We start from the raw sequence: 72089 nt of genomic DNA on the forward strand, positions 1-72089 counted from the left end.
TTACTTCTGCAGATACAGATATAAGATATAATACTTAAATAGTCAATTTAAACGTAAAAATGTAGGGTGATTTAGAAATACTCGTGTATTTGGTTCAATCCGTTTTTATCCTGTAACTCTAAGGATATAATGTTTTTTTTTTGGGTGAGAAGGCCACTTTGTGCCTCCCCGTTGATACCCCTGACATAGAGGTCAGAGACTTTTTTTTTCGGTTTAAATTTTATTGCCAAAAATATAATTATTCTACTTATTCAGTTATGTTTTTTAAATGAAGTTAGTGACGTATGAACTATTGAATTTATAAATTTTCTTGAACCAAGGACATCTAGATTTATTTTCAGGGTCACCTGGAATACTGAGATTATATCTATTTAGGTTTAAAATACTCAACACAATTTAATTTAAATCTTTATAATGAAAATTGTAACATTGCTAGAACACAAGAATCTGTGTTCAGGTGAGTGCGTAAGCTCGACTCACGTAGAAGTGGCCACCTTGCACGGAATGACAAATAGAGGAACGTATCACGACTAGAAATGAAATATAACCATTCATAAACTAGTTTCCTTATATTGACTGTGAGTTATGAAGATACTATTTGAGATACGAGCAATAAATGAAATCAGATTTTTATCTTTCAACCCCTACGACAGACATACATTTTATTTAATATTATTGTAAATTATATAAACACTTACGACTTTTAAATATGTACATTATTTAACAGCTGGTAATCAAATAAACAGAGTAGACACCACCTTCTATACCAACTTCTTCACTCCAGATATTTTTAAAAATACCAGGCTAGTCATCCTAATCACACAAAAGTTGGTGCCGTGAATGTCTTGTTAAAGCAAAACTTTAAACGTACTTTTTATTTTTATATTTACTAAAAAGTTTTCATTTAGTTAGTAAACACCTGGCAGTCTGGCCGTCCTAGGTATAAATTATAAAGATAAATATCTGTGCACGATGGTATTGCCGCGGCCATCAATCAGTTTATCTCGGCCGCGCATCGCCGCAAGTACTCTCACGAGAGTGATAATATTAACGATGCTCATTACCATACGAGCCGGGGCCATTATTGTAATTGCCATAATCAAATTTCTCTTGTTCAACGGAAAATTGTTTGTCATACCTAATATGGTTACTTGCCCGTGTTACCAAACTTCGTACTGCAATTCCCAACTTTAAAAACACTTCTTTGTCTCAATTGATTCAACCAAATTGATTATATCATTCTTGAACGATATTAAGCAAGATGAAATTAAGCAGGTGAGTGACGTCAGCACATAGGCCCGCGTCCAGAATTACAAGTGGAAGGTCGTAACACGTTTGGATATAAAATATTCTCTTTCATAAAGTAGTTGTGCGATATTGGGTCTGAGTTATGACGGAGTTGTTCGAGTAATGGAGACGTCATGGAAGTTTTTTATAGTTTTAAATTAAATATACATCATTTGGAATAAAGCCTAATAGAATAGAGCATAATTGGAAGTGTGTTAAAGCTTCCAAACTAAGAAATAATTGAAGACCATCATGAAGTATTCAGGGCGCAGCTCATTTGTTACAGATGTCTACGGACAGCGGTCACTTTGCTATTTTAGCGATAGCCGGAAAGACAATCCGGTCCACATTTTATTGTTAGTATATTTTTTATTAAATTCTGACTATGGCTCCTATGCAAAGGGGTGGAACTGCCGCATAAGGCTTTTTAACAATTATTACCACAACGAATAACTTTTTTTTTTGCTAGAAAGAAATTAAAATGTTAGGCAAATAGGCATATGACCAGGATTTAGTCACGTATAAAACTGTTTCGTTGAAGGTACCATTTCAGCAGTTGTACTTAGTACTTGGCGACTGTTAATCGGAATAGCTGCACTCGATCGTTTAAGAGAAACATGTTAATAAAATTACATTTTAAATAAGGCATATGACATTTTAATTTTTAAGGCCAAAATTGTATACGTGATATGTCATAAATAAGCAGTTTCAGAACTTTAGAACTGCTCTCCTGTAAAGTTTCATTTTTACACTTCGGGCAGTTTACCTATTAGCCATCGGAATCGCAATTGCTGATGTATGTACAGCTTAGGTGTTTATTGTTGAATCTGCACGGAACTTGACATCGTAAATTCAAATTCAACATCCGATTATGGTCGTAAACCATTATTTAGTACAACAAGCGTTCAAGCTAAGTCAAAGTGATTACCATAAATTCGCCAATCTAAGTTTAATCTAAAATCGCACTAACTTAATCACCATAAGTTAGCCGTAGTCATAAAAAACTGCTAAAACGGTTTCTTAAGTTTAATAATTTGAATGCAACCTACAAATCATCAGATGGGCCACTTTATCGTCTATCCACCATAGATATTTTTTCTTATAATTTACCTATTACTGTAACATTTGAAATTTTTTATTCGGACAGATAGTTGTTATAGCATTAGCAAAGCTTCGATCTCACAGCACATCGTATTGACTCTAACTTCTCGGCAATGGTACAGGTAACGATGGTGATTTATTTCGTATGCCGGCGGTCAGAGGTGGCGTGCTCAATAATTTAGTTGGGTAATTCGTCCAGGGAACGGAGCCGGCGCATCTATTATTCAACGATAAGTCCGAAACTCACGGGAACAATCTAATGCATCCGAAAATGTTTTCTAATTTCTATACATTACGGCATCTATTTGATTGACTGTCGTTTCAGACCGCGGTCATTATGCTGAATAGTTTATTTTTATACTTCCTACAAAAAATGTTGGTACTGCGCCTACAGTGTTAGTATTTGTAATAAAAAGGATCCAACACTCAATCTATACATATATAGTGTCGTATAAAATAATAGTAAGCTCTAGTAATATAAAAAAATAATAAACCTGACTGATTGTACTTTACAATACTCCGGTGAATAATACGAATCAAATGAGATCTATTTGAACGTCTATCGAATTAACTAATGACGAATACCGTAAAGTCCCTTCAAGAAAAGTGGTGAAAATCCAAGATATTGCTACTGTATTCTTATGAGTATGAAGGTAGGGAAAGTATCTGCAAATACGGATGCCCATTGGTAGCGGTCAATTCGATATTCGGCGTATTCAGGAGGGCGCTTACTGGCTTAAAAAATAGGTTTCGGTGAATAAAAGACAAGGTACACAACGTCCGTTTTTATTAATGTTAAGAAATTTCACAATAAAGTCTTTATTGGATCGTATCCATAAACTGCGGTATGCACAGCAAATGCGCTATTAATTTTCCTTTACACGAAAGAAATCTTACAGTACATACAAATTCCATTCAATTATTTACATGAGCCCTTATTCGTGAGTGTATAGGTATGCTCTAATATTCATCTATATGCTCAAAGCGTTATTTTATAACATTAAAAAGAAAATTAAACAGGGCATGATGCGATAATTTAATTTTACAGAATAAGGGCAATTCCTAAATTTAGTTTTACATAATATTGTCAATTAATTCATATAGAACCGTGACGTGTAACTTAAAACAAAAGAAATGCGATACCCTGTTAATATAGGGAGTATCCCTTTTTAAATTATAAAAGAAGTTTCTAGACTTTGTACACATAAGTATAATGCTGATAAATTAATTAAAATACGATTTATTTATGTGAAAAGCTATTGCATGAAATTTGTTTTAAAAACATTTATTTTAATAATTCTAATATTATTTTAACAGAATGTTCTAAACATAATTTCAATTGTTTTTATTTGTTTGGCGACATATAATTATATTTTGAAATAACTATGTTTTAAAAACAATTTAGCAACAGTGCTATATTATGGTTACGATTTAAATAATTTTAATAATTATCTAATTAACACATCAATGTTATCTAAAAATAATTAACCTTAGGCCAAAAATTTTGCAAAATTCTATTCCATCAAATTGCCTGTACACAATAAATATAAAGGACAATATTTACAATTTAATACTACAGTTTATTTCACGTTAAGAAAAATATTCTGAAATATGAAAATTCATATAATAGAGCTGTACATTTAGATATCTATGTATAATTCAGTATTATTGTAACAGTAACACGCAATTATTGTTTCTCAAATTAGTTAATACACAAAAAGCCGAATCTACGATTACGCTAGCAACACACAACCGCAAAAGCGTATCGAAACAGACGCGAAGCGAATTTGAACAGTAAACGGATTTTATTCCTCTTACTGAACTGTTTATGCAGACATGCTAAACCAACACGTATTTAATATTAAGCAAGCCCTGCGTAATTTTTTAACTTCGTTTTTGTATAAAGATACACGCTATGATACGCTTCGATTTCGACTCGCTATCGCGGCTGTGTGTTCCGGGCGTTAGTGTTAGATCACTAGCTGTCACCGTTATGGAGTGAGGGATGGTGCGAGCTTTGGGCGTTATGACTAGAACAGCTGCGGTGCCACTTGCTACATCACTCAGTGCGTTCGATGTTATACATGCTACCTGCAACAATATTGATAGCTTAGGTAAATATTTTACATCACTTGCATATAAAATTATATAAATTGTATACTTAACAATAAATTTCATTTTATATCTTATTATGTTGCAAATTATTTTATTTTCAATTTAAGGGCGAATCTTTTAATTTACAAAAAGTCTAGATCTTCCAATACTATCATTTTACAAAAACTGCATTAATTTTTTAAAGGAAACACTTACCTGAGTGACGGTTCACTTAACAGAAAGTATCGACTGCGCCAATGCAGGCAGCAGCACCAACGTCATCGCTGTGTACGTACTCGCTCCTGGAAAATGTAATTTGTTCGTTAGTAACATAGCAGTCTATGCACAGGTGCTACGTGGCTACGGCGTAGACGTAGCATTGGTTTTGCTTAAGGCGTTCTGGTTCAAACGTAAATGTTGTTCCTTAAAAGTTATGTATTATTATTTAAAGGCAACTTTTAAGGTAACGATAAAACGACAAATGACTAATTTTAAATCTATTTTCTGAAATGGTTTTCAAAGATAAGAAAATATCATTAGCGGTTATAACAGTCTAGATTGTCATTATTTTTAATTATCCAATAATTTTATATAAAGTTTCCTTAAAAAAAAAAACAACATTTCCACGAATCACCACAATGTGATCGCGTGGCACAATAATATTCTACGAATTGCTACGGGTGTAACTTGCTATATGTTTTTTAACCTCATTAAAATGCTCGCTAGTATTGTCAAAGATAACAATTTAAATGAAATTAATTTTACCCCAAATATTTATTTAATGCATATATAAAATTTAATTATTCACACAATTTAAGATTAGCTATAAATTAATTTAAAATTGATTCTTAGTTAAAAAAATATTTGTACACTGTTTTAAAATAAGGATCGTTTTCACTAATGTAGGTCGTATTGACATGTTACATAACTTAACTCACCTTTTGAGCCTACGGCCGCAGCCAGTTGCATGTCAGCAGCCGTCGGCATCTCTGGAGTAGTACTTATTGGCCCTGATAACAATCAAACAATGATTGAGTACGCACAGTAAAAGTAATTAATTAAAATATTTTTGATGGAGGAGGAGTTATTTGGCTTTGAGCCTTAGGAACAAGTAAACAATTTTATACCTCTAGAAATATTTTTATTGGAACATATAATTTGAAATAAAAAATAAGATAAAGTAAAGCGGAATAATTAACCATTGGATATTTCCATATTCTTTTTTCTAATTATGCCCCATATAAAAATAACAAAAGGCTGCTTGCAAAAGACTATTTAAATTTTTCATCGTCTAATAAAACGTTATCCGCATTATGAATCTTCTGACATTAAGAATTAGCGTGAATTATTTTTCAGTTGAAATTCCGCTCGACTTGGTTCACTGTTGACTTTTCATTAAGACTAGGAGCGGTCGCTTTGAAAAAGTGTTTGTGTTTTCCCTTACCCACTAATTTTCTATTAGAGGATTTTTTTGCTCGCATAAAATGAAGTTAACGGAGCATAAAATTATTCACGGGGAATGCTGCAGGAAATGTTTCATCTCGCTTCTCCTGTTTAGATAGCTGTGTACACGGACTTCCCGTTGATAAAAAGCTTAAATGGCCTTCGCAAATTATTCTGCAAAATTGTTATTTTCGAGCCTTCGGGAAAGAAAAAAAAATGTACATTCCGCACGCCTTATTCTTTTCGGCGGTTTAATGACGCCATTTGACTTATAAAGCGGTTAAATTGCTTGTTTTAAATAAATAAACAGCTTTCTGTTTATGTCGTCGGGGCTTTATCCTTTCAGCACTCTAACAAATTCAGCGCCATTAAAAAGCGCACAAAATTATGTTAACAAAGTCGCAACAATTATTCCTCTGGTAAATGCTACACAAATACTCAAGTAATTTAATGCATCTCTATGTTTAAACAAGGAAATTAAAATTACGCATTTGCATATTTCAAACATGTTTTAACGTTGTTTTAAAATTATAATTTGCAACTGGAAAGTATAAATAAATATTTAATTAAAACTATATCCAACTATTCAGCACTACAACCACCTTATGTATATTTTAACTGTCTCTATATATTATGACAGTATTTATAGTAGTTTGATAGAATGTATTTCCGGAACGGCACAATGGATCTTGATGAAATGTAGCACAGATGTAGAACATAGTGTGGAAGAACACATAGGCTACTTATTATAGAACATCATTCCGCCCAGGCAACAGCTAGTTCTAAATAAATCTATAAAGCTAACATTTATAGATAAGTTAGCATCAATAGAGTGCAACTTTAATAGATAATGAATTTGTTTATTAATTTACGTAAGTTTATACAACTAAGCAAGATCAAGAAAGTAATCCTTATAGCAAAAGTAAACAGCAATATCTATCGATTTATATTACAAAATAGGTGGTTAAAAGAATTAAAACTTCTTTTTAATTCAAAATTTAATATTCATAATTACGCTTTCTAAACCGCATTCACCAATGCTCACTAGTATAATAAATGAACATGATCAAAAATAAATTTATAAAAGATAGAAGTTATGTATTATTAATACATAATTATCTTATATATATATATATATATAAAAGAAAGTCGTGTTAGTTACACTATTTAAAACTCAAGATCGGTCGAACTGATTTAGCTGAAAATTAATGGGGAGGTAGCTTAGAACTAGGAGATGGACATAGGAACTCTTTAATCTTGTGTGCATTTTTTTTATTCCGCGCGGACGAAGTCGCGGATAAAAGCTAGTTATAAATAAAATTATAAGCTATGTTGATATGATGAGAGATTTGAAACATTTTTTTATTTGATAATCCTAGCTATAATTATTTAGCGACAACAATTTAAAATGCACTACTTCGTTTTGACGTTTAGTATACATTTCGGAAAAAACACGGTCTTACCTGGGTAATAAATGGCTTCTTTTCTTACAGCATATTTTGCTAATGGTATTCGAAGAGTACAGATGAACTCAGCTGGGGAAGGCAGGTCCGCGTCGAGTAATGTCACAGACGCCACTGTCGAATATCTGCCATTCACCAGCTTCAGGTCATGGGATACGCCATCCAGCCGTCTAAAAGAAATATATTTTTATAAGAAATGCACCATTTTAAAAAGAATTATAAAATAGTTATTGGTGGTATTTAAATAAACCAAACAGATACAGTAAAATTTAATTAATTTATTAAAATGCTTCACGAAAGTTAATAATTTTATTAATATAATTTTCTTTATAAAAATAAATCTTAAACCTAACCTTAAACTTATTTTTTAAACCAAACATACGGAATTCGTCGATGATTTAATATCTATATGTAAAAAATAGAAACATTAAAATATTTTTCTTTTAATATTACATTTTATTTCAAAGATACATCAGCAACGGAATCTCGCCTAAAAGCATACTTTTAAATAAGTCTATGTAAGGTGCACCAGGTGGTGGCTTTAAATCGGATTTAATCTTGAGCTGTAGAAATGTTGCCAAATATTCTTTAAGCTTCGAGAAATAAATAGACGATGTAAAATCTCTACACTGATATATCAAAACAAGTACAAAACGTATCATGATATTAATATGATATTTCTTTTTTTAAAATACTATATACATTATAGTATACTAGGATTTATGTTACACATTTGTATATACTATTTACATATTTATTAAAGCACATAGGCCTGGCTCTAGGTTTACCATGTCTCACACGAAGATGTCGAGGATAGAGCAAAGTGGAAGAAACTAATAAGGAAAGCTAACCCCACAACCGTGTGAGATACAAGTTAGGCAAAGAGAGAGAAAGAGTGTTTAAATTTGTCCTTTTAGTGTTAGTTAAAAACGAAGTAACAAAGCATAATAAGCTCAATCTGAAATGTCTACGTGGAAGACTATTTGTGTTGAGCCAATATTTTTAAGTATACGTCATAGTTATACGCAATCCACGTATATGCTTGTTAGGTTGATTGTAAACGGGCTGAAAATAGACTGAATACCTTTCAGCTGAACTTTGACCTTTTGTGCCTGAACGACTTTAGCCTATGATATTTAATGTGAGTAGTATTCCATATATCATGCAACGGTCACATGGTATGATTTAAGTAATGTTTTTTTTACCTACTTCATTAAATAGACAAGAATCCTTTTTTAGATAAATGCATTTACTTAATTCTGTTTTTTCATTAACTTTGTATCGAAATTATCTTATCATAATTATCAGTTAAAATTGTATTTTTAATTTTTTTTAATTTTAGAAAGATAAATATTTATATGTAAAAAATTCTTAGCAAGTAACCAGAAAACTTTAAAACATATTTCAATTGAGCAATGTCTCCCGAGGCTCGGGTATAAGTCGTATATGTATAACAGTTTTATTCCTTTCTTAAAACAAATATCGCACTAAAGTGGGCAACTTAACAACAAAGAAACATGTACCGCGTAATGTATTCGAGAATATATTCAAGCGTACGAAATAACGTTGAAATAAGTGCTCGGGAAAACAATGAAAATTTTCTGTCTTTCTCTTGAGTATTGTGTATACACTTGTTCGTCTTTTGTTCCGTGAAACAAAGTGCATTACAAGACAGAAATTAACAAAAAAATGACGATCAATTAATTAACAGTAAGAATTTTAATGCTGAGAGTATTTATTTAATTCCTATATTTTCTTGCATTTTGAAGAACAATTAATTTTAACGGTATGAAGAGTTATGTCGACGATATGGAAGTAGTGTATCGCTCTTATAAAAGTCAAAAATATATTGAAGTGACAATAACTTCACTGTCACGTGTCATTCTTATACATTTTGTCAATTCCTATAGCAACACTATAATCGAATGTAACTATATTTTTAGGCTTTTGTAAGACAGCTTTTCTACAGTAACATATTTATACTCTATATGGCCAGTCTTATTGTAAAGTTGTAACCGTATTTGCATCAGTGTAGAGGCTACTTACGTAATCAACGCAATAAAGTAAGTGAGATCACGCGAGCGAACGCCGCGATGTAGGCCGGCCGCGATAACCTGCAATTGCCCTAAGCCAATTGCTGTGTGGAGCACACGTCTTCGATTTAATATGACCTCGACACGTTACACTGCTCTATTAACTTTTACATTTAAATCAAAATTATTATTTTTTCTTCTTTTTTTTAAATAGAAGCGTTATTTAATTTCAGCTACTTTATTATCAGACGCCAAAATATTATCTATCCGTTTGACTTAAACGCTGGTAAATTTGCGACTCATATGAATGTATCAACAACAGTCATTTGTTTATTTAACAAGAATACAACACAATGCAGAAGTAAAATCCAATGTTATTAAAAAATCATATAAAAACACTTACCTCTCTGGCGTAGCGAGCGTGAGGTTGGGTGCCGGAAAGGCACCGTCCGCAGCGCATATGACGTTGACAGTATCGTCGTCAGTCTTGTTCTGGATGAGGCGGAAGTTTGTCTCCGGCACTGTAACATAATACTTATAAGAACATTCCGTAAAGGCAGGTGAGGTTAATGAACTGTAACGATCTCTGCGCGTGCCAAGACACCCAACTGCCCTCGCTTATTAAGTTTCCCAATGCTTTTTTATCTTTACATAAAAACGAACAGACTTTCTAATTAAATTCTTTTTTAATTTCTTATCAGACTTCCAATATTGGAATTCATAAAATCTTAATCACAAATTACAAATTAGATTTTTATAGTTGGTGCTTTTCTTAGAAAAGTTAAGGAACGTTATATTTATTGCACAAATATTCCATACATTTTAAATCAAACAATTGAAACGTTAGGTAAATATTTATATAATGGAGTTATACGACATCAATTTATAGTAAACAAAGCAAAATGCATCTAACTCGTAGGCACGAAGGTGCAATTTCAATAAATGCAACCGTAATCTATTTAAACTGTATAAATGATAGTTTTTTATGTCATGGTTGGTATTAATTAAATTATAGAGATACGAATGGTTGTATGGGGACGAACTTAAGGTAAAGTACATCTTTATATAATAAAACTGTAAATGATTTTGATGATTAGGGAAAGAATTGACAATGCATTGTCATCATGCCTAAGAGTTTGAAAAACTTTTAAATAGATTGAATACATTCAAATCAATAAATATTTCAATGGCACAAAGCTTGCAAATTTCCGACAATAAGTGAAAATACGTTTTTACATTCACTTCAATTGATGCGGTTTACATTCATATAATATTGAAAAAAAAAACTATATTTTGATTGAAGTATTTGAATTTAACTTTAGTTTTTTATTTGCTATAAGTTTAAATCATCCTTTACGAAGCGGCCTAAAGTAGAAAGCTAATTGACAACTGCTAAACGGATGTCTACTTCCGATGTGAAACCTCTTTGATCCTGCTCTCCGGATAGTTTGCCGGTATTTGCGGATACTGTCCACATTACCGGGAGATTCAATGCCAAATATTTGTACAAGAAACATATGGTTGTATATTTTTTTTTTCAAGGACAACGAAATTAATGACTTGTATAAATAGTAATTCCTTGGGAGTTAATATACGACAAAAATACTATCTAAAGCGCTTAAAGTGTCGAAATTGTATTAATATAATTGTAAAAAGTTTTGTAAATAAGTTGGACAATAATTTAATTTTTCATCTCGAATTACGATAATTGATGCAAAAAAAAAATTTCAACTCTATATAAATCAATATGTAACATAATCATCTTCCGGGCCTTTTTCCACTCAGGTAGGATCGGCACACAAGGTTTTATAAACCTTAAAGGTTTGGCTTAAATTTTTACTGCCGATCGCCTGCCTGTCGCCAACACTACTTGGGAGGAATTTCTTAATATTAAATATAATATAAACTACATAATTCAAAATTACTTCTAAACATACATCAAAAATAAAAATGAGTAAGAAAACGTCAATATGTAACATAATATAAATTTAAATAAAAGGTTTAGGAAACGCCTCGTAAGCTCGCTGTTTCGCAGTTTGAATCTTATTCCTACTCGTAAACATTTTTCTGGATAAAGTTAAAGTTTTATTTGAATGTATTCTAAAAGTCTAACGCTTATCCGAGTTCTACGATGCGATTCGTTATAACGTTCTGGTGTTCACATTTGAATTATGTCTGCATTTTGGTTAGCTTGCGTTTATATTTATATTGAAATTGACTAATATTTTATCACCACATTTTGTTATTTATTGTATACTGTGTGTCTCAGTTTTTATAGTAATTCAAATTCTCATTGTTTACAATTATTTTCATTTTTTTTCTTTTTTTGTTTAACTGTAAAACTGTGTTTTTATAGTTTTCGCAAATAGACAGTGAAAATAATAGTATCAAAACATTAACAGACAGTGAAAATAAGTAACGAATAAAACCAAAAACTACTGGACCGGTTTCAAACATTCTTTTGCCCTTAGAAAACTACATTATCACTATAAAATAGGTTATATTTGTTACTAGAAATTTATTTTTAATTCTGCGTGGACGAAGTTACGGGCAAAAAACGGCATGGTAAAAGTAAAAAAAAATTTAAAACTTAAAGTTACTTTATGATCCATAGATATATGTTATCGCAACTTGTTTCCATAAAATATTTAAAAGTAATAAATGAAACGTGATTTCTTCGTTCTTATCTCGAAAGAAAATGTAAGTTTGGAACAATCGATCGACTTTATAGCTCTAACAAAACTCGTAACCGTTCCCAAAAACCAGTTGAAATTTTGTCGAATGAATAGAATACTCTATATAATTCAAAGGCAGACAATTTGCTAAATTACACTACGAACAGTTTACCCATATCGAGCCTACAATACGATACGGAGGCCTCGCTAAACCCTTCTCAAGAAATGTGTTATTGGATAACCCGAGTAACTATTAAATGGATTTTAACTTGTATTTCCGACGCTTTCATTTTACTACGGCTATCGCTACTTACTTTAATAACATTAACATAGAAATTGGAAGTTATATCTTTTTCTCGCTTAATTTCTACTTAGCATTAACAGTATAGTCTACTTTAATTAAATTCCAGACGACCTTTAAAACGTATTATCATAAATATAATAAATGCAGTCACCAACAATATTAAATGTTGAGAAAATCCATACAAATACAAAAGCATTAAAAACATCGAAAATAAACATCTAGTTGAAATTAGTTTATTCTTATGGCATCAAAAGTAATTTCACTGTTCTATGTTTTTAATCAAGAATGCAATAACGTTTATATAGAAAGCCATGGAAATCTTACAAAGAAATATTCTAGATGGACGAAATGTTACAATATTTCAAGATAAATAACTACCTACGTGGTATTTTCGAACAATTTCAAAGCTTAGATAATGGCGTTTAATAAGAGATTTTCTATTTTGTTAGTACAATACGAAGGGACAATCTCGTTCATATTGATCCTAATTTAAAAACAATCTTGATTGGAGAAGCCATCTGTGAAGATAAGCTGGGCTTGTTTCATTTCCCCGAAAGCCTTACGAACGCTTTAAGCGTAAAAAAGATGCGAAACGGATAGCAGATGTTTTGTGTGAATAAAACTTGTATGATTTCAGAAAAAAAAGTTATATTATTCTGTCATATACTACGGATACGTCTCAATCGATACGAGTCAATAAGTGCTCAACTTTGAATTGTGCTACGAACACTTTTATAGGCATTCGGAAAACTAGTGAACTTCGGCTAATTACTAATGAACTGCGTATCTCAAAAATTATAATTTATTACATTATTTGTCAAATTTTGTACCGCGCCGAATGGAGATCCGTGGTTTCTGCATCTCTGGGTCACAGTCGTGAGTTACGTTTTCTTATCAACCCTAAACGCTTAATCTGACTTATGCTTAAAAATTACATAAATTAAAAGAAACTCATTTAATTGTCACTTCAGTAATTTGCATTAAAATATATGAAGTGATAAAGCGTCGTTCGCTTGCCACTCATAACGTTCAGTCGAGCTTAAGTCTGTCGGAAGGCTGTCACGGTGCATGTCTGGGCGAAGCAGATGCCCCTCTAAAGCTTATCGGTATTTAAATACACTTGGCCTAGTTTAAAGTTCAAAAATGTAAATTAAAATTAAACTTAAATAGTTTCGATTTTCTCTTTTCCTTATAATTCTAAGTTACTAGTAGTTAATTTTTTTTTAATTGTAACCTCATTTTAAATTAAAAATAAAATATAATTAATGTTTTCTAAAAAGAATCACGAAGTATCACTGCCTTCTTAAAATAAATTTTAAGTACTAACTGTCGCCCGCGACTCCGTCCGCGCGGAATTTGAAAAAAAATTATAAGTAGCCTATGTATTCTTCCAAACAATGTTAATAATTATGCCAAATGGAGCGGTTCTAGAGATACTTTCAAACAAACATCCATCCATTCATCCATCCATCCATCTTAACATTCTCATTTATAATACTTGTAATATTACGGTGTAATACAATTAAGTCAATGCATTGTTTTTAAAGTATTAAATATTCTGATCGAAAGCTACTCACCAAAAACAACCATTTGCTTGGTCCTCGAGTCTTCCTCCATGAAAGTGGACACAACACAAGTGTAATCACCAGAAATGTCTGTGTTCGGTTTCACTATGCGGAGTGCTCTGTGCATTTTTAATGGGTCGTTCGATGCTCTGTACGTTAAATCGACTCGACCCCTCAATATGCCCATATCCTGCGGCTTCTGCGACACAATCCATTGGTACACCGGCCTCGCTTTGTTCCTAAAGAACCACTTCACCACTAGCCCGGACGTGTCGTTCCCGTACGTGTAATCACAGTCTAAGATCACAGCGTCTTGTACACCGTATTGTATAATTTCTGGCACTACTAATTTCACTATCTTCACTGCGTTTAATTCTGAAACAAAAGAAAGAGGTGTTTTCACTGTACTTAATTTGAAAAAAGAATCGATTGTATTTTTGTTTGCATTGAATAGGCTCTGAAACTATAGAACCGATTTGAATTTTTTTTACAAGATTTTATTCTGATTCCGCGCGACCGAGGTCGCGGGTGACTGCTAGTTTTATTATATAATTTTAATACAATAATACAAGGTGAATTACAAGATATCAAACGTGTATTACAACCACATTTTATACTTGAAACCAGCAAACGAAAATGTGAAACTACGACTTATTAAGTTCTTAAGAGTTACCAAAATTTATGACCATTCTTAAATGTAAAAAAACTAATTTGTATTTCTATTAAGATTACAATTTTAATTACCCAGAGTTCTATAGTAATTTGAAAGCAAAAATGAATGATATTGTCTTTGAAAGTTAAAACATTTTTTTCTTTGATACTGAAGTGGGCGGAGATGTGAAAAAAGTGTGATTAATTTAGGAAAAAAAGGTACTTTTTAATGTAAACAACAACGGCCCGCTTTGACTGACAGCGCCTTAATGGAGGCGTCAATAATGATCGGAAAATCTAGTATTAACGATAAACGAACAACGGAAAACACTTTCTCACAATATAAACAATTAATATTCATGGACAGTTAGTATCAGCGTAAAAATTAATTATATTAGTAACAACTATTTTGTTAATAATTCAAAATTTTTAACGTCTTCCACTGATATTATACACGTCATTATATAGGGACACAGGTCTACTTCCACTTTTATAAGTTAGAGATGACTAGGTCTTAGTCAACCACGCTGGCTCAGTGCGGGTTGACTTAACACACATCTTTGAATTAATTCGCAGATATCTTGAATGTAAGAACGTCGGATAAATTTAATACATATGAAATTCACCCATACATTGATCAAGAATTAAACTAGAATCTGCAGGTTACAAGTCCGATTAACCTCTATGACTTTTGTATATTTTGCTGTTCAAATAAAGAAACAGGTTAAACTACAATTAACACACATGTAATCTATGTCAGCGGTCGTTTTACTGCACACACTTTTAGACAACTACATTTTTCCTTCATTAGAAGTCAAAATGGAATTGACATACGAAAAATGTAAACTTCTTGGTATTTAACAAAGGTGAGTAAATTAATTTTGAGTTTTTTAATTGCTTTTCAAAATAAAAAAATAGCAGTTTTTGGAACGAAGTTCCTTATCGCGCGTTGTGAAAGGGGGCTAGAAGGAAAAAAGTCTTACGAAAAGTTGTCACGACACTTTTTGCTTTAGTAAGTATGTTAACGACAAATGAGCGCTATTTCACCATGGCAACGACGTGACAATATATAACGAAAATTCATAGAAATAAAATGTAATTCTTGTGAAAACTTAAGTTTTTTATTCATAGAATAAACATTGGTTCCTTCACTAATTAATAGAAAGGAACTTCGTTCCATCCGGGTGTCCCTTGACACCTCTCAAGTTTTTAAATTTTTCAAGTGGGATTCAAATTTTAAATCAATAACAACTCAATTTTCTTCTTGATTTTCAATTATGTTCAAGGTTTCCAATCATTAAAGTCGTATTCCACTATGGTTTATTCTCATTGAGTTTTGCCTTCAGAAAATCCTCGGCCATTAGCCTGCAATGCGCAGAACATTAATATTTATGCAACTCTCAAGTCGATGTTGTTGAAAGCTTATTTAAATTCATCCTTGGTCCTACTTAAAAGGCAGGCTCGACCTAAAAAATTTGAGACGCACTTAAATTTTCATCAATGAACGCTCTTAATAACAAAGTGAGAATAGATTGTAATAACGAATTCATAAAGGTGGAAGCTCTCAGAACATTTTCATCAGATGAATATTATTATGCCACTGGCACTCATCGACATTTCGAAGTCAGATATGTAACTTAATTAACAAAAAACAGTTAAAAATATTGAACGTTAATAATTAAATATTTATTGAGACCAAGAACAATGCAAAGACTACAGCGAGATGTAGCGTCTGCTCCACTTCTAGGGGCTAGACCGATAAGACCGAGAAAAACTTTAAAACAGGAGAAATAGAGTAAAAAAACATATCCATAAATAATTATATTCATAAAGAGTGAGAGTAACGTACACTATTTCAACCCATCATTACATATTCTTTTCAAATACACGTCACAGTAAATCCGTTGAAATCATACTAAGAACGGAAATCCCTGAAGAGCACTTGCAGTCTTCAAAATTCCAACTAACGAGGCGAATATCTCACTGCCTGTCACATTCGGGTGATGTTAGTGGGTCAGCTAAGCTCAATACTGAATAGTGACTGCAGATGTGATTTTTGTTGAGGGATTATAGTAAGTTACGTCACCGCAGTTGTCGGGTTTCGAATGACAAAAGGTGTCAGGTGTGACAAAAGCAATTGTTTTAATTAGCTACCGAAGCTACTTTGTAATCAATAAGGGTTTGTACTTGTAGCAATGGTTTTTTTTACCTGTGTTTTTAATAAAAAAACATCGATTAATTTATAAGGATACACATCTATTAAACGTTAGTCGTCGCCCGCGACTCCGTCTCCGCTGAATTATAAAAAAAATAATAATAATAAGTAGTTTATGTGTTCTTCCAGCCTGTGCTCTACATTTATGCCAAATTTCTGCGAGATCCATTTATTAGTTTAGGAGATACCTTCTAACAAATATCCATCCATCCATCTAAACATTCGCATTTATAATATTAGTAATATATCAAATGGTATTAACAATATTCTTCAAATATAAAAGGATACATACATCTTTATTTATCCATCAAGCTATGAAAAAAAAAAACATTTGTTAACAATACACGAAAACGAAATAAAAAACCTTCATTCCTTAGATAAATTTCCAAATTGAATTTACCCCTTTTTTGTGTGAGAAATATATAAATACATTTGTATTGATATAAACATTTGATATAATATTAAAAAGCGTTTCTATTCAATCTGACATGACGATTCCCCCGAAGCACTATTATTTTTTAATTCCACTCCCTAACCTCACGAACCCTTAATGTTATTTATATTTAATTTTGAGCGAGCTCCAGGGGCAATGTTGAAAGCCATGTTAGATATGTACTACACATATACACGTTTCCAACTACCGACTTTTACACAACCAACCTTCTCGAGTACTTTTACACAAATAAAGAATACAAAAAAATATATACTTTATTCTGACAAAAGTCCTTGGCTACATAATATAAAATATTGCGAATATTACGATACAACTTTTCCTTTTTTATTTTTTTTTTGTTGGACTTGGTTCCTTTCTTGGTTCATTATTCTATAGACAATAATAATGTAGGATGTTAAAACGATATTAAGTTGCCTGAAATTGTTAATTTCGTTTTTAAATGACCTTTATTACTTTACCTAGTATTTACAATCAAACCTTTAGTTTCTAAGACCAACATCTCTGTATAAAACATATCGTCATCCCTGTAATTTTCTTTGACTTAACAGAGATAACGAACGGGGATTCCGGTCTCAGAAACCCACGGTTAATCATACGAACTATTAGTGATACAAGATTAAAACAATTAAGGCTCCATGACAATAATCGTAATTGAACATGAAATAGGGAACGATTATGTAACGAGCTTTTGATGCACGCAGGTGCTTCAGTTAAAATTGGAGTCGGGAATTACTGGCACGTTACCATTGATTACGTACATTTAACTTCAAAACCATTTACTTCTACATTGCTAATATTACTTACGCGCTTAACCAAAAAATTAAAAATTGCTATAAATTTAAAGGATTTCTAAAGATAAACCTAAGAAGAACTTCTAAATATATCTGAGGTATGATTATGTTATAACTAGAATTCTGTCAATCTCAAAATTATGATCTGTTTAGGGTAGAATAAATATTTTATATATAGCGATGGACATTTATGGTCAGCGTAGAAAATCTGGTTCTAATTTAAGTGTAAAAGACGAATTTAATGTTGCATATTTACGCATCCGATCTCAAAGACTTTACTTTCTGTCAAAGAAGTGGCACACTGGCCGCTGAGACCTTTGCTTTTATCGATTTAGACAAAAATAGGTGAAAAAAAATCTCGTGGGAAGTCAATGAGTTAATATCGAGATGTTACAATGAAATAATTATTGTAAATATTTAGTTTTAGCAGTGTTTTTAAAAACGTAATAAACGTATTTTAACCACTATTTATGATTTAAATCTTTTTGCTTTCAGCTTATAATTGAAACGCGTATAAATAGCGACGATGGGCTTTATCTGAAGCTAAAAGCGCGGAGCGGGAAGCGAGCATGTCAAGCATTCTATGGCCAAGCTCCACATTTTCGGTAGCGTCATTGCAAAAGGTCACAATATATTATTTCCCAGCGGAAGCCTCCGAGCTGCCCCTGCGCTATTAATAACGGGTTTTCTTTGCCAACGGTACATGCATCTGACAGTAACGATCGCACTTTTACTCTGTCATTTATCGTGTCGACCGCTTTTATTATTTAAATTTTTCTTCTCGACATTCTGGCTCGCTCAAAAATTTTGCTTTCCTCGCTTCTCTGGAAATTTCTTTTTCTTTGCCCCAATTAACTGAATTAAGCAAATGAGGGAGCTGTTTGCGCACTTCGGAAAAGGTGCTTATACTAACAAATTCAGTCGAAGAGTTCCTCTAACAAGTGCTTTGCCGGGACTTACTAGTTCCATAATAAAATCTCCATTTGAAATGATATTCTCTTTAGATGGAAAAGAGGATCGTTTGCTAACTAACTATAATTTTATCATTTTAAATTATAGGATGATTTTAATGAACCTTAACTTCAAAAGCATAAAGTTTTTAATGGATGAGTTTAAAATTACTATTCACTAATAAATAACTTAATCCATGATGCTTACAAATAACTGCTAATAAAACTATTTACCTAAGTATTCCTTAGTACATTCTGAGAATTTCCATGCTTTGCGTTTCTTTATGACGTGCAGTGTACGACTGTACAATAGTTCGAAATACTTTATGCAGAATTGATAGTTAAACATTGTTCAGGCCTGTGCGTGACCGCTTGCTTACAATGCACGCCGTAATGGCTATGTCATTTGAATATCGAGCCATTTAATAAAACGGTAACTGCTTCGGACTCTATTCCGAACGGTTAAACCGCGTTAAATGTTACTGCAAATAGTTTAAATTCGATAACTTCGTTCGAACTAGTTTTGCAATTTGATAGTTGGCATACCAAGAATAGGTTGTAACTATAAATCTTTTAAGGTATATTCTAACGGTAATTGTGTTATATAATCGATGAACTTTACTTTTAGTGTGCAAAAGTTCTACCTAAAAAATCTCAAATTTATTTATAGTTTCATTTTAGTACCGTTTCAGTCTCATTCAAATATGAAACCACATATCACAATATAGGCAAATAGTTCAGCAAGCAACGTTTGGTTACTAGGACAACTTCACTCTCCACAATCGCTTTTTATTTTATCTTATTTCGTTTGGTACAACAACGATGGGAGTTGAGCATTTCAAACAAGTGGAGGGACATTGTCGACAGCCCCCGTCAGGAAGTCTTGCGACTCAAGCACATTATAATAATGTTGGCTAATGATATCGCGTTTCCGCAACTAGAGCATGCTCTTAAGTTCTCAAGCTTTGATAATGTTATTATTTTATTAAACTAACGTCGGTTGTCGTTTTTTTTTAGATATCTGTGTATTTTATATCAATATGAAATAAAATTTTTAGCCTCGTAGTAAATCATACATCTAGTGATTATCGTATCTAATTAAAGATATTTACCTCATGCTACTTTATTGCATTTAAATATCACTCTCAGAATAATCAGACGAATGAAGTTTAAAGTAAATATAATATGATAAATTATTAAATTCAGTAAAAGTATTTTTAATGACTTCAAATTAAAACGCTTGTCTTGAATCTCTTGAATGAATTTAAATAATAGAATTTAAACCTGATTTTTTTTTTAATTTTTGTATAAATAGACCGACTAATGAAAAGGCAGTATTAAAATTGTATAATTTAAACGAAACAAGAAAACAGTACAGTTAAGAAAAGAAATGCAATTGAAGCGTGTTAATAACACGCTCAAAATATTCTTCGAAATTAGGTCATTCAAAAAATTGTATCGCAAACTTTTCGTTCAGCTTCCCTGTTTAATTAATTAAATGTGAAAACGCGAATGAGGAACAAAGTAGCGCTTTAGTACAGAAAAATATCGTTGTTTCGTGAGATGAAAACGAGCGTGGAATGAGGTCAGGCCGTCCTGGTAACTCACCAAGATGCCTGGCACAAAGATGTAGATGTAAAACGTTAAACGACTCATTTGCAATGAACATGTACTTTTTCCCTTTATAATAAAGATGGTGGGCTTTTATGAGAAAAAAATGAAATATTAATTATTCATACTTGTAAGAATAGTCGTTGGTTTCTCTCTCGCTATATAAAATATATTGTCATTCCTATAATTTTCTTTAACAAAACAGAGATATGTGTTTTAAACGAGGATATTGGTCTCAGAAACCTACGGTTAATGATTGGTCTTAATCAGAAAATTTTTCTCTGATTTCAATTAAAGCCACGCTACATTTCTTCGTCAACTAGTAAAACCTCACCTTTATTTCCCGTCCCGGCTTCGGAGGATCACTTCTGGACCACTTTAGGAATCGCTGGTCATATCTATGTCTAAGTTAGAAGTAAAATAGACCTACAGAATAAAAAAAAACTTGAGTGGTGTCAAGGGACACCCGGATGGAACGAAGTTCCTTTCAATTAATTAGTGACACAGTACATTTTATTTCTATGAATTTTCGTTATATATTGACACGTCGTTGCCATGGTGAAGTAGCGCTCATTTGTCTATAGCAAAAAGTGTCGTGACAACTTTTCGTAAGAATTTTTTCCGTCTAGCCCCCTTTCACAACGCGCGATAAGGAACTTCGTTCCAATAATATAATTTCTAAAATATAAAACATCGCTTCACTTGTGTATTATGTACAGAAAATATGATAACTCTGTTGCGTTGATCAAAAAACAGCGCGTGTGACACTGTTTATGTAAATCGAGGTATATACATTGATTTTCAGTTGGCAGTGGATTTGCAATGGAAACATCGAAACCTGATTTACATGATTGCTATTGCCTCTATTTGTTTATGATGAGGCAGAATCGATGCGTGGCTAACGTATTGTGTACACGCCAGCTCATTGTTAATACGTCAAATATAATTCCTAGCATTTTGATATTGTATTTCGTAGATTACCGATGTAACTGTTAGTCGAAATGTAATATAGAGCTATTATTTTATATTATGTTAGGAATGTTATAGTATACTCCAATACAAGTGATTAAAAATCAACATGATTAAGATTGCTATAATGTTATTCTGAATGCATTGTTTTTTTTTTTTTTAAATTCACCTGATGTAGAGAATTTATTTAAGAAAGAATTACTTTTAATATTCTTGTAAATATTTTCCCACCTTTGTTACACAAAGACACAGTTAATTTATGTCAATACGTCATTAAGCTGAAGAAAGCGGAGCTAATTCAATAGTTTTCGAATCCATAAATGCAACATGTAGTTACAAAAAAATTGATAAGCAATTAAATTGTTTAAACTTTCGTGAGACATCATAATTAATTAATTAAGAAACGGCTTAACTCACGTTTTGATCGTCCGGTGGCGGCACCGACTAGTTTCGGACCCATCGGGGGTCCATCTTCAGGGCGAGTGTTTAATCCGAAGACTTCGCGGTCGCGTCGCGTCTCGCACTGCGGGCCATAGCGCGTAGCGCGCGGCTCGAGGGGGCGGCGGGCGCGGGGGGCGCGGTGGCCGTTGCGTGCGTCGGCGACGGCGATGTCGACGAGTTCAAAATTGATGAGTCACTGCTGTTGTTAACATTAAACGGGGCGCAAAACGTACTGACGATGTCCGACACGTATTCAACACCATCTTCGTTGTTCTTCTGCTTCGGTCTCAGCAACACGGGTTCCCACGCCGGAGACAGAGACCAACCCTTATCTCTATTAAAATTAGGTCGACGTCGGATTTCAATGGCTTCGAGTAATTTACGTGACACGAAGTTTTTGTCACGAGCCAAGACTTTCACTCGGTCAAACCTAATGTAATGAGAGTTGGAGGTAAGGGCGTGTTCCGCAACCGCTGACGTGTTGCTATCCAGTTTGCGCATGCAACGAATGTGCTCTGTGAGCCTGGTGTTAATGTTGCGCCCCGTTTCCCCAATGTAACTTTTGCCGCAATCGCATGGAATTTCGTAGACGCCTGGGCCATCTAAGGGGGTACGATCTTTCGGCGAACGTAAAACTCTCCTTATCTGCGTAAGGGGCCGGAAAATTGTCTTGATACTATACTTGCGGCGTAACAAGTGTCCAATCTTATCCGTCACCCCCCGCATATAAGGTAGATATGCCGGGACTCGATCCACAACCTGAGGCCGTGTCTTACCGGTCGTGTTTGCTAGCCTAAGGCTTTGTCTCCATTCGTAGCCATTGTCCTCAAGAACTCGTCTCACGTGCGTCAGTTCCGACTCTACGAACTGAGGATCGCATAAGCGAAGTGCACGATTGATGAGAGTGCGTGGCACGGACGATAGGTGAGACGGATGATGATGGGAATCCGCCTTTAGGTACCGATCGGTGTGCGTCGGTTTCCTGTACACCGTGTGCACTAGACACCCACTCGATTCACGCTTCACTAATACATCCAGGAAAGGGAGGGTTCCATCTTTTTCCTCCTCCGTCGTAAAGCGTATCCTAGGATGTATTTCGTTCAAGTGATCCAGTAGCTGCCCTATGTGTCGTCTGGAAACTATAGCAAACACATCGTCTACGTATCTCAGCCAGTATCTAGGTTTGACTGGCGCACTGTTCAACGCTTCCTTCTCGAAATTTTCCATAAATATGTTGGCCACCACCGGGGCTATTGGCGAGCCCATCGCCACTCCATCCACTTGCAAATAAAAATCCCCTCGCCAGAGGAAATAGCTAGCAAAAGTCGATGAACTAGTTAGTGATACCGGTACATATAAAAAGGTAAACTACAATCCGACAGCTCGAGTTACATCCAAACTGAACAAGATCTTGTCCTCGCTGTCAGATGGAGAGAGAAAACGACTACGTCCCTTGAACCCGACACCTCCAAAAATATACGGTTTACCCAAAATCCACAAACCAAATTGGCCGCTACGTCCCATTGTTAGTCAAATCGACTCGCCAACGTACAAGAGCTCACGTCACATGGCGGATTTTTTGCAAACTTTGACTGGGAAAACGACGAGCTTCATAAGGGATTCCACACACTTCATTCGCTTATTGCGAGATATAAGAATTCAAGATGACGAGGCAATGGTCAGTTTTGACGTGGCATCTTTATTCACTAACGTACCGGTAGCGGAAACTATTGATATAATAAAGCAACACCTTATTGTTAACAACTTACCTACTGAGTACATAAGTCTGATGGAATTTTGCCTCAAGAGTGGCTATTTCCTCTGGCGAGGGGATTTTTATTTGCAAGTGGATGGAGTGGCGATGGGCTCGCCAATAGCCCCGGTGGTGGCCAACATATTTATGGAAAATTTCGAGAAGGAAGCGTTGAACAGTGCGCCAGTCAAACCTAGATACTGGCTGAGATACGTAGACGATGTGTTTGCTATAGTTTCCAGACGACACATAGGGCAGCTACTGGATCACTTGAACGAAATACATCCTAGGATACGCTTTACGACGGAGGAGGAAAAAGATGGAACCCTCCCTTTCCTGGATGTATTAGTGAAGCGTGAATCGAGTGGGTGTCTAGTGCACACGGTGTACAGGAAACCGACGCACACCGATCGGTACCTAAAGGCGGATTCCCATCATCATCCGTCTCACCTATCGTCCGTGCCACGCACTCTCATCAATCGTGCACTTCGCTTATGCGATCCTCAGTTCGTAGAGTCGGAACTGACGCACGTGAGACGAGTTCTTGAGGACAATGGCTACGAATGGAGACAAAGCCTTAGGCTAGCAAACACGACCGGTAAGACACGGCCTCAGGTTGTGGATCGAGTCCCGGCATATCTACCTTATATGCGGGGGGTGACGGATAAGATTGGACACTTGTTACGCCGCAAGTATAGTATCAAGACAATTTTCCGGCCCCTTACGCAGATAAGGAGAGTTTTACGTTCGCCGAAAGATCGTACCCCCTTAGATGGCCCAGGCGTCTACGAAATTCCATGCGATTGCGGCAAAAGTTACATTGGGGAAACGGGGCGCAACATTAACACCAGGCTCACAGAGCACATTCGTTGCATGCGCAAACTGGATAGCAACACGTCAGCGGTTGCGGAACACGCCCTTACCTCCAACTCTCATTACATTAGGTTTGACCGAGTGAAAGTCTTGGCTCGTGACAAAAACTTCGTGTCACGTAAATTACTCGAAGCCATTGAAATCCGACGTCGACCTAATTTTAATAGAGATAAGGGTTGGTCTCTGTCTCCGGCGTGGGAACCCGTGTTGCTGAGACCGAAGCAGAAGAACAACGAAGATGGTGTTGAATACGTGTCGGACATCGTCAGTACGTTTTGCGCCCCGTTTAATGTTAACAACAGCAGTGACTCATCAATTTTGAACTCGTCGACATCGCCGTCGCCGACGCACGCAACGGCCACCGCGCCCCCCGCGCCCGCCGCCCCCTCGAGCCGCGCGCTACGCGCTATGGCCCGCAGTGCGAGACGCGACGCGACCGCGAAGTCTTCGGATTAAACACTCGCCCTGAAGATGGACCCCCGATGGGTCCGAAACTAGTCGGTGCCGCCACCGGACGATCAAAACGTGAGTTAAGCCGTTTCTTAATTAATTAAAATTGATAAGGCCTACATGGTATAAACTATTGAAATTTTCACTATCGTTGACATATGTGGTTTTGATTATTTTAAAATCGTTTTATACTGTTCGGTACTAGCAGTATTATACAACTTACTGTTCGTAAGAAAAGGCATTCTTACCACGAAAGTTGTTTGACCGCCCGATATTTCGGCAAAGTAGAATATAGGCAAAAGGCAAGTATATTAGTAAAAATCATGAAAGTATAAAGTTGTATATCATAGAATATATCTGTTAAGTCCAAAAAAAAAACAGCTTGAAGCTTTCATTTACATTAACTTTTTTAATAAGTGAAGGCGGCAAACGAGCGGCGGGAACTCTTAGGTAATCACACCCATCGACATCCGTAACTATTTCTTATTATTGTTTATTAAATTAATTTTAAATTTAATTTATATGTGTTTTGTTAACATATCCCATAAGATGGCGTCTTTTTTATTTTGACAAAACATGTTCAAAGTTTGCCAAGAAAATCTTTAAAAAATGTGTTAGCAAATCCGCCCTCACAATATTTGTTTCACTCTATCGTGAAAAGCAAACGAATTTTTACTAAACAAAATTTTTATGACTTAATTTTTTGCATACATTTTTAAGTTCTAGATTTACAGATTATACTTTAAGATTTTAAATACAAAATAAATTCTAAATATAAGGTATTTTTATTAAATTGAAAACAAAGTGTTACAAATAAAGTTTCATTTTTCGTGTCGGTGTGTTACTGTTGAATCAAATCTACCTACAAATATCGATTATGTTGAATAATTTATTACACGCTATTAGTATGTAACCTTAATAATGATCGGTTCTGAATATATTATCCTTCTTGTCTATATCAAACATAACTAATATATAAAATGATAAGTAATTTTTTGGATTATACGGGTATGCATGCTGACATTCTCAAATTGAAAACATAGATAATTTTATTACTCAAAAAAAAAAAAAACTTACAATTTTTTTTCTTCATAAGAAAATTAACTCTTATAATAAATATAAGCTTGAAAATTACGAAATACGATGCGCAAAATAATTTTCGGTCACATGTTGTTAGCTGAGAATGCTTTTATTCCGCTCCGTGTAATTCTCTGGAAAATTTTCGCTGGCTTATCTAATTGACCGTTGCGAATGTAAGACAGACATCATGATTTCCTTTTGTCATTCCGCGTATGCGAGAAGCGACGTTATAAGTTATAGACAGGCCCAGAAACATAAACCAGCAAAAACATTATAGTCCGACAAACTTATATGACCCAGTAAGAGACAGTTCTGTCAGAAAATATATAGGTACATAGTAAAAAAGACCAAATATGATAAGATAGCTACAATCCGACAAGGCTCGTGTGATAATTTTAACATCGATAGCGCTAACAAGCTGTACTAAATTAGTGTTATTAATGGCCTTCGGGTCAGAAAAAATTGTTGGTCTATACTTATCAATCTGACCTCGAAGCTTGTATCAAATGTCAGAAGCGTGCTTTCAAGAAAATTGGTATTGCCGAACAATGACATTTATTTTCTGGAGTAAACAGGAATATACCGATACTGCGTCATCAAATGTTACGACTACCATTATAGTTATTACATATCCGAGCCTCCCTACATCGATATTGTCATACCGATTATTAATATTGAATATCTACCGAATTTCATCTTCATACAAAGCCAACGTTTTCTAGTCTTTATGTACATGGTATGTATAGAGAAAAAATAAATTAGGGTGGATATTTTAAGGCAGTATATATGTTTTTATCACGAGCAGATATCTGTGAGATATTAGGGGCATTGTTTTATAAATTCAACGTTTACAAATGACACATACTAACTTTATTCTCAGCGTTAACTTTCACAATTTCATTTGTTTTCTCCTTTTCAGACATAAATTCTCCAGCTCTTGTAAAATTCATAATGAATTTTTATTGAGGCAACATTCAGTACGTAATTGTTTGTTGCCAGTCACGTGCATTATCGAGTAAGTTCAGATTGTGAACTGTAGAAAATAAAAAAGAATTTCCATTTTTCATGTCTCTGTAGGAAAGTTTTAATGGATTTCGTACCGTAAGAGAGTAAGAAAATCTAGGTGATATATTTTTTTGATATAATAAAAAATACTCGGCGACGTTCAGCTAGGCCGGCAGCGTACAGCCAATTTCAGTCGGAAAATAAAAGTTGAAACTAACTGGAACTAGTCTACAAGTTAAGTTTTAGCTTTATCACGTAGCGGGCCCATTCCTTTTATAAATATGTAACATTGTGAAACCGTGAAAAAGAATCTCAAGATAGAAAGCTTCGCATTACTTGAATAGTGCTTAATTTTGTGACTTGTAATTATTTTTCTTATACCAGTCCATACAGTAAGACTTTCAGTGCTACTTTAAAGTTAATAAAGAACGAAAAAATAAGAGTCTAAAGCCTTGCTACTTGTTCAGTTCATTTATTTTGTTTTCATACCTTTTGTCTTTAGGTTAGTGGTCTGAAACATGAGAACGCTCTTTACTATACTTACGTGGAATGTTATTTAATTTTTGTAGAAGTATTAAGTCTTGTTATCTCAAAGCACAATGTTTGTAGGTCGTGAAACTGCATACAACAGTAACATGGGTTTGTTCAATCGTAAACCAATGCTCACTAGACTGTGCCAAAATAAATTAACTCTTGAATATTTGCCAGTAGTTTATCCAACTTGCTAACATACAAAGCGAAACCGTTTTAATTAAATAAATACTTTATTTCGCCAAGTATTTTGTGAGACTTTAGAATCTTAGGAGTAATATTCTAAATTCCAAAAAAAAATCGTTATCTTTTAAAGATTTATTTTATGCCCTAAAATGCACATGTCATTGACTTCGTCTCAACTTTACATGCAAAAGAATTAATAAATTACATGAGTCTTTAAACTCGTTATGTCGAAAAAAATATATACGAGTATATATATTAGGTCCTTACATATGAAATTGGCGTTTTTCGTACTGGCCACTTTAACCACGAATTTCTCCTCTTTGGTAAGGAATTCCAAATTCAAATTTGTACAGCTATAGACTCATGTATTTGTGGTTCGATGACCGTCATTCATTTGTTTTTTTCTTCTGTTTTTTTCTGTTTGCGTCACTCATTTTACAAAATGGAAATCTTAAAATATCGCATTATTTACGAGTACGAGTTCCGCCGTGGCACTAGTGCTGCGGAAACGACTCGAAGGGTGAATGATGTGTATGGCGGTCGTGTTGCAAAAGAAAACGCATTTCGTTTTTGGTTCCAACGTTTTCGTTCTGGAAATTTCGATCTGCAGAACAAGCCCCGAGGACGGCCTGAGACTCAAGTTGATAATGAAGAGTTGAAGGCTATTGTGGAAGCGGATCCATCGCAAACCACGTCCGAGTTAGCTGCAGGCTGCGATGTTAGTGATAAAACTGTTTTAATTCACTTGAAGCAAATTGGGAAGATTAAAAAGCTTGAAAGGTGGGTACCTCACGAATTGACTGAAGCAAACCAGCAAACGCGCGTCGACTGTTGCGTTACATTACTAAACCGGCACAATAATGAAGGTATTTTAAACCGAATCATTACCTGTGATGAAAAATGGGTTCTTTACGATAATCGGAAGCGCTCAGCGCAATGGTTGGATCCTGGCCAGCCAGCCAAATCCTGCCCCAAGCGCAAATTAACCCCAAAAAAGTTACTTGTAAGCGTTTGGTGGACTAGTGCCGGTATTGTTCATTACAGTTTTCTCAAATCTGGCCAGACTATTACGGCTGATGTCTATTGTCAGCAATTGCAAACCATGATGGAAAAGCTAGCGGCTAAACAACCTAGGCTGGTCAATCGCTCCACGCCACTGCTGCTTCACGATAACGCTAGACCACACACTGCGCAACAGACGGCTACTAAATTAGAAGAGCTTCAATTGGAAAGTCTAAGACATCCTCCGTACTCCCCGGACCTTGCTCCAACAGATTACCATTTTTTTCGAAATTTGGATAACTTCTTGCAAGGGAAAAAATTCAACTCCGATGGGGCAGTCCAAATCGCCTTCAAAGATTTTATTGATTCCCGTCCGACTGGTTTTTTTAGTAAAGGGATCAATGAACTACCTATGAGATGGCAAAAGTGCATAGAAAATAATGGTTCATACTTTGATTAATTAAATATATTATATTAAAAAATATTCGACTTTTTGTTCCTCCCATACAAAACGCCAATTTCATATGTAAGGGCCTAATATATACATATATTAAAATAGTAGAAATTAATAGTCACGGTCTAATATAAAATAGATTCATCAAAGGCAAGGGTAAAGTCTGAAAGCCCGTTGTCGCGGAATGAAAGCGTGAGGTCAGCTGTGACGCGCTACTAAAAATTCCCTTTCCCCGATCGTTGTCGAGATAGTGTGTAAAAATGTAAAGGTGTTTACTGTAGAAGTTTTACCGCAAATGATACATCACTATTGAAAATAACGCCTTTTAATTCTTTGCCATTTACCGAAATAAAGCAACAACTGTTAGGTACATTTTTCGACATCGTTAATCTTCTTAAACGGTAATTTCCTGTTGACACCATTGCTAAATGAAAGTAAATAAATAAGTTCAACATAGAGTAAAGATTTCGAACACATTTAAGAAGGAGTATACACGGTAAGAGTAAACTAAAATACTTAAGTATCGAATTGAGTTGATACTAAATGCCCAGCAATATTTTAGATAACATTTAATATATTGTTGATTTAATAATTGTACAAAATAATTGTAAGATTAAGAAGAAATTTAATAACATTTTTTAAAACATCAAGATTTAAAGAATCACTCAGAGTACAATTAATTTAAAAGGTCTCTTAAGAAGATAAACAGTAAAATATTCCCGTTACATTAACTTACATCACTCGAATTAATAAAACAACAATCTAGAGATGTCGAGACAAAGAAAAATGAATAAATAGAATGAAATCTCGAATAAAACTGTTACAAATGAATTGAAGAAAATATAGACTGTGCATATAAATGAACAAGGAATTTATTTTACAATTGTTAAATAATTGTGAGATTGCAATTGCACTGGTTTTTCAATTCGCCGTAGTGTAAAAACATTGTCTCGAACACTTTAGATAAAATGTTTTAAATTCTAACAATTGTAGCAAATAAAAACATTCAACGTGATCAACGAGAAATATAGACAAATTTTGAATAGCTCCTTATTTTGTCGGGTTTATTATTATTTTGTTTACAATAAACAACTGCAATTAAAATTTAAAAAAAACTTCCACTATTGCTTTCTATTTGACCTCTTCTAATGGTCGTTTTTTATGTTGTTCTTTTTGTAGCTATCAGAAAAAATTTTAGGAGGCCTTAGAATTCATCATCGTCCTTAAAAATCGTCCAATGATGAACATGAATCTCTTTAATAAAAAATATCGATTGTCTGTCATCCAACTCTTACGTACTCTACGTGCAATGTGACTTGTATATTGTCACCTTTGTTACTTTCAATTTAATCAACAACATCTGTTACTTTTCTAATGCCACAAATCTCATCGACTCTGATTAGGTCTCGAAAAGCGTTCTATTTGCTCTCTTCATTGCTATTTCATTTCCTTTGTACAATAGACTACAACAAAGTAACCTCGATTCACTGGCAAAATTAACATAGCTTGAATTTAAGCGATTTCCTCACCCCTTCCAGGGCCCGCGTTGGCGTTAGCGAAAATGACAGCGCATGACTGTGCGATACCCGACTAAGTAATTACATACACGTCAAGTTGTAACATGGAACATACTTCATGTTCGGGCGCTGAGTTGACGCAAGGCGTGAGACAAGTCAGAGACAAATTATTGTTTATTAAAATTTTATTATTAGAATTCAAAGGTTTATTACACACAATCTTAAAAGCAAAAACTAGTTGAGATTACATTGTAGCAAACCAGAAATATTTTTTTAAATAATTGAATTTTTTTTAGAAATGAATGAACTTCATTTTTTTACTTCACAGTATAATACCAACAATGTCCAAAGAGACTAAATTAATCTTAATTAAATATCAGACCAGAAATACATGCTTTTGGTATAGTTAAAAAGCGATACGGTAACACTAAAGTAATTGAATTTTCAAAACAAAGGGAATAAAAGGGAAAATGATAACAAAATATGTTTTGTGTAATCGACAATCGATATTCAAGGGGTGGTTTTGTGTAATTCATCACAGGGCGTCAGCGAGGCTTTATGTCTGGTGATTAGCCTCACAGAGGCATTGTTTGCAGGCTTTGTTATTCACCTTTGTTTATTCTATTTGGTGATTACGGCTGCAATTTTTGCTGCCGACTATGTCTTTATGCATCAGAAATTTGTTGACTCATTGAATTGTTAGCACTCATTAGCCGACTTCAAAAAGAAGGAGGTTATCAATTCGACTGAATTTTTTTTTTTTTTTTTTTTTTTATGTGTGTTACCGCGATACTCCGCCCCTGGCGGTCCGATTTTGATAAAAATTGTTTTAATCGAAAGGAAGTGCTTGCAGGTGGGTCCCATTTTTTTGTTTTTTTTTTTAAATAACTAGAAGACTAGTAGATTTTGAATATAGCTTCAAAATTTGTTGCGGAAATTAGGGACATTTTTGCTTTCAGCGCTTACGTAGGCTAAACTATAGGACCTACATAAAAATGATGTATGGCGAATTGTAGCTCTTTAAATGTGCTAAATAAAAGTCCGCGATAGCATATATCTATCTTTTATAGTTTTCTCACAATAACCATTTTTTTCTTTAGAAACATTAATTAAATTCATGCCCTATTTCCGACGCTATTATTCAAGTTCAGTATTAACCCTTATGTAAATAAATATGTTCATTATCAAGAGAATTTAATGTAGATTATATTTGCAATTGAAACTATATCATTCTGTCAAGTAGTTTAGGAGATATCGTAAGAATAAAATTACGCGGAAACGAAAAATGCTACATCGCGTTACAATGAATAGCACAAATTTGCTTTCTGGGCTTACGTAGGTCAAACTATATGACCTACATTAAAATGATGTATCGAGTAATTATAGATCCTTAAATTTGCTAAATAAAAGTCTCAGGTGGCATATATCTATCATCTATGGATGTCTCACAAAAACCATGTTATTATGAACAAACTTCGATTAAATTGCACACGAAAAACAGCGTCGTAAGCTTACGGCGCTATTATATTATATTCGATATGAATCCTTATCCAAATAAATATGTTTGATGGCTAGAGTATTAAATGCAGATTACATTAGCCTTTAAACTATGTAATTCTGATCAATAGTTTGGAAGATATTAAATTATTAAAAACTACGCGCATTCGAAAAATGCTACTGCGGCGCGCGGCTGGACAAAATTAAAGGTACGCTACGATGTATTAGTTCGTTAATTTTCAATTTGTATACCGATTTTGATAATTATTTCATTGTTTAAAGGATAAGTGGTTATCTGGTGTATTCTAAATTAGTTTTTGAATTGAAGTACACACATATTAAATAGGAAAGTCCTTTTCTTTATTTGTCTTATTTATGTCCTTATACGTATTAAGGAAATTTGTAATTAAACTTCAAATTCACTAAAAATTGAGAAATAAAACAAACATTTTAAGAAAAAAAAATAGCCGACTTCAAAACAAAAAAAAACTATCTCAAACAAAATGCGCTCAAAAGTAACTTAAAAAAAACAATTTCAAACAAAATGCACTCAAAAGTAACGTAAAAAAACAATTTCAAACAAAATGCACTCAAAAGTAACGTAAAAAAACAATTTCAAACAAAATTCACTCAAAAGTAACATAAAAAAACAATTTCAAACAAAATGCATTCAAAAGTACCATAAAAAACAATCTCAAACAAAATACACTAAAAAGAAACAAAATAATGTTATGAAAACTTCTTTCTTTCTTTCTTCTCTCTTTCAAAAACCCTCTAAACTCTAAAGAAAGTTCTCTTCTTTCTTGTAACATGTCTATATTGTATAATTATTGTTATTTTGGAGTCGGTTTCGGCCTAAGTAGGGACATAAACGTAAGTATGTCTAATACATCTCAAATATAAAATGTCACCTATTTACTTCGGCCGACACCGACTGCGAAATAACAATAATTATACAATATAGACATGTTACAAGAAAGAAGAGAACTTTCTTTAGAGTTTAGAGGGTTTTTGAAAGAGAGAAGAAAGAAAGAAAGAAGTTTTCATAACATTATTTTGTTTCTTTTTAGTGTATTTTGTTTGAGATTGTTTTTTATGGTACTTTTGAATGCATTTTGTTTGAAATTGTTTTTTTATGTTACTTTTGAGTGAATTTTGTTTGAAATTGTTTTTTTGTAAACATCATTTATTGTTTCGAAAATTGATAAAACTCAAAGACTTTTTCATTTACGTTTATAACTTTTTTTTTATTAATAGAGGCTTTGATGCTAATTCAGAAAAATACTTGTAATAATCGTACAATAGTAAAATGTACTTTGAAATGTATACAAGTGCGTTAAGCTGTAAGCATAAGCAAAGTGAAAGGAACATATGTATAAAAATGGCAAAAGCAAATGTACATCGTCACATACAAATTGTAAAAGCGAGGTTCACCAAAAAGATGGGAACAGAAGCGAAGCTATCGAGGCGTTAACACCGGACGTGTCCATTCCGAGCTCTACATTAAAAACGGGGGTTTCGTTATCTTTACCGCCGTTTCAGTGGTCCACCGACCGCCGATGTTAGCGGAAACCCCTTTTTGTATTAATGACCCTATCAAAATTTACCATGTCGAGATTAGTAGGGTAATAGGGCTATAAAAACTGTTATGTTTATCCTAAAGATCCAACAGGATCCGTTTAGCCCGAATTTAACGGAAAGTGTGTGGGCTATTACACTCCGATTAGATTGTTTCATAACACATACCCCATCAAATTTTATTTGACAAGCTGTATAAGCAAATTTTATAACTCAGTCAAATTTTCAAACATGTTAAAGATTTAAATACACCTCTTTAATTGATTCTGTTTATAATGCGTTGTTATATCTATAACAAAGTGCATCACTCTCTCAACTATCTAGCGATATTCCAGATAATCCTTCAGGAAGTCCGATGCGTCCTCCGAATGGAGGAAATAAACGTCACATCTTGTATGTAATATCTTCCAATAATATTCTAGTACAATATATCATATTTATTAGTTTAATGTTTATTTAACATCAATAAAAAATTGTCGCCACCAGTGCTTAATAATAATAAAGTAAATTATTTATAATTTTAAAACTATATGTAAAATAATTTTGATAGTATTAAATGTAGATGAAATAAAATGAAAATATTTATTGACAAAAGGAATGTACAGTTTAGATAATTTTGTTTTACTAAAAATCTTAATGTAACACGAATTTATTGGTCAAGTCAAAATGGCCGTACTTCAGCTCACTGACTAGAGGATATTATTATGGTAAATTATTCCACGGATCTCTTGTCATATCTCTGGCGTTAATGACCGCTAAGGTCAAATTTAGAGACCGTTTTTAAATATGCCTGTAAGTAATGGCAGGCATTTTGTGGCATTTTACATCCCCCACGCAAACTAAGGCCTTACAAAATTGTTTTTTCATTAATATGGTTACATGTCTCTTTTAGGGTTCCTCTTACCTCGAAAAAAACGGAACCCTTATAGGATCACTTTGTTGTCTGTGCGCTTGTCTGTCTGTTAAGACTCATTTTCCCAGGAACGCGAGGAATTATAAAGCTGGAATTTATACCAAATACTCAGGTCTACTGTCCCTTGGAGCTGTAAAAAAGCAAATTTCCACAATTGTCGACACTCGCAAGGGAATCAAAACCTAGACGGTACTTCCTGTGAACACAGAATCTTGAAATTTTGTACGAACCAACGTCTTACAACACACATAAAGGAAAAATTGCGAAAATCAACCATAACTATTATTGGATTGTCGTGATGGGTGAACTTTTACTTATATACCTACAGGTTTGTATGGAACCCTCGGTGCGCGAGTCCGACTCGCACTTGGCCGGTTTTTTCTGTACTGTTTCGGCAGATTCAATGAAATAATATATTTACACTACAACCACTACACACGGTACACGCAGTGTACATATCGAAATGTCTGTATGAATACGAGCGTCTCTTGATTCATCCCTACCGTAAACAGTACAGACATAGTAATCTAAAGTGTACCTTAAAAATTGTTTAATGCGAGTCCTTTAACGTGACACAAGGGTACATGAATCAAAAAGTTACTTGATTAAACGTCGCTTGACATCGGTGACTAAATAACTTTTAACTTAGACGTAAGGAATATGACAGGAGAGGTGAAATATCACCGCGCATATTATGAGGTGTCTTCCCATACATAACATATGAGGCGCTATTTTGTTGATCGATGACTCTCAATTTAGCTTTTGAATTCTTCCTGACTTATGTTTTTGTACTGTACGGTTTTTTTTGTCGCATTTTGATGTCTTATTATAAATGCCAATACAATTTTACACAATTTTATTTTAATGAAATGACTGGTATCATTGTGATGAAATTATATAATTTTATTTTTTATAAAATACTAGCTGTCGCCCGCGACTCTGTCCGCGCGGAATAAAAAAAAGTTTTTAAGTAGCCTATGTGCTCTTACAGACTATGCTTTACATCCATGCCAAATTTCATCAAGATCTTTCATCTAAACATTCGCATTTATGATATTAGTAAGGTAGCCATAGCCATTTTTATTTATCAGCTACGTAAATATATTATGTGTACGATACATATTTTTTTTCTATATTTTATATAGAAAATCTAATTTTATTAACATGTATAGAGAATAGATCTTACTTGTTACTTTTATTATAAATGCAAATGTTTGGATGTTTGAAGATATCTCCAGAACGGCTCAATGGACCATAATGAAATTTGGTATAGACATAGACCATAATTCAATGATATGTGTGAAGTCAACCAACCCGCACTTGGCCAGCGTGGTTGACTATGGCCTAGTCACCCCTAACTTGGGGTAGGCTCCCAGCCCCTCAGTGGGGATGTATAGTGAGCTGATGATGATGATAGACCATAGTCTGGAAGAACTCCTAGTCTACCTATTATGTTTTTTTAAATTATGCGCGAACGGACAGCTAGTGTATATAAGTAGATAATTTGAAACGTCACTTGTTCTTTTTAACTCATTCCAGAATACAGGGAAATGAAATGCTAATCCGAAACAATACAGAGTTACCTGGAATTTCGAAATACAGAATCTTAAGCTCCTTACTCCGATACATGACATGGTATTCTCATTAACCTAGAAATTTAATTAGCACACTTCATCGTCGAAACAGAAACGTTGAAATGCTTGCTATCTACAGCTTGCCTTCAAAAAATTTATACCTTACTAGTTATCGCCCGCGACTACGCCGCGAGTTAACGCGAAATTTTAAAAAAAACTTGATTGAAGTAGCCTATGTGTTTTTCGAGACTACATTCTACATATATACCTAATTTCAGCACGGTCCCTTGAGTCATTCTGAAAATACCTACTAACAAACATCCATCCATCCAACCATCTAAACATTCGCATATATAATATTACTTAGATTAACTACCTTGATTATTCCCTTGCGCGGTAGGTTGTTATACCCAAAAAATGTCTGGCAGAAGGTACCGTGGCAGTCAGAGCCAACCACCACCGTTTGTTACTCAAAATGTATACATAATAAAGTATAAATTTCAATGCAATTAAATTACATTAAAAGGTGTAACACAAATTCGCTAATATAATAAATCATACTTATAAATCTGCTATGAAATATACTATAAACATATATCTTGTTTTTTTTAAACATAATGTAATCGGAAGTCTACACGTAACTCGTTCAATAATCTGCTAAAGAGGTATAAACAACACAAACGAGGAGTATTAATTAAAATTTTAATAAATTTAATATCCGTTTAGGCGTTTGATGTGGGAATTTGTTTCGTACAGGATTAGGAAAAATAATTTCATATACGAAGAACATAAAACCCGTATTGGGTAAAATTGCCCTAAAAGCAAACAAAGCTTCGACTTTATGAGGTTTTTATTTTGCTTTTGCTGACAAATTATTGATGAGTTCAAGTCAATTAAGCGACGATATACGTCGAGGGTGGTTCCGTTTTAACAAAAGAATTTCTTTTATAATATATATAAGCAAAAACAACATTGGACATTACATTTTTTATAACAAATAAACAAACCTTTTTTTCCAATATTAAGTTATTGATCCGTTACCCAAGTTACATCCTGTATACTCGTTATATCTCTGTTGTTAAGAAAAGAATGATCGTAATGAATAAGTTTTTGAATAAGTATTGCACCAGTGAAAATTCACTTTAAGGTTCAGAAGATATCCAGTGTTATTTTCAATGATTGTTTTATATCATTAAAAACAACACTCGATACTTTTAAGAACTGCACTTCTCGGATCATATTTCTCGGACTCGTTCTACTAATGGCCTTTTCTAAAGTAACGTCAGACAAGTTGTTGTTGGCTGGACCAATAAGGGTGGCTAGATCCTTGCAAATTTCGTATTGTAGAAATACTATGAGCAAACTACACTCAATGGAGATTAAACGTCACTGAGTACTGAAGTGTCGTACCTAACATTTCTAAGATAATATCTTAAGCTTATTAAATTTAATAAATTTGACTTAGCTCCGCAATATTTTAACATTTCAACAAAAATTATTGAGCACGCCACGTAGCCGGGGGATAATGCTAGTTTATGGGCCACAGCGCAACAGTGCGTGAGTTTATAACCTGTAATAAATAATACGATTCGAGATTCGGTCGGCATGTGAAAGGTGTTATTTATTTCCACGAATGGCTTACCTATGTATTCTATAATACGTATCTGTAGTGCTGACGAATGATTAATGAGTTTTAGTAGGCTAGGATGGAGGCTCCGAGGTGTAATGACTTCGACTAGTTACATCGTAAACATTAATTATGTCGTTATCCACTCTAAGCTTACGGGTGTATTGGGAACAGTTTATGACGGTGCGGTGCAATGATGAGTTAACGCCGTGTCTAATTGCGCAATGATTTCCGGAGTTTGCTCAGCGTTTATATATAGATAATGAATTTGCTTAGTAGAATGGTTTGGTAATCAAAATAGTGATATAGGTCGTTTTACGAAAAGAATAGCAGTTTACATTTGGATCTCCAACATGTTTCATCTCATAAATAAAATAATAATTCGTATGCTAGACATATTAATTTAACGAGATTTATTCTGTACCAGGCTCTATGACATTGACCGGTGGAACGCAATCTTTCCAAACAGTGATTTATTTTAGTAGAGACAGAGAGAATATCTACATAAATCAGACGTTGTAATAAATAATCTAATAAATAAAAAAAACAAGAGCAATAGGAAATAAATTGACACTTATCGCCACTGGGTATTGATAAAGAAGCGTCTGCTAAACATCGAAGTGACGAAGTAAAAATACTTGGGCAAAGTAGGTACATTATCTAAACACGTGATTTATATAGCGGACTATCGTTCACACAGCGACCGGACGCAGCCCCCGCTTCCGGCCCGGCCGGAGCCCCAAACAAACATATCGGGTTCGGTTAATCGGTTGAACATAAGCGTGATGCTTCCACCAACTCCCTCAGAACTTTACCCACCATATTCCTATTTTATCCTCTAGATTCTAGATAATAGAACTGTGGTACTTATATTGATTTATGTTTTATTTTAGCTACTTAATTATTTATTTTCTTTCGTATACACTTAGGTCCGTCGTACACAAAAAAATTTTATTCTTCGAAACCTGGCAAGTTTAGTCGTTAGGCGAATTACGCAATATAATATCCTATTCAGCGCGCATCGCCGACATTTCTATCTGTTTTCGTCAAAGACAGTCAGAAAACAGTCGCTGCAATTTTCAAGATGACGGGGCAAATCTTTAGATTTCACATGTAGTAGTTAAGCCTGTACTAACCGAATAGACGATTCAACGTTGTGTGTACATAGCGAGAGCAACGCGATACTTGTGACGCAATCTTACATTATTAGTTTTGACGATTTACATTGACTTGTGTCCGAAAGGCCTTACCCATGCTACCTTATAGATTTTATAGTGACAGTTTATTGAACGATATTCGATCCTTTGTGTTACCATTTTGTTATTTTGCTATACCTGGAAATTGATTAACTATACTTTTAATATAAGTTGAAAATATATGAATACCGGCACAATATGTGGGTCAACGAAATTGATTCAATGTTAAAAATAAATGCACATCGCTTAATTTATATCTCATCCCATTTACGAGTACAATATCTACAGTTCATGGTTAAGAGGTACTCAATTATGCACTCAAGCGTCCCTGTAGCGAACCTCTTATGTTGGGACCAAGTTGATAAGTCGTCGAGAAGACAAGACACTCTTGATGACGCAAGTAACGTACAACTTGAATAGCGACGACAGCTTTTTAAACTATCAATTGTATTGGACATACGTTGCCTGAAGGTAAAAATTATACAACAGCAATTAGTAACAAAATTATTGAAGGGTAAAATATTTTCATAGAAGTAAAGAGGCCGAATTTTTTCATTAGATTATCGTTTTTTACTATAACTTGCCTTAACTTAATTCCACTATAATTTGCGATTGCACAACACACAAAATTCAAAGATATTTTAATCAGTGTCATTTACTTAAGTTAATGTTTTAATTTTTTTTTAGTACAAGTATGTATTTATTCTTGTATGTTCATAAAGACATTATCAGGGAGTACGTCTAATCATTCTTAAATCATTTTCATATAATTGACTTACACTTAAATCTATAAATTACTAGCTGTCGCCCGCGGCTCCGTCCGCGCGCAGTTAAAAAAAAACATAATAGCGGTATGAAAAATAGATAGTAGCAGATTTTTAGACCTACTGAATATGAATATAAAATGTCATAACAATCGGTCAAGCCGTTTCGGAGGAGTACGGTAACTAACATTGTAACATGGAAATTTTATATATAAGATTTAACGTTGAATATTACAATGAAAATAAAAAGCTAAATTTATTTTAAAAAAATGAACAGCGTTCCTTGTTAGTATTGATATTTCTGTTGTTTTACGTACAATTCGACGGAAAGCCGATGTTAACCCTTTAACAAGCTTATGTTCTAACCGTGAGCTTCTACTTCAACGCCGAAACACGTGACGGGATTAACACAACATATCGAATTTTACGTATGAACATACTATGTTCGGATATGACGTGGTAGACTGAAATATACCAAGTAAATATTAGTTCGTAACTGTGTTCATAATTTTAGGGACAGAAACATTTATTTCTAATATATTTAATTGTAAACAAGTGCTTAATTTGTATAGGTAAGACAAGGTAAGGTAAATTGTCTCGATGTAACCTCAGATGATTCATTAAATTCTTACTAAAGTATAAACAATGGCATGATCGTGAATTTATATTGCCAGTAAAGTAAATTGCATAAAAGTCACGTCTACTCTACATATTAATCAAAAATGTTCTATTCGGAATTAAATATTTTTTATTTAATATTTTATAAAATAGCAAAAAAATGCGAGGGGTTGCCAAATAATTTACTCTGTCTTGTAGTTGTATCATTTTGAAAACTCATTAAATATAAGTATGAAATGCAAAATTAAATTGATATCACTTTAACGGTAGAATTTGTTTAAAAAATAAATTAAAGTATAAAAAAATCTAATGTTACAAATAGTTCAATTCATTACAAAATTTTTTATTAAATTTAAATCTAGAATTCGGTTGAAAAATACTTTTGTATAAATTTATGAAATTTCAGTAAAGATAATATTTAAATTAACAATTGGACAAACTAACGAAACTGTTTTTGAAAATTGTATCTACGAAGGTTTAAAAAGAAGAAAACGGTATGCGAGAACATCCTAAAACAACTTTCGAGCCAAAGTTTACTCGCGAGCCGGTAACGTTGTTACAGTTAAATTCGGCGCAACGGCCGAATGCCCCTCGCCCTAGCACTCAATTTGACCCTTACAAATACTATCAAACTTACCGTTGAAACAGGTGAGCAGCCACAATAAAGCGGTGCACAGGTGCGTGAAAGAAGCACGCCTGGCTTCCCGCCGCCGCACCATCTCACCAAAATCATCGAACCTCACTGAACCAATATACCACCCCCGAGAGGACACTCAATATAAACGAGCTACGGAATCCGACCCTCGGGCTATATCGAGTGACGTAACGTAAAGTTCGTGCGCACTGTGCAATGAAAGACACGTCCGTTCACGAAGCGGCCTCACGTAGAACTAAAGCTCGTGAAACGCGGACAGGGTAGCGAGCGCAGGGCGGGGGAGGTTCCAAATGTTTTGGATCTTCGCACAGCCAGTTCGCTTCAAGTTCCCGCTCACCACGTGCCAGGTTCTGTCAATTTTGCGTTTCAATTTCCGATGGAGCTATTTTTATTTTTATGTCTGTTGATAAATTGTACATATTAATTTGAGGTACTTGTATATTAATTTGTGTTGATGGTCGACAATATTCACGAGGTATTTTTTTAAGTATCTTTATAGCTTTACGTGCGCCCTATTATTTGAAGTCATGTAAATTTTTATGTAGGTAATTTATTTATTTATTTATTTGAACATTTTGCCTTTTCCAGGCGTCGTTGCATATAATTTTTTTACATACAATATAATAATAAATTACTTATTACTAGGAATTACTAAACTATTACATGAGAAAGAAAGTAAGATAGAAAGAAACACATTTAATATACGTTACTTATTTATTGTCTTATGTGTGCATGCTTATTAGAGTTTAGTTAGAGGTTAATTAATAGATAAACAATTACTTACGTGTTTTAGTTATACGTAAATAAAACATAGCTTTATTAAAATATAGTAGTTTAATGTATAAAATGTTAAATATTGTAATGTATTGAATATAGTATATAATTAATATAAGAAAAGAATAAAACAAAATAGTATACCTTATTTGATTTTCCAAAGATAACGTTACCAACATCACAAAACTCGTATTAAAGTTTAACAACGCACAAAGTCATAAAAGCTCTGATATCGAGAATATCAGTTGAAAGTCATGTGGCGAAAAGCTCGTGCGAACTTTGAGGCTCAGACGATTTGCGAACTTTTAAATACGTTGTGACGGCCAATTTTCGCCATAAATATCATCTACTTTCTTATCTTTTAATCGTATAAATTCGTACAATTTGAAAAATATAAGTAGAGTTTATGGTTTATTCATTAATAGCTTTAAACTTAATACCCATAACCGTGATTTCCATTGTAGAAAGACATTTAAGTACAAATACTGAGAACTCATGGTAAAGAGGTATTGTTTCAAAATACTATGTTTTGTTTTCGTCACCATGAATTTGTATTTTATTGTAAGGAAAACAACAACAAAGATCTCCACCTTTCTCGAAAAATAAGTGAAATAATGTTCCAATGCTTAAACGTTATTTGAAGACGTACAATTCCTAAGGACTCCAAAAGGGCGCCTAAAGGCTCCAAGTCTAAAACCAGGCTGTGATGGCGTGGTATTGAGAAAGGTTGCGTCACTTTAGTTACTTTACTATAGAGTCAAAAGAGCACATAATTCCTTTGATTGTATTGAGTCGATATTTTTAATGTAATTTGTGACTAATGGTTTAGAATTCCTGAAACGACCGTCTGGGTCGTCTCATTTATAATGACATTAAACTTTCGTAGTTTTCAGAATCTTTGTCAAATTATTTAAGTTATAATTAAGTTAAGGTCACAAATGTAATTGAAGGGAAAGTCAAAGTTCATAACGTCTATTGTATTCGACCTTAATATAGAACTTTTATTAAAATACTTCAACTAGAGACGTACATTTGATAGCAATTTTATATTAAAAAAATAGTTTTCAACTTTGAAATGTCACGTCTTAAAAAGTTTATAATTTTGTATTTACCAATGGAAGAAATGTTTGTAAAATATAGTTTCAAATATGTTATTAAACACTTTTCAAAGTATATTTTTTATAAATAATGTGTATAAATAATGTAGAAAAAAATATGTTTTTTAATATACTTTCTCTCTCTATAGAAGGTGTTAGTTGTTAGGCTAAATTAATTTAAAAAAGTGGTAAAAATCCACTATTATTTTTTATTCATCATCATCTTTCCCCAATACCTTCTACAATATGCGATACTCAAGGTCACCTTCATAAAATTCAATGTTCATTCATTTATTACATGAATATTTCAAAAAAATAATTTTTTTAAGAGAAGTATGTAATAAATTAAAGTAAAACGTTTGATTGTGCTATTGTCACAAACATTTTTTTCATATTATCGCTATTTCAAAGTTAACATTTTTTGACTGTTTCAAAAATTATATCCATTACAAAGAAAAAAATATATAGAAAAAAGGTTTCAAAATAACATAATTAACGTGATTTTGCTTTGTGTACATAATTGTCACTATTTTCTTCTTTCAGAACACTTAACATAAAAATTAAATAACTAATTTTAAACAAATATTAAATCAATTTTTAGGTATTAGACACCTACGCGTCAAGCTACTGGACAGATTTCTATGAACTTCTTTTTTTAACCAATTATTATGCGTTGTGCCTTTACGCTGCAACTCAAGCTGAATCAAACTGTTATTTTAAAGTATTGTAATGTACAAATACATTTTTATATTATTTTTTAAGGTAGTAACGATAAAATTTACCACAATTAACTGGTTAACGTTTAAATACGTTATAAATGTTTAAATAACGTCTAATGTTATGTAACCATGGCTATAGCGCCTCCATTTTAGTTCTATATTTCCATGCAGAATTGCTCGGAGGCTCAAAACGAGGAGAACATTCATTTGCATAAGAAGTTGCACAATATACCGCTCCTTTTAACTCGCTAGCATAAGAAACTGAAGCATTTTGTTTGCCAACAATAGTTGTTTTGTCTACCTTTTATGTAAAAATAGATTATGTTGATTATCTAGGTTGGCTCTTAAACTAAATATCAGAAAGGCTTAATAAACAAGATGTCATTGTCAATCCGGGATTACACTTTTAACATAAGTGAATTTGTATTCAAGCCCGTTATTCTGAATGGTTAGCAGATTACGGTTTTGAATCTGGCACCTAAGGCTTCTATGTGTTATTTGGGACATAACCTGTATTATATATACCTATGCCAAATTTCAAGATATGTTGAAGATATTGAATAAATATGTTAATCTAAGATATCCTATGGAAACAGTATGGATTTCTGGGATCATATGTACTAGTAGTTTATTTATCCTTCCAGACTGGGTTCTATATCTGTAACAAATTTCATTGAGATCTGTCTCACCGTTGTAGAAATACCAAAGATTCGTATTTATAATATTAGGAAGATGACTAGTATACTCGATATACCGATGTGAGTTTGATATAGTGTTCGTTGGAATACTGAAAAAATAATCAATGTGATATTTAACCTAGTTCAATGTTTATCTATGAATAATTCATTTAATTGTTATATTTATTGTCAATTTTAAATGTGAATATCCCAGGCCACTTGCGGCGGAGGGCGGAGGGCGGAGGGCTGAGTGTCAGTGTTCCAACTTTGAGACTTGTTTGTTGTTTGTCACTTTCTGTCAAAGTTCAAGTGACGCTCTTAGCTTTCGACTCTGCACGTTTCGTGGCTAAAGTTTACTGGATTGTCTTTTTGGGCGTGCGGTATTTGATACTATTTAATATTGAATTAGGGAAATTGTTTTCTGATATATAAATATATTTATAATTTATAGTAGAACGATATACTATCGGGCATTTGAACTATTGGGTATTTTGATCGGGAGGTTTTATTAGCCAAGTGAAAGCATTTTTTTATTTGTATTTACTATGTCAAATAATATAAAGTGATTATTATAGCACAACATAATGGAGAATACTACTATTTTAATTTTAGTAATATAATCTATCATGATTTTTCCTGTTGGGCCAATTGATGGGTAGGTTGACCGGCCCAATGGGAAACACCCAACCTATCATACATGTGCATCTGAAAAGACTAACTTCCTAGCGGTCATACATATAAGTAAATATACTGCCTTTATATTCTTCTTCTCATAAACAACTGCAAAAAACGAGAAAAACTGCAACAAAAATTTATCGTCCAGAACAGGCATGGGGAGTCCCTTAAAGTTTATGAAGCTTGCAAACAACGACTGGACTGTCCGAAAGTCGCTACAAACTTCGATTTCGGCCCACGATAACGCATGTTGTTAATTGCAGCTTGTGGGATACAGCACAAACGGACCGATATATTTTCTTACATGTTTTTAAAAGGAATACTCGTAGAATAAAATGTAGTATCAAAAACATGTAGTGTTCGTTCCGGAATATTTACTGCTATGATACAAAGATTTATTGGTAATATTATCATATTGTCTTTTGAGTACTGTAAATATGAATGACCCTAAAATCAGAAAATTACTTAAGCACTTATTCGATAACAAAAGAGGGAAATCGAAGTAGTTTACGTCAGCAAATTCTTATAATCTATGCACGAACTGCTCCTTTAAATTAAGAAGGAAATCTTACGTGAAGGATATTCTTTTCGTGCGAAATCTGCATTTTTAAAAGCAAATACTAACTCGATTTGAACAAGAATTTCTTCGTCGTTTGCAAACTCAATGCATTTGTTTTTACCAGTTTAAAAACGCTCATATTAAATATAATATTAAAATGTGTTACCCAGTATTTTTAAGGTTAATGCGCATTAGTTCACTGCTCGTTCATCCGGCATCACCCCACCTCACGATCGCTGCGGTCTTCATACTCGGTGGCTTAGCCTATTGAGCGGGATAAATATATAAATTTAGCAAAATGATATGTTATTCCGGTGCAAGTGGTTTGGCGAGGTGTCGGCGAGTGAACGCGCTAGCGATCGCGAAGCGGTGCGGTGCCGCCAGATGGACGAGTAGTGGACAAATGCGCGTTAGCCTTTATTACAGTAGGTACCCAATATATTTAACAATATACTTCTTCATTCATAAAAAAATTTACTTCTTCAAATGTTGCATTTGCTTACGAGTTGCATAAGTTTGACATGATTTGAGATGTGGGGTCACGGATCGATCGACTTGGGGTATAAATGCATCGTGTATGTTTGACCTAATATTCCTATAAGATCAAATGGCTTGTACGGATTAAATAAAGTACGTATGAAGATTTAAGGTATTAAAAATATTTTCAACAATAATTTAAGTTTCTTCGCAGTCTAACATGGGTTCTTTTTTGTTCTTTTCCTGGCTTTAAAATGAAAATGCTTCGATCTAGATCAGTAGCAAAAGAATGGCATCGAAATGCCCCCTAGACTTACTTTGCATTGAGAAGAGCCGAACACTAAGCCGTCTCTTGACTTTTCTAATGATGTCAACTGGCATTAAGTGGCCCTATAACTCTTGTGAGTTTTGCCTACTCCTCAATATGTAGCGTTTCGTTTCTACGTCTGATTTAGTAAGTTTCATGTTTCTATGCACAATTTTACTGCACACAATCTCACAATTTCGGTTTTTGAATTGGAATTAGCTGTATACAACATCATTCTGCCATTGTCATATATGTACTATATTTGTATTGCGAAACCACTTTGTAGTAATTAAAGAAGAAATTAGCTAAATAAAAGTCAGGGCATTTCGAGTATTGGTTAAGCCGACGTTCAGTTAATTACAAACACAAACAGACACGGCCACTGCTTTATAAACTGTGTAGCGTCGAATTAGGGTCGGACAAACAAACGAAGGTCGAGATGGCATGCTACGACTTTTATTTATTTTGTTGTTTAGATATATTTATATATGTATATATATATAATATATACTAGCTATTGCCTGCGACCTCGCCAGCGCGATATTAAAAAAAAAACATTATTAATAGCTTATGTTTTCTTCGATACTATGTTCTAAATATGTGCTAAATTTCATCAAGATCCGTTGAGCCGTTCCGGAGATACCTTCAAACAAATATCCATTCATCCATCTAAACATTCGAGTTTATAATATTAGTAAGACATAAATATCTAAATTCCATTACACAAAATCTTTATCAAAATATTTCGACTTTTATTCATTATTATAATTACTAAAACAAAATATTTCAATTAATATTTTTAATACTATTATTATAAAATCTTTAAACCAGACTCGAGATACAGAAAGAATTGCATATAGTACTTTAAAATAAAAAATTTAAAGCGGCTAACACTTACTACTAGTTTCAAACCCGGCGGGGGTCCTGCGTTATTAATTATTTTAAAATAATGTCTCGTGAAAGTTTTAAGAAATTAATTTTATCCGTTACGTAGAAGTATGACAGACACCAGAGTTTAGACGTAAGTGTTACCAGTTTTTAATTATTTTTCAATAATGTGTTAGGAAAGTTTAAACCATTCGTTACTTAACCGTGCTAGATCCCGCAACAATAATATTTGTTGGGTGTACGAATAGGCCGGATCGACCGGTGAAATACCACGACAGGCTTTAAGTGTAAGCAATTCCGCGTTTCGTCTGATGAATGTTCGAGCCAGAGGCCCACGTTACCTTCCTATCCTTTTCTTATACGAGTAAGGATTTGATAGGAAGGGGAAGTGGATTTTGCGGAGGAAGAGAAGAATAGGAAGGGGAAATATCCTATTTCACTTTTCCCTCCTCCGTTGATTAAAGGTAGGCAACGCATTTACAATTGCAGATGAATTCAGGTGGCTACACGCTCGTTTTCCATCTAATAATAGAAAAAAATAATACCACTTTCACTATGGGTATACTATATTTTTTAATATGTAAAAAGGAAAAAGAATGCGAGAAGCGAAATCTAAAGTATTCATAGTTATTGTTTTTCACTAACTATAGTGCTGTTCGGACGTAAAGAAAATAGACAAAGTGTTAATAAATTTGATACCACTCTAAAACCTGAACATGTTTGCTTTAAGAGCTTTAGATAACCGACCAGCAAAACGATAGTTCTATTTTCGTAGAAACAATTCGCGTAAAAGCGATTTTTAGTCTATAAAATGTCAAATTTACGTAGAAACGTGGAGTGCATTAACCGATCTCCACCAACATTTATAGCGGCATTTAAAATCCTTTATAAATTTTGAAGTGTATAGCTACGAAAAGCAAAATGATTTCATATAAAAGCTTACCTCGAAGTGCAATATCAATCATTTGAATTAATTTATCGAGTTCCAAATGAATATTTCAGTTCCTATTTAATACAGTTTTGAATTACACAATAGTAAAACAATTCGAATCACAAACGAATTTCCCTGTATAATGAAGATAAATTAAGATCCATTTTGTTTCATTTAATATTTATTTATATGGTAATTTACAAAAAGTAATAATCATACATTGATATACTGTGGGACAGACATTAAGTTATGAAGCTATAAATGTTTCCGCTTAAAATCACGGCGGGATCATATAGGGTGTGTTCATATCTGTGGAATACGATGCGTGTACATAGTCTTCGAGTTATCTCAGGTACAGTTCAGCATTCGCCGTATGTGGACGCACCCTTAAAGGAAGTAGAGTGGTTGTGAATGTCCCAAGGAATATTAGAAATGTTTTATGAACCATTTATATAAATTATACGATCATGAAAAACAGTAACCATTTACATTATACGCGGGGGTACGTTGAATGTGGGAGAACGTGAAAGTTTTCACAAAGTTGGTTAGATTTTGTGACGTCGACTTTACAATAGAGGTGATTTGGTTTGGATTATTATGGAGTGGAAAAAAAATTATTTGTAGAAATTGCTATTAAAATTTTTTTCACTATCAAAACATTTGACAAAAACAGATATTTTTAACAGCGTGACAAATAAATCATAGTTTTGCTATAAACGGCAATAACTGAACGTTCACTGCATCTGTTTAGAACTAATCCAACTGGAGTCTATTTCCAAAATCGTACTGCGGTAGTGGAGTATCAGTAACTATACAACTCATGACTTCATAGTTGTTTGCTAGTTCTAGTCAAAGTTCAAGAGAGCTCTGAGATTTTGACTGTGTAGTTGAAGAAATTGTACATACAATTAAATATATCTTACTAATATTATAAATGAGAATGTTTGGATGTATGGATGGATGTTTGTTTGAAGGTGAAATTTGGCATAAATGCAGATGATAGTCTGAAAGAACACATAGGCTTCTTATTATGTTTTTTTAATACCGTGCGGACGGAGTTGACACCTAGTTTAGCAATAAAAAAATTAATGTCAATGATAATATGTAAAAATAACTTTAAGTAATTATGTACAGTTATTCACTAGTGTTATTATTGGAAATGTTTATTACCAAAACACTTGTTAGTTTCACATTAATTCTGAGATGACAATGTTCAATATGATACTGATTTGAAGCCCATAAATAAGAATTAAGGTTCATTCAACAATTTCAGGCAATAAACAACAAAAGAACTCGGTGTTTACTACGACTTTAACCAATTCATCAGCTAAACAAAAAACAAACGCCCATTGTTACCAAACAAAGTGGCAGCCATTTCTGTGGTGGCGGTTTCAAAGGTGCGTCCGTAACTTTTCGTTGAAATTAATGTTAGCCTAATTTCTAGCAGCCTAGTTATGGTTTACATTTTTTGTTTGCTCTTTTATTTATATAAAGTGCACTTATATGTAAATCTTACTAATATTATAAATGCAAATGTTCACATGAATGGATATTTATTTAAAGGTATCTTCGGATCGGACGTATATTTGATGAAAATACTTTCTGAAATATTTGTTAGTAATATTTCCTAGAAGTAAAAGTATTCAGAAGTTAAACAACATAGAAGGAAAATTATAAGGAAGGAAAAAAGCTCTTTTAAATTGTTCTTAATTGCCGCGTTTTATTATAACCCTTTTGTTTATAACGAACGAATCTTTTGTTCCATTCTTATTTAATTTACCAATGGCTTGATTACTTTTGTATTCAATAAATATTCTTGTGTTTTATAGTTTTTAATCGAAACACTAAGTTAAGTTACTTAATACAAGCCTCAAAATAATGGAAACAAAGATTTCCTGACAAATGTGTAGATAAATATTAAAAATAAGTGTTTTTAAAATAGAGGCATCGTACGCATTGCGGTTTTCCATACTTTCGCTGTTAGAGTTCTTCGTATTCAAAGCTTTAAAGTACGATGTTTATATCAAACGGAAGCAAAACCAAGCTGCTACAAATTTTGTACTCCAAAACACATTAGCTTATGTAGAGTATGAAAACGTCTATAAACTATTCAAGAATTTAAACGCGCTAATGTCACAAACAACTATTATGATTTAAAATTATGCTTGTCGTTGTGAACAAGTACTTCATAGTTACTTCAAGTGTCAGACCAAACCTAGAAGTGCAATTTTGTACAGAATTCCGTAGGATTCATCATTTTTCATTAATTTAATGTAGAGATTTTATTTTCCACTTTACTATAACATGTTCATGCAGACTTTAATATTTTGAATACAATTTACATGCAACAAAAGGAAAAACTATTTTAAATAAAATGGATGAAATTTTCCTTTTTTCATTACTTTTCTTAAATGTTGTATATATTTTTCACTAGTGGATTTACTGTTTGTTGACAGGCCGTCGGTGTATTACCTCTTGTTTGTATTTGCGTAATTTATATCGCGGTTAATTAATACGAACCGTTATAATTAGCATCGAATACGAACGAATGCATTTATGAAAATCATTTTCACATTTTGTATTATATTATGTGGAGTTAAATAAAATTTTATGATTCATTTGTTTTTGTAACTATTAATTCATTAATTTAATTGGAGATTTTTATATTTTTCCATGGTATCTTTGAAATAATAAGTAAGGTTATTTCAAGTCTTGGTATGTTTACACGAAAGAAGTACAGTGCATATTTTTTGCCTATTGTTATGCAAATGATAGAAAATAATAGAGGACAAGTTAAATATTATTATAACTGACATAGTCAAGTCGCAATGGGTCGGTGAAACATCACGAGCATATTTATAAGAGGCGTGTTCGCGAGGCACTTACTTGCCTCACTGCAGATAGTTAGCATGCTGCCACATTGCAAAATTGAAACCGCAGACACGCGAGCCGGCAAACTTGTATTAAGTAACAAAGGAAAGACATGTAGGTCGCGGTATTCTTGTTTGCTGAAACAAGGACTGTTATACAGCATCATAACAGACTGAATACAAAATAATCAATGTGTATAATATATAATTTTGGAATATATAGTTTTTGTTAATGTAGATAATAAGAAAGTGTTTGGTTTATTAGATTAGCTTAGGTTAGGGATTCCCGGACGGATTGTCATCCACAAATTTCCATAGAATTGTCCACTACTGCATACCGTACTTCGTCCATAATTTGTTAGATTTAAAGAAATACTATTATTTCTTAGTTATAAAAACATCCAATTCTCTAGAGTAATTGCGTTTGTTTTTAAATCGGCATCCGTTTTCAGGTAAACATGCTAGGTCATACAACTGGTTGTTCAGAAAGTTCATATTAGTGCATATTAATATTTGTTCAACTGACGAAAGTTTCCTTCGGTTCGTCATTCAAGTGATATGCCCCCGTGGAATACAAACGTTCCTCGTTCCATCAGATATCAAGTTGGTGGCACTCTCCGCATACATTCCCGGGATTTGGCCGGTCGTGACCTCACATACGACTCAAAACTTTGCGCTCTTTGTGTAGCCTTTGAGTAGTAAAAAGCTTGTTGAATAATACTTGCGGCATCTCACGTATTGAATAAATGATGCGACTTTGATTTGTTATCCTAACTCTATAAAGTACTTACTCATTCAATACAATTTACATAGTCGATATATATATATATATATATATATATATATATATATATATATATATATATATATATATATATATATATATATATATATATATATATATATATATATATATATATATATTAGGTCCTTACATATGAAATTGGCGTTTTTCGTACTGGCCACTTTAATCACGAATTTCTCCTCTTTGGTAAGGAATTCCAAATTCAAATTTGTACAGCTATAGACTCATGTATTTGTGGTTCGATGACCGTCATTCATTTGTTTTTTTTTCTTCTGTTTTTTTCTGTTTGCGTCACTCATTTTACAAAATGGAAAACTTAAAATATCGCATTATTTACGAGTACGAGTTCCGCCGTGGCACTAGTGCTGCGGAAACGACTCGAAGGGCGAATGATGTGTATGGCGGTCTTGTTGCAAAAGAAAACACAGTTCGTTTTTGGTTCCAACGTTTTCGTTCTGGAAATTTCGATCTGCAGAACAAGCCCCGTGGACGGCCTGAGACTCAAGTTGATAATGAAGAGTTGAAGGCTATTGTGGAAGCGGATCCATCGCAAACCACGTCCGAGTTAGCTGCAGGCTGCGATGTTAGTGATAAAACTGTTTTAATTCACTTGAAGCAAATTGGGAAGATTAAAAAGCTTGAAAGGTGGGTACCTCACGAATTGACTGAAGCAAACCGGCAAACGCGCGTCGACTGTTGCGTTACATTACAAAACCGGCACAATAAAGAAGGTATTTTAAACCGAATCATTACCTGTGATGAAAAATGGGTTCTTTACGATAATCGGAAGCGCTCAGCGCAATGGTTGGATCCTGGCCAGCCAGCCAGATCCTGCCCCAAGCGAAAATTAACCCCAAAAAAGTTACTTGTAAGCGTTTGGTGGACTAGTGCCGGTATTGTTCATTACAGTTTTCTCAAATCTGGCCAGGCTATTACGGCTGATGTCTATTGTCAGCAATTGCAAACCATGATGGAAAAGCTAGCGGCTAAACAACCTAGGCTGGTCAATCGCTCCACGCCACTGCTGCTTCACGACAACGCTAGACCACACACTGCGCAACAGACGGCTACTAAATTAGAAGAGCTTCAATTGGAAAGTCTAAGACATCCTCCGTACTCCCCGGACCTTGCTCCAACAGATTACCATATTTTTCGAAATTTGGATAACTTCTTGCAAGGGAAAAAATTCAACTCCGATGGGGCAGTCCAAATCGCCTTCAAAGATTTTATTGATTCCCGTCCGACTGGTTTTTTTAGTAAAGGGATCAATGAACTTCCTATGAGATGGCAAAAGTGCATAGAAAATAATGGTTCATACTTTGATTAATTAAATATATTATATTAAAAAATATTCGACTTTTTGTTCCTCCCATACAAAACGCCAATTTCATATGTAAGGACCTAATATATATATATATATATATATATATATATATATATATATATATATATATATATATATATATATATATATATATATATATATATATATATATATATATATGTGGGATCGTTATTGAAAAAATACTTCAGTAAACTGCCAAGAAAACACTTTAATCTTATTCAACATATCGTCGCTTAACAGAACATCTTTTCTTAATCAAATCTGTCCAATGTCATCTGTCATATAAAATCGTACTTGCTAAAAAACTAAACATGTAAAATAATTGAAATAAAACCTCCTTTTTCCACACGGCCATTCCTGCTCATTCATCTGCCTCGGATGAATCATCATCTTCATGCCCAATCCAGGGCTTCATGAAGTCTGCGGAGCTTGTGGTGTTGATTGGTCCTTCTTCAATACCAATCTTCTTCAAATTGTATCTCTCATTACGGTTTTTCTTAGTAATTTCATACGGTCCAAGAAATTTGGGGTACAGTTTGCTACCTTGGCTAAACTGAGTTTTCTTTATGGCTACTAAGTCACCAACATCGTATGACTGAGCTTCTCTTCTTTTCTTATTATAATTTCTGACATTTTCTTCTTGTATTTTCTTAATAGATTCTTTAGCTTTTTCTCTCAGGTCTTGTCTTTTCTCATTAAATTCTAAAATAGTTTCTTCTTCTATTAGTTTCGAAATTTCATCTTCATTATCTCTCATCTTCGTACCAAAAATTAGCTCAAATGGAGTCATTCCAATACTTCTTTGGTAAGTTTTATTCAAACAGCGTTGGACACTGGAAACTCGGCGATACCATTTTGTTGGATCATCGGCGCTCAATTTACTCAACACACTGATAATGACTTGGTGAATCCTCTCAACCTGACCGTTGCCTCTTGGCTGTCCGGTTGTAATAGTATAGTGAACAATATTTTCATCTTCACAGTATTTCTTAAAATCATTTGAAGTAAAAGCAGCGTTACGATCAGTGATTATTCTTTCAGGCGATCCAAAGGTTTGTTGTTGAATCTTTAGTTTATCCAGTGTTTCTTCTGTCGTCAAAGTCTTAACAGGGTATATCCAGGTGAACTTTGTAAAAGCATCTACGATCGTAAGGATGTACTTGTAGTTCTTATGAGTAGACGTTAAAGGTCCTAAATGGTCTATGTGGTATGTTGACAATGGGATATCTCCTTTATCTATTGGGTGAAGGAATCCTTCTTTCTTCCCTTTTTTGTGCGAAACTAGTATGCATTCTACACAGTTATCAATCACTTTCTTTATCTTATCTTGTATCTTTTCTATAAAATATTCTCTGTTAATTAGTTCTTTAGTCTTTGTTACTCCGAAATGTCCTTTTTCATGATTCTTCCGTATAATTTCATTTTGCATCTTCTTTGGCACAACAATCAATTTAGCTCCATTCTTCATTTTGTAAAGTATGTCGTTAGTTAAAATATAATCTTGGTAAGGTTCTTTTCCTAAAATCTTCTTTAACAGGTGGATATGTTCATCTTCATTTTGTGCTTTCTTTAAGCGTGCGGTTGTCTCCGTAAGTATTAGACACACAGGATGGCGGCTGAGTGCATCGGCGTGCTTCATTCTCGTTGCTTGTCTGTGTTCAATCTCATAATCGTATTCTTCTAACAGCAACGCCCATCGTGCGACACGCGGAGGTAAGTCTTTTTTCTTTAGAGTCATAGTAAGCGCAGAGCAATCGGTAACTATCTTAAAGTGTATACCTTGTAAGTAGACACGAAACTTTTTAATAGCCTCTGCAATAGCCAGAATCTCCAGATAATAGCTGTGATATTTCTTTTCCGCTGGTGTAGTCTTTTTGCTCATGTAATGAACAGGATGTAACAGATTGTCTTTAGGACTTCGTTGTAAGAGGACAGCTCCGTATCCGTCCGCGCTAGCGTCGGTGAGTACTTCTGTTTCTAGCTCGGGGTTGTAAATTTGTAAAACAGGTGAGCTGCAGAGTATGTCCTTGAGTCGCAAAAAAGCCTTTTCACATTCTTCATCAAAGTTAAATATTGCATCTTTTTTCAGTAAATCAGTCATTGGTTTGGCGATCAGGGAATAATTTCTTATAAATTTTCTGAAGTATCCGGTTAACCCTAAAAATGACTGTACGGCTTTGACATTTGCAGGTTTTCTGAATTTTGCTACTGCCTCAATCTTCACTTTAGATGGTCTCACTTCATTTTCTTTTATGATGTAACCTAAGTACTCTATTTCTTTTTTCATGAAGTGGCACTTCTTCCAGTTAAATTTTAAACCAAACTCTTCAGCTCTTCGTAAAACTTTTTCTATTTTGATGAGTCCTTCTTCTTCTGTAGTAGCTGGTAAAATAAAGTCGTCTAAATACGTTAGAACTGTGCCATCAGCAATGAGATCATGGAACACGTCGTTTATAAATCGTTGAAATACCGATGGTGCTGTACAGAGTCCGAAAGGCATTTTCATAAATTCGTACTGACCTTGTGGTGTGACGAAAGAGGTATACTTTTGACTTTCTTTATGTACATCAACATGCAGAAACCCATTCTTCAAGTCAAGGGATGTAAAAACTTTAGCTTCTTTTAATTTGTCAATCTGGTCTTCGATCAGAGGTAGTGGAAATCTTTCTTTAATTATCTTCTTGTTAAGACCTCGGTAATCCATGCAAACTCTGCGTGATCCGTCTTTTTTACCAGCCAACACAACAGCACATGCAAAATCAGATTTACTTGGTTTTATTATTTTATTCTCTAACCATTCCTTGATTTGTGTGTTAACAACTTCTGCTTCCAATGTTGATAAGCGTCGTGGGCTGTGGAATATTGGTGTTTCATCTGTTAATATTATTTTCAGTTTCACATTACTCTTCTTTACTTCATTCGTCGGGTTGTAGTCTTCAATCAACTTCTTAATTCGTTCTGCGTATCGTGAATCTTCAATGTCATAGTCTTCAATAGCACTTGAGGTCTCAATAGAAAGTGCAAAAAGTGGTATCTTCTTCATAAATACACCATCTGTGGTGAAATTGATTTCAAAATCTTTCAAAATCGGATTTCCTATTATTAGTTTTACCGGTATAGTATTTTCTTTAACTATGTGAAATTTGACATCAGCAAAACCTTCATCAATTTGTATTGTAGTCATAAAAGCTCCTTCTGTAAAAATTTGTCTTCCAGCTATACCAGTTAAGCATATCGACGAATCGGCTTCACACTTCTGAACACCTTCTTTAATTTGTTCGAATTCATTTTCTGTGATAAGGTTTACATCGCTTCCAGTATCAATCAAAGACAACATTTCTACTCCGTTAATCTTAACTTTCTTATAAGGCATCTTATCTTCTTTTTGATCCTCCTGAATATTTAAACTTTTCTTAGGCACTTTAGTGCATTCATTGCCTTTGTGACCAAATTCATTGCATCTGAAACATTTAATGCCCTTGGTACAAGTCGGGGCTTGATGGTCAAGGTCACCACAATTAAAACATCTTTTCACATTTGCGGTCTTCCGATATGATATGTTTGTCTTGACTGGATTTGAGTTACTACTCGGCTTAGCATTATTTTTTTTTCTGAATTCGCTATAAATATCTAGCTTCTTACGGAAATCTTTTATGTCGGATGCACCATATAAAATTACTTTATTTGTTTCGGTGTCCCGAATGCCGTCGATTACATATTCTATCAGAGCAGCGTCTTCAATTTTTCCATGTAATGCTATTTCTTTCATTGAGAGGAAGTATTGTTGAAAAGTTTCATCAGTCTTCATTTTACGAGCAGCAAGCGTCTTATGGATCATTGCACTATTTAATTTAGGGCCAAATTCTTCTTTTAGTAATTTCTTTAAGGTTGTATAGTCTTTAATTCTTCCCACAGATCTGAGAAATAATTTTGCAGTACCACCAAGTAGTCTCTTCGCATAGATTAATTTTTCGACCTTCGTCCATTTCATCAGATCAGCAGCGTCTTCAAATTCATCGAGAAATTCAGTTATAGGGTAAGTATCATCCCCAGTAAATATTGTCATAGACTTTTCCAAATCTTTGAAGGAAATATGCACTTCTAGTTCTTCATCCTCATCATTTTTAGTATAATCTTCGGTGTTATTTTTTTTAGGAGGCATCTTTTAAACTTTAGGTAAGGAAACCCGTCTTCGCTTTGTACAAAAAGATAATTTTCTTGGGCTCATAGAATAACGTAGTCGTCAAATTCGTAATCGTCGTTAGTCTTTAAATCTTTAAAATAACGAAAACATTATTTATTCGCATCCCGAAGTCTTCAATGAATTATCTTACCGCATCCCGAAGCATTCGCCTTATAAAAATATTTCATCAGCGGCCCGCAGCATTCGATACCGATTGAGCAAACAAAGGAATCGAGCGAGTGATTTGTATGTCGCGTGGTGCGTATGATTTCTTCTTCAAAACTCGACAATCCACTTCATATTTTAACAATGCGCTATCCCGGACGAGCCCCCAATTAAGTTGTGGGATCGTTATTGAAAAAATACTTCAGTAAACTGCCAAGAAAACACTTTAATCTTATTCAACATATCGTCGCTTAACAGAACATCTTTTCTTAATCAAATCTGTCCAATGTCATCTGTCATATAAAATCGTACTTGCTAAAAAACTAAACATGTAAAATAATTGAAATAAAACCTCCTTTTTCCACATATATATATATATATATATATATATATATATATATATATATATATATATATATATATATATATATATATGTTTAAATACATAAAGCAATGCTTATAAATAACTGGAAAAGCATCATTACATAAAAATACGATAAATAAATAACTAATTTTATCACAATTTATGCTATTAATGTCTAATGAAAAATTTCAAAATACACATAGTATAAATTATGTCAGAACCTCTGGGTTACGACCTGTCCTTGTTCCTAAAATGTCAGTATGTCCCTTGCTTTAAAGGTTAAATACCATAAATTAAAATATACCTATATACCAGCTAAGTTTACATTTCAAATTATTATTTTCTATTTATTCCAGATAGATAACCTTTTAGGTGAGGTAGCAAATATGTATCGATGACCAATACTGTATCTGATATAAATTATTTCTCTTAAACACTAGCAAATTAATTTAATTGAAATTGTAACACAATCAACAATCTAACTGAATAATACATTTTCAACTTACGAAATAGAACAGCCCCCGTTTGCTGAGCGAACTATCAAACAAGTGAATGCACTCAAAATAAGCTTCCACGTAAATTTGACACTTTACAGACTTAAGGCCACTTTCAGCAAGTATTATTTGTGCGAAAATAGTAGCTACAGCTACACTATTTGGTGACCAAACGTGAAATAGTATTTCCCAAACAAACCATATGATAGATGATACAAATAACTTTTAAATGTTTAATCTTTCGCATCTATTGACACGAACAGTTGCCGGCGACTTCGTCAGCGCGCAATTAAAATATATATCTAGTAAATATAGCTTATGTAGCATACGACGATAGTTACTTTCCCAAAACTAAAAAAAATCGATTCGGGCTAGTAGTTTCAGTGCCTATTACATTCAAACAAACAAACAAATCATTTTTCTTTAAATTATTAGCATAGATGATATTGTCTAAGTGATGTTTTAAAATTATAGTTGTATCAAAATTAATTTCAATATATTTTAAAGTATAAGAGTTTTCATCTTTTTTACCTCAAAGTATACGAAATGTAAAAATCAAACAATAGTAAAAAGAACAACCAAGACTTATTGCTAGCGTGTGCTGAACTGTATTAGTCTGTCACTGAATTTGGTCGCGTTGCGTGAGTTTGTTTTGCTTATTTAGTTTGTTTGCCTGTCGCCTGTTTCTTTTCTCTATTTTGAGAAAATTGCTCAGGCGAAATTTGATTTGTTTATGCGATAAAAGTGTTTATATTACTTAAATTTATATGAATTTGGTCGCAAAAGTATAGCGTCAAATATTGAATTGACAGGTATACGTATAACGGCCCGTTTAGCCGGTAACACTTTCTTGTAGGTACCAGATCAATAATTGAATGCATTAAATTCCACATAATTTACCTTTAATAATTGTTAGAAATCTGTTTAGTCTATTGTACTCGTAGTTGTACAAGTATACAACACGCAAGATACTTACATCGTGTAAATGGGCCTTTATTGACCTAAAACAAAAGAAGTACTAGAAGACCAGACTTGTGTATTCTGTATTTAAATTTAGATCCTAGATCAGTGATAGTATGTTAATTTATATAATACTAGCTATCACCCGCGACACCGTCCGCGCAGAATTAAAAAAAAAAAAAAAACTTAATTAGTATCCTATGTGTTCTTCTAAATTATATTCTACATTTATGCCAAATTTCAGCGACATCCAAGATACCGTCAAACAAACATTCATCCTTTTATCCATCCATCCATCTAAACATACTTATCTATCTATATATATAAAAAAAGGCGTGTTAGTTACACTATTTATAGCTCAAGAACGGCTGAATCTATTTGACTGAAAATTGGTGAGCAGGTAGCTTAGAACCAGGAAACGGACATAGGATAATTTTTACCCCGATTTCTATTTTTTATTCCGCGCGGACGGAGTCGCGGATAAAAGCTAGTTTATAATATTAGTAAGATTTTATTTACCAATTACTTTCGAATACTGTTAATTTATTCAAAACGCTCCGTTTATTAGATTTTTTATCATACAGTTCATAGTTATACGTGACTAAACTCATTGTAAGTCCACAAAATTTGTATTAGTCCACAAAATTTGTAACTTGTACTAAGCAATCAAAAATAACTGTAAAAAAGAAAACTTAAAAACTCCATAGATTTTTATAGTTTCTGTTCATTGACTTTTACTTTTATAGACCAAATGAAATTCGCCACTTTTTGATATTAAAAAGCGAACAAACTCCTGATAAAATCCACCGCAAAATTCACAACGCCGAATACTTGAAGTCGTCACTTGAACTTTTAACTGCAAATGACAAACGCAAAAAGAAGACCAACTTTGGAAGCTTTGACACTTCAAAACTCTTGTGATATTCGTATTTGAATATTTCAGTAATCGTACGCGAATGTTCTTATCACATTTTATCTTTCACATTATTCTTTTTTTAACGAGTAGTAAGTACAATAGTTTGTAGTTTTTAATAATAGATATTTAGTCTTCATCATCAGCTTACTATACGTCCCCACTAAGGGGCTCGAAGCCTACCCTAAGTTATGGGTGTCTAGGCCATAGTCAACCACGCTGGCCATGTGCGGTTGGTCTTGTATGTCTTGCAATTACTTTAAAATATTTGGAATCCATCTTGTTTCTGTTGTGTTCGGGTTTCTTTAGATAGCTAAAAATTACATATTTGTATAATTATGTCACAAAATTTCCTAATATATCATGTAACCATTACAATGAAGCTTTTGGCATGTGCTTCGGTACGGTTAACAATGTTAGTCAAATTATGGGAATCAAGGAATCAAACCCTTAACTTTGCGTGCGGGTTAACCACGAAGCTATTGATGCTTTATTTTTATTGAAATTACCTTTACTAGAACTTTACAAATTTGATGCAACAAACAACTGGTGCTCAGTTAATTTTATGTCTCAAATTTTATTACTCATACACATATTATGTTTACGCAACTTCTATGTTCATCCATCATTTCGTACAATTTATAAGATAAGCGCGGCATGGTTAATAGAAACGCTTGTCTCGAATATATAGTGCTTATTACAGAACGCGTAAACAAGACACACTACGGGCTTATAAATTCAGTACGTGGGACCCGTTTGTTTATTTTTTTATAATTCCTTACATTGTCTTGAAATGTATACTCTTTTATGTTATATACATAAATTTTGCGAGATTCAAATTTTATTTACTTGTTCCAAACGCGATATAACAATAAACAAGAACTCTACTGGCCATGAGATTGTCCGTTTAAAAAGTTAGAAAACAAAAAATGTGATTCCATTTTCAAAAATTCGAATTTAAATTTGTAAGTCGAACGTCAGGTCGCAGGTTGCGAAATGCTGACGTACATACGACGCAGCTGGATCCCGACGGATAATAAGATTTGGAAAAGTCTCAGTTGCAAATGCTACAAGTATACTCCCATAAAACTATTTCATTAGTTTTATTCCACCGAACATGTTTATGATTGCTGCAATGTTTTGAACCTATTAATATTTTACAAAATTTATTTAGTAATTTTATAAATCTTATATCAAACTAACAACACCATTATCTTATATTTTTAATAAACTGTATTTTTAAGATTAAATAAATTCTGTCTAATTTATACCACTAAATTTAAATCAATTCAATTTAATTAGGACTGTTTAATTTTCAATTGTATTAAAGCGGGTAGTGTTTACTTTCAACACAACTTTTAATTAAGTCGTTCTTACGCTTTTTTTACAACCGCCGTAAGAGACGCAGAATTAAAAAAATACATATTAAAGGTCAATGCCCACCAAATGGCAAATACCGGGGATTACCCCAGTATTCCTAGTGTATTAATAAACGTTTAAGACTTTTTTTTATTAATTTTCCAATTCTACTAGTATAACATTACAATTATTATAATAATCTGACAATGCATACAGTAAACAGAACAGCATAAATGCCATTGCCTTGTTTAATTAACTTTTATTGGACTTTAGAGACAAGATGTGTTATGCATTAGGGCAGAATTTTCTTCAAGATATAGCCACTTGGTGCCAAATATAGCACGCCATTAGCCCCGCTTGAAACATTCTCTCCGATGTCGGCGACGCTGTAAGTTACTTAACGTTTCCTTTATAACTGCAGTCGACTTTTATGATTTATAAAATTAAAGAGGGGGCCTCTTACCCGCTGTACGTACTTACCAAAATGACGTTGAGTACATCGCAATTAAGTGAAATCGACAATAAAATAATTTGAACAGTTGGTTTTGCTGGAAAAATGGACATAACAATATTCATTTGGGCAGTTGGAATTCACGATACGTTTCGCTTCAGTCCCAAAGTTTTAATCCGTTCATATTAACAATTATCACATTAACAATGATATTTTAAATCGACTTATTATCCAAGAGCGTCGGTAGCTCAGGGGTTAAATACTTGACTTGAAATCTACAGGTCCTGGGTTCAAATCCCGCCATATATCAATGTGTTTTTCGATTCTCGATTTACATATGTACATTTATCCGACGTTCTTACGGTGAAGGAAAATATCGTGATGCAATCTGCACATATCTGAAAAAAGAAATTTAATGATATGTGTGAAGTCAAACAACCCGCACTTGGCCAGCGTGGTTGACTATGGCCTAGTCTTCCCTAACTTGGGGTAGGTTCCGAGCCCTAATCGTTTGCTGTTACGACTGATTAGATGTTGGTTAGTATTTGGCTCGCTTCCAAAAGAGGTTATCATCTTCTAGGCATTTTAATTGCATCTTTAATAGCTTTCATTTAGGTTATAATTATTAGAAAATACACGCACTGGACCGACGTGGTTTACTAAGACCTTCACTCTAAATTAGGTTGGCTCCGAGTCCCTTGGCACCCGCCCTTTAGTACCCACATAATAAAACTCTAAAACCTTGACGGTTAAACCTGTCTGATAGAAGACTCAGTTTTTTTTTTTTGGTAAATAAACTCGTTTTTTTTGTCTATTTTAATTATTACGTGTAATCATTATAGCTCCCAAAGAACGTAGGTATTTAAGACTCTCTTAAGTCGGCTTCCTGGCGATGATTAATTACACGAAGGAGCCTCTACAAAGATTTTAATTATTCCCTAATAAGATCGGGGGAGTGATTATTCCTGATATAATTTGAAGGCTATCAAGACGCGAATGTCGAACGAAGTTTGAGCCAAATTGCTATTGAAAACATAAAAGCTATCAATTCAAGTGAGGAAGTTCGTTGGCGGTATGACAATTAAAATATAATTGCAAGTTTACTTTAGACCGTTGGTTTCATTTTAATTTTATATACGTTCTAGCTGTCGCCCGCGACTCCGTCCGCGTGCAGTTAATAAGCTTATATGACACGTTCGTAGATTTACCATAGCAGCTCCATCTATTGATTACTTACTCAAGCCAGTCGAAAGGTATCGACATCTGTTAGAATCATTTGGAGTTAACAGATAATTGTGACTGTCAAATAATAACAGACAAATAATTAGCAATAAATTAAAATTGCGACTATAATTTGAGATTTAAACTATCCTATCTCTCAAGTTGGATCGAACTGCACATGGTGTGCGAATTTTATTATAATCGGTTAAGTGGTTTAGGAGTCCATTGAGGACAAACATTGTGACACGAGATTTATATATATTAAGATAAGTGGAGACTCTTTGGAGTGATTTTTTTTTAATTTGTAAATTAAGTCGTAACGAACAATTGATAGGAACATAATTTATCAAATCAATTGTGGTAAGGAAAATTTCAAATCGTTCTCGAAGTTTCTGATTTGGCGGTCATAGAACAAGTTTAAACTATGAAGCTCAAGCTCAGTAGTAATTCTACAATGCTCAATCTATTGGAACTATTGTAGCAAAACTGTTCATTGAACTTAAATTAAATTCATAGTTAAATTGAAATGACCCTTAACTTTATCGTTTCACGAGAACGTTTTACTTTTTACCTATTGTTTTATTTTTAATAGGCCATCTTTAAATAATTTTATAACTAAAATAAATTATACAATCTTTTATTCAGTAAAATCATGATTAGTCTGTTCGTAGCCTCTTTAAAATTTAAGTAAATAATAATTATTTTAGTATAAGAAGGAAATTGCAAATTTATAACAAACTAGCATTTGCCCGCGACTTCGTTCGCGCGTAATTAATAGATAGAGAGATAGAGTAATAAATATTATAGCTTATGTCGCCGGGGATTGTGTAACTTCCTAACAGTGAAAGAATTTTACAAATCAGTTCAGTAGTTTCGGAGCCTATTCACTGTAAACAAACAAACAATCCAATCATTCCTCTTTTTAATATTTATGTATTTGCTATGAATTAATGCCTTTCTTCATATAACATTGTATTAAATGTAACATATTCAAGTACCGTGTAATGTAAAAGTTTATTAAATTTTTAATTACGCAACTGGAATTAAAATTGAAATAATAGTAGTTATTCATTAAAGAATTTGAAAGGAATTTCTGGAGAAAAAACTAGTTGACCTTTTAGTTTTAAAGAAAAAAAAAACATATATTGAAAACATCAAATTTCTGACCAGCTTTGCTTTGTAGCTTATAATTATTAAAGAAAATGTGCTCGTACCTTTAACCCAAAGGTGTAGGCAGAGATGAATTAAATTTGTTGCGAACTTGGAACATTACTCTTTTTCTTCGCATGGATACTAATCGGATATAAATACCGGATACTTCATTAAAATTTTCGGCTCGCGGTCGCGTCGCATCTTGCAGATACAACGCGATTGCGAAGTCCTCAAAAAAAAAAAAACATTCGCCCTGAATATAGGTCATCGATTACAATTACACCGAACACAAAAAAAAAAAAGTTTAAACAATTTAATAATGAATTGTATTAAATTCAACTTCAAACTATTCCGTACCTACATTTTAGTAGTCTTAAAGAAAATAATTTAATGTAATTGCATTTTATAAACATTAGCATTTAACATATCCTGGCATCTGTCTAATAAATCAGGACCTGATTGTTGATTCTTAAAATGAACGACTATAGGTAAGCGTTTGGCTCGCCGCCAAGAGGAGGTTGGCAACAGCTTAGTACGTTAATTATGCTTATATATCACATCAAGATCGACGATAAAACCATGAAATTGCTTTTATAACCATTAAGAAAATTAGATTTTCAACTGATTTTAAAACAATGGCACTTTAAAATTGTAATCCGTGGATTAGTGAAAGATTTTGTAAGGAATTGCAAAAAAGTACAATAATAATAAAGTTAGTACAAACAAAGTAAGGTAATCTAACAACGTAAGGCTGTCATAGCTATATTTAAACTGAACGTCGGAATTTTTAAAGATAAACAAGTGATAAATGAAAACATACTTGCCTCAGGCATCTCGTGAGAAATCAAACTTGCAATTTTGATTGCCTTAGTGCTTTAAAAATATTGGATAACCTTACATTTGACTAATTATACTTTATCATAAAATAACGAGAACTCGAGATTCAGAGCAATTAAATCTTCCCACTTAATTAAAAAGTTATTAATATTATAATGTAAGCTATTTTATATATTCTGTAATTCCATAACCTAAAACATTATTTTGTCTATTCTATAAATCAATAACACTTTTGATTATTTTAAAATAACATCATTTATCATTGATTTGGGATCCACCATATTATTTAAATATTTGATTCACAAATTTGAAATAGAAATATTCTACTTATTTTGTTATTAATCGGACAGTAATTCGATATCGTAAATTAAAAGTATTGTAATGAGTAGTCTGAATGACAGCCAAGTTGGCATCATTCGGGGAATCGTGAGACAGATGTAAGATTAGTAATTGTAAAAAAGTTGTAATTTACAATTCATCAAAGAAAATATACGAGTTAAAGAAGACTGTATTTTATTAAAAGTATTCTCCGGCTGTGACTCCCACAGCTTCAGAAGTGGGATGACACGAGAACAAGCATTGTTTTCGATCTACGTCTACAAAGTTCATGTGAGTAAACCTTGTTCAATCAAATTTAAACATAAACATATTGCTGAAAAGTGTGTTTGTAGATAAACTGTAAGCGAATACAGAGAGAAGGATTTGTTTTGGGTTACAAAGCCATAACAAAATGGCTTAGGGTTGTGCTATGGTTCGTGTATGTGGGGAAAGTAAAGTACCTACATGGATACTTTTGGTTTTATCAAAATATCACTAGCACTCAAAAGTGTGTGCTATTTTTTTTTTTAAATTCATTATTCCTTATTCTCAGTATGGATTCTTATTATTAGTTGCTTTTATGTTTTTTTTAACAAATTATCATATTATATTGTTATAATATTTTGTTATTTTGGTTATTATTTTGTCCAAATAAATACATAATTAAATAAATATATCAGAGATTGTGGATGTACATTGCAAAGTAAAGCAATCTTCCATTTAATGGAACAACATAAATGAAGGTGATTGTACATTTATGTCAAAAATGCTACATGTGGAAAGTACAAAATGTTATGTTGTTATTATTTAATTAAATTATTTTCTTAAATTTGGGTGTATTGTACAGATTTAAATACATTCTATGTGTACAAAAAGGGTAATTATACACATAAATTAACTTCTTAGAAGTTAAGTTTAGTAAATACTATATCACAAGTTACACATAGCCAAAGCAATTAATTCAAGATTTACATTCTTATACTTCTACTTTTATATACTTGAAAATCAATATGAATACAAATAAAAGTTAACTTTGACTAACAAAACAAGATGTTGTTGAATGAAATAAATCTAATATTTTTAAGATTAACTATACAACCTACATTTTAATTCTGCAGACAAATTATTTTATAAAGTTTTGTGGAACTTTGCTCCAATCCTAAGATTAATTATGATGTGTTAAAATAAATATATAAAGTTTCAAAAAAAAATGTTGAAATTACAGAACTTCTTTATTTATATCTCATAATTTATAAATAACACTTGATTTTTGGGTTTCCTGGTTTTACCTGTATGTGACTATGATACTAAGGCAAGTTAAAACTCCTGAATCCTATAGTGTGACTGGTATTTTGGGATTATTGATTCATTCCTTTACTATTCATTCCTTTCTTGCATGTTACAGTACTTATATTGATGTTTACAATTGTAATGTCAAGAACTTACAAGTGACACCCTGTAAGGGCATAGCAATATATGTGTAGGTACCAGAGTTTTGTACAATAATAATTAAATTCCATTAAACATTTTCGAGTTTACATGAATAATAAATTAAAAATCTATAGAGAAAATGAACATGGCTGTTTATGTAACCTGACAAAATTCTAGTTTTTATGCTATTCCTGTATTGTTATTTGTTACGAACTAAGGAGATTATGTTGGAAGATTTTAGTATTGTTATTGGTTACTACGCTGATAATTGTCAGTTTCAGATGCCACAATGGGACGTGAGAACGATAATTAAGGAGATCCAGTTGTGCCCAGGTGCGAAGACCAGGGTGAAAATAAAGACTAGCATTGCGTGATGATAAGACTAGCGTGTATTCACGGCTGAGAAGCGAGATCGGCGACAATCCGGGTTTGAGACTAATGACTAAGACTGACGTGAGCTCTGATATGAGATCGATTACAGATACCTATGAGTTCTCAGGTGTGAGAGCAGTGACAGACTGACGGGAGCTCAAGTGTGAGAGCTATAACAGAGACTGACGTGAGCTCAGGTGTGAGAGCTATAACAGAGACTGACGTGAGCGATGAATCAAGGTTGTGCTCTCAGGTGTGAGAGCGACGGCCGCGATTTGTATCCACTGAAGTATGTGAACGATGAATCAAGGTTGTGCTCTCAGGTGTGAGAGCGACGGCCGCGATTTTTATTCACTCAAGTATAAGAACGATGAATCAAGGTTGTGCTCTCAGGTGTGAGAGCGACGGCCGCGATTTGTATCCACTGAAGTATGTGAACGATGAATCAAGGTTGTGCTCTCAGGTGTGAGAGCGACGGCCGCGATTTTTATTCACTCAAGTATAAGAACGATGAATCAAGGTTGTGCTCTCAGGTGGGAGAGCGACGGCCGCGATTTGTATCCACTGAAGTATGTGAACGATGAATCAAGGTTGTGCTCTCAGGTGTGAGAGCGACGGCCGCGATTTTTATTCACTCAAGTATAAGAACGATGAATCAAGGTTGTGCTCTCAGGTGGGAGAGCGACGGCCGCGATTTTTATTCACTCAAGTATAAGAACGATGAATCAAGGTTGTGCTCTCAGGTGGGAGAGCGACGGCCGTGATTTGTATCCGCTCAGGTAAGAGAGCGATGAATAAAGTTTGTATTCTCTCAGGTGTGAGAGCGACAGCCGAGATTTGCCGAGCTCACGGGCGTGAGCAATGGATCAAATCTGCGAATGCTTAGGAGCGAGAACTATGACAGACCCAAGAACTTACCCAGATGCAAGAGCGGAGTGAGACGGGAGAATCCGAGGTTTTTGAACTGGCCGAAACCTTTACGGTAGCAGCGTGTCGAGGCTGATCATTGCAGTGCGGAGGTGCACATGCTAGAAGCGGAAGTGTGCATTAATCGCCGCGAACCGAAGGAGCCACGTTGGAGAGGAAAGTCGAAACCGGAGCCTTCACTCTGCTGGAGATTGGCGTTATTTTCCAGGTGGCAATGTTCACCCGTCAAACGCTTCGCGACTTTAAAACACAAAAGGAATCCGGCAGCAGCAGTATGATGACTTGCGGCGCGGACAAGCTAGCTCTAGTAGCGCATCGACTGGGCGAGACGGACAAGTCGACACGAACACGTACACGAGCGGAGAACACGTTGTGGGCCTGCTGTTTACAACCGCCTGCCAAACCACATCACAGTAGCTACCAGCTTCGCCTCATTTAAAGATAGATTAAAATCGTGGCGTATCCAGAAAGCTCGGTATAACTATGAATGATTTTTGTTGACTAAGAAAAATAATGTATAAGTATATTAATTGTGCTCATTTTTAATCAAATAATTTAGTGTAAACAATTTCTTGGTTTACATTAAGATTCTGTTATTATAAGATAGATTTTATAACTTTTACTTTTATGAACTGTAATTTATATATTACCGTTAAAATTGTTATTGTAATTACTTTTGAAGCATTATTGCTACTTGAAGGTAGGTTTGTTGATCGGATGTTGGATATTTGTTCATCAGGCGACCGATTGCTTGTTGAAATGCTTATTGTATTGAAGTTATGGCTGTAGAGACGGCTCGATTAAATATTTTGACGCTGATATTCGTAATGACAGGAGAAATGCAACTATTGCTTCAAAATCGAATGGTTCAGGATTGACTTGCTATAGCCGACCAACTAGGACTTTGAGTTTGACTTTTGAGACTTTAAGTGTGCTCACGGAAAGTAAAGCATGTGAAGGATTGTAGCGCCTCTGTTTGTTGTTTCGAAAAGGTGCGCGCTCTGATAAGGACATTGAGAAGGTGCCGGACCGAAATGGAGACGATATATGGAGAGTTGCCCAACTGATTCGGACGGGGGCGCTCGACTAATATATATTCGACGTTGAAATTAATGACCACAATGTGTATTGCCGTTTGCATTTGGGAAGCTAATGACCCCTTGCCAGCTCGATGGTAGAAGGAGTGCAGAGATGGGACATCATGACACCAGAAGACGGGCCCGCTCTTTTGTCATGGTTAATGGCCTAGGTGTATTGGAGGGCGTTACGGAGGTTTCGTTCAGAGTTAAGGTAAGGAGAACTGCTAAGGCAGTGGATATGTATGTGATAAGTGACGACTTTGTGAGTAACATTTATTTACAGTGATCCCTGATATTTTTATGACTGGTGCACTAAAAGTATTTGAGGTGATCCCAGGGCTAAAATATATTTTGAAGCTACTAGAGTCGTTAGGATGCTTAAATCTACTCATGCGTAGTTCATGTTGTTTCTTCTCCTTTTATTGATCCGAAAATGTATGTTAACTTTTTTATTGGGGGTACAGCCGGAAAGAAGTGTTGTTTATTTAGCGCATTATAGACTTGTAATTTATCGGATGGCTCTTACAAGAGATTAATTTGCTACAACTGGTTTTGAACGCCGAGGCAGTTTTGGTTCCTCTGACTCCTAACTATTTATGCATGAAAGAAATAAAAATAATATCTGACGTGTTTCGGTTGAGTTTTAGCACTTACTTACTCATATACGATGAGGATGAAGTGGAAATGTAAACTAATTATTGCGTAAAAAGTCTTCATTTGGTTATTTAGGCTTAAATATAAAGTAATAACAAGAAAGAAATATGCATCGAAATATGGCTGTGTTCTTACGAGTCTTATAGAACTATTATTTATAGGGATTTTTATATCAAACGAACATTGAATCGTTGTTAGAGGCCTCTGGTTTGTTAGGTGACAGTGACCTTTTTCCACTCTTCGAAATTCAAAATTCAAACATTCAAATTCCGTTTCTTTATCATGTCAATACTAGTTGAACACAGCGGTGTGATGATCGGTCTATTTTGGCTGTTTTTTTTTTGTTTCTAGCCGATATCTTGAAATCTCGTTCGACATCATCCAAACATGTTTATTTCGGTTTTCCATGAAATCTACGTCCCTCTCGTCGACTCTCTATTAGACGCTTGGGCTCTCTGCAGTTACTCATTGCCGCTAATTGTCCTGGTTGACGTAACTGTCCAATGTTGGTGGCCTTGATGACATTTTCTCATTAAAGACATTATAGACAGTTTTATTTAGGAATAATAGTTAAACTAAAGGATATAATAATGTATGTCTACTATTCTTCTTTTGGTTCTGACTTATATTAGAACCGTTACCTTCTATAATATGGCTGAATTGCAGTCTTATACTGATGAATAATTTAAGCATTGAAGAATAAGATAGTTGAAAAGAAGAGTTGCTTTTCAGTTGAACTTCACGAACTAGGTTCCACAAGTTTAGTAGAGGTGGTTGTCCAGGTTCCGGTTCGTTTTTGCTGAGGAATATGGGTTAGTTCTGGTTTAAATGAACTGTCGTGATTTAAATTACAGGGCCAACAAGGGGTACTGTACACTCCTCCGAACTGAAAACCTATTAGACTGATTTCGGGCATCAAGGTTTTTACTCGCTGAATCTAACTCTAGTTTTTGTCAGGTACTAATAGCCGAGGAGTCACGCTATAAAGCTACCTAACTGAGGAGCTACAGCGTTTGGTAGTTTTAGAGCTGCTTAATCTTGCCATTTTTCCTTGACACCATTGATTTTCTTGACTATGAAGTGAGTGCAAGTGGAGTTGGTCCTGGCTACCATGGAAATGAGGCTGTATCTGGGTTTTTCGATCCAGCGCGAACTAGGTGGATTTCTTAGACCTTCTGGATTTTGGGAAAATTCATAAAAATTACCCTTCATATGGAACACAGATAACTGATCTTTTAAAAAGTGACAAAAGAATATTCTTGGCGTGGCAGTGGGCCCTGCTTCTCAAACGTTGAAGGAATATTTTCTGAGTGACCGCGGAAACATAGTTCATTTCCACATTGAGCCATGACCCGGTTGAGATGGTTGAGCTAGAATTTATTAACTATATTTATGTATTGGCTGTTGAGGATGGAGAACAGGACTGGATCACCACAGGCTAGTCATCCGATGAAAAGATGAAGGCGTTAAAGGCGGAATAATATAACTTTTAGATACAGATTCGAAACAGACCTTGGATGCAACAACAATTATAAAGAAACTAAAAGAAAACAAATCAGATTTATCGAATTGTTGAAGATGATAATAGGGAAGAGGAGGAAGAGAATAAAGATCTAAACTATAAGTTTTATATGTCAGCCTCGTGCAGAGCGGTTATTTTATTTTGTAAAATTACTGTTTGATTAATAATTTGATAATTAATTGATAAGCGTGGTTTAGTTAAAGGTATGAAGTAGTTTATTTTATTTGTTCTTAAAGTTAATGT

At 33.8% G+C, this 72089-nt stretch overlaps 1 protein-coding gene across 1 annotated transcript; it reads right to left on the reverse strand.

Moving 5' to 3' along the window:
- Positions 1 to 4315: 4315 nt before the first annotated feature.
- LOC106710553 lies at positions 4316 to 41537 on the reverse strand. The gene is made up of 7 exons (XM_045677927.1): positions 41303 to 41537; positions 13978 to 14340; positions 9825 to 9942; positions 7389 to 7558; positions 5421 to 5492; positions 4699 to 4784; positions 4316 to 4479 (listed from the first exon to the last, which is right to left on the reverse strand). Exons 1-6 carry the CDS (start codon positions 41382 to 41384, stop codon positions 4711 to 4713), a joined length of 879 nt encoding a protein of 292 aa, XP_045533883.1. The 5' UTR covers positions 41385 to 41537; the 3' UTR covers positions 4316 to 4479; positions 4699 to 4710.
- Between the last annotated feature and the right edge of the window lie 30552 nt (positions 41538 to 72089).

Source organism: Papilio machaon, chromosome 5 (genome assembly GCF_912999745.1).
Source record: "Papilio machaon chromosome 5, ilPapMach1.1, whole genome shotgun sequence".
Classification (NCBI taxonomy): Eukaryota; Metazoa; Arthropoda; class Insecta; order Lepidoptera; family Papilionidae; genus Papilio; species Papilio machaon.

Coding starts and splice junctions, on each gene's coding strand:
- LOC106710553 (XM_045677927.1), bottom strand. CDS start 41,384: ATGGTGCGGCGGCGGGAAGCCAGGCGTGCTTCTTTCACGCACCTGTGC. Junction 5,493..7,388: donor AGAAGCCATTTATTACCCAG/GTAAGACCGTGT, acceptor GATTGTTATCAG/GGCCAATAAGTACTACTCCA. Junction 4,785..5,420: donor TGCGGCCGTAGGCTCAAAAG/GTGAGTTAAGTT, acceptor TACATTTTCCAG/GAGCGAGTACGTACACAGCG.